The sequence below is a fragment of the Balaenoptera acutorostrata genome, chromosome 3 (assembly GCF_949987535.1).
Source record: "Balaenoptera acutorostrata chromosome 3, mBalAcu1.1, whole genome shotgun sequence".
In the NCBI taxonomy this organism is placed as follows: Eukaryota; Metazoa; Chordata; class Mammalia; order Artiodactyla; family Balaenopteridae; genus Balaenoptera; species Balaenoptera acutorostrata.
This window is the reverse complement of record NC_080066.1, coordinates 117,686,581-117,758,669: the sequence shown is the minus strand read 5'-3', so window position 1 is coordinate 117,758,669 and position 72,089 is coordinate 117,686,581. Positions and strand designations below refer to the sequence as shown.

The 72,089-nt window shown below is 37.1% G+C and overlaps 1 protein-coding gene across 2 annotated transcripts; it reads right to left on the bottom strand.

The window, feature by feature from the left end:
* Positions 1-32,249: 32,249 nt before the first annotated feature.
* Positions 32,250-71,360, bottom strand: BRMS1L (BRMS1 like transcriptional repressor). 2 transcript variants are annotated; one of them, XM_057544143.1, is made up of 10 exons: positions 70,942-71,360; positions 64,683-64,773; positions 60,772-60,899; positions 58,905-58,984; positions 40,237-40,333; positions 39,099-39,182; positions 38,343-38,407; positions 37,232-37,271; positions 35,240-35,387; positions 32,250-33,853 (listed from the first exon to the last, which is right to left on the bottom strand). In XM_057544143.1, exons 1-10 carry the CDS (start codon positions 71,081-71,083, stop codon positions 33,736-33,738), a joined length of 993 nt encoding a protein of 330 aa, XP_057400126.1. In that variant the 5' UTR covers positions 71,084-71,360; the 3' UTR covers positions 32,250-33,735. The 2 variants fall into 2 exon arrangements, with proteins under 2 accessions (XP_057400126.1, XP_007180785.1); XM_007180723.3 differs by having other exon boundaries at positions 35,240-35,366; positions 70,942-71,352.
* Positions 71,361-72,089: the final 729 nt, after the last annotated feature.

Below are 72,089 nucleotides of genomic sequence, written 5' to 3'. Positions count from 1 at the left end.
CACCCCTGTGATGTACAAGTTTCTGTATAGAGATAAGCCTTCCTTTCTCTAGGAGCAAAATGACCAGGTCATATGGTAAGAGTATGTTTAACATTTTCAGAAACTAACAACTGCCAGTTGTTCTGATTTACATTCCCATTTTGTGTGTAAGAAATCCTCCACATCATTATCAATTTTTGATATGGTCAGACTTTTTCGTTTTACCATTCTAAATTGTTTGGTGGTATTCATTAAGGTTTTAAATTTTCATTTCTTTAATGAATAATGATGTTGAGTATCTTTTAATGTCTGTGTTTCCGGATTTGTATTTCATTGACTTCATTGTTCCTGTTTTTTAATTTCATTGATTTCTACACTTCTCTTTATTATTTCTTTTCTCCTGTTTACAGTAGGTATCATCTGCTCTTCTTTTTCTAGTTTCCTAAGATGGAAGCTGAAATAATTTATTTGAAACTTTTCTTCTTTTCTAATATATGCACTTTAGCGCAATAAATGTCCCACTAAGTACTGCTTTAGTAGCAATATCCTATAAGTTTTGATGTGTTGTTTTCTTTTTAATTCAGTTCAAAATACTTTATAATTTTTCTTTTGATTTTTTCTTTGTCCCGTGGGCTATTTAGAATTTAGAAGTGTGTTCTTTAGTTTCCAAATATTTGGGAATTTTCAGCAATCTTTTTTTATTGATTTCTAATTTAATTCCATAGTGACCAGAGAAAATGTGTTTTGATGATGTGAATACCTTTAAACTTACTGAGACATGTTCTGTGCCCCAAGATATGATCAATCTTGTTAAATGTTCTCTGTGCATGTGAAAAGAATGTGCATTCTGTGGTTGTTGGATAGTTTTCTTAAAATGTCAATTAGTTCTAGTTTGTTAATGGTATTTATTGTTCAAGTCTTTTATATCCTTGCTTATTTTCTGTCTAGTAGCCTATCAATTATTGAGAGAAAGATTTTTAAATTTCTGACTGTAATTGTGGATTTCTGTACTCTTTGATGTTTGTGTATTTTGAATTTTTGTTAGGTGCAAAAATGTTTTGGATTGTTGTGTCCTCCTGATGAATTGACTCATCATTACAAAATCGCATTCTTCATCCCTGTTGATAGTGATTGTTCTGAAAACTTTGTTTGCTATTAATAACCACTCCAGCTTTTATATGGTTAGTATTAGCATGGAATACCTTTTCCCATTTGTTACTTTTTAACCTATTTGTGTCTTTATATTTAAATTGTGTTTCTTATAAGCAGCATATAATTGAGTTTTGCTTTTTTATTCCAATCTGGTAATCTGTGCCTTCTAATTAGGGTGTTCAAACCATTTACATTTCATGCCATCATTGGTATAGTTAGTTTAAAGTCTATCATATTAATATGTTTTCTGTATATCCCATCTGCTCTTTTTTCTTCTCTTTTTCTGCCTTCTTTTAGATTGAGTAAAATACATATATTTTTTGATGGGTATAGAATTCTAGATTAACAGATTTTTCCCTCAGTACTTGAAAGAGGTTGCTTGACTGTTTTCTCACTTGTGTTGTTTCAGATGAGAAATCTACTGTCATTTATTTATATTAATCTACTTGTCTTTATGCCTCTGTATGTAACAGGTATGTGGTAGGCAGAAAAATCACTGATTTAGATGATGGATGAGATTGGGATTTTTGGGCTAATGAGATTTAGATGAATTTTTTTATTTTGTGTTGATGACATAATTGGAGCTCTTGGGATGAGGTGAATGTATTTTACATGTGGGACATATATAGTCATGGGACCCATGTATACTTAGGGTCCAGGAGATAGACTATGCTAGGCCTAATAATGACTCCCAGACATGTTCATGTTTTAATTCCTGGAACCTATGAATACATTATATTACATCAAAGGGTAATTAAGGTTGCAGACAGTATAATAGGGAGATTACCCTAGATTATCTGGATGGATCCAATTTAATCAAAAGGGTCTCTAAAAGTGAAAGAGAGAAGTAGAAGAGAGTAAGAAAAAGAAACATAATTGTGGAAGCAGAATCAAAGAGATGCTATTTGCTGGTTTTGAAGATGGTGGAAGAGGCCACGAGCCAAGAAATGTGGGTGACCTCTAGAAGCTAGAAGACACAAGGAAGCATTCTTTCTTAGAACTTCTAGAAAGGAAGGCAGCCCTGTTGATAACTTGATTTTAGCCCAGTGAGACTCATGTCAGACTGCTGACCACAGTACTGTAAGATAGCAAATTTGGGTTGTTTTAAGTCTCTTAGCTTGAGGTAATTTGTTACATCAGCTATAGGAAACTAATATAATATCCTTTTTCTTTTCTGGATGCCTTTAAGATTTTCTTTTTATCACTGGTTTGATAGATAGCATTGTTACATACCATACCCATATTCCCATTTTTCCCCCAGATAAGACATTAATAGAAAATGCAATTTTAAAAATGTTTGTGTGCTGTTAAAGCAAAAAGCAATAGCTTAGAAAAAGAGGAAGAGAAAATTGAACAATGTATGATTGTGTTACTTATACAAAATTTTCTATTGAAAGTTTACCTTAAAAAAAATTACTCCTATCTTAGTTAAATGCAGGTGATATCAACAACATTTTTAGAATGATTACACATTATGATCAAAGTCCTAAGACCTCAAAATAAAGAAAGAAAAAGAAGTATACATGAAGGCTCCTCCATGGGGGGAGCAGTGCTCAAAAATCAATAATATAAATGTTTCTATATGTACCACTGAAGGACATAAAGTAGGCTATTTTATCCTAATCTGGTCTATTAAATTCATTTCAAGAATAATCCTTTACAGTTCTAAGAGGGAAGTTTTTAGCAATACAATCCTACCTCAAGAAACAAGAAACAGCTAAAATAAACAACCTAAACTTACACCTAAAGCAATTAGAGAAAGAAGAACAAAAAAAACCCACAGTTAGCAGAATGAAAGAAATCATAAAGATCAGATCAGAAATAAATGCAAAAGAAAGGAAGGAAACAATAGCAAAGATCAATAAAACTAAAAGATGGTTCTTTGAGAAGGTTAACAAAATTGATAAACCATTAGCCAGACTCATCAAGAAAAAAAGGGAGAAGACTCAAATCAATAGAATTAGAAATGAAAAAGAAGAAGTAACAGCTGACACTGCAGAAATACAAAGGATCAAGAGAGATTACTACAAGCAATTATATGCCAATAAAAGGGACAACCTGGTAGAAATGGACACATTCTTAGAAAAGCACAATTTTCCAAGACTGAACCAGGAAGAAATAGAAAATATGAACAGACCAATCACAAGCACTGAAATTGAAACTGTGATTAAAATTATTCCAACAAACAAAAACCCAGGACCAGATGACTCCACAGGCAAATTCTATCAAACATTTAGAGAAGAGCTAACACCTATCCTTCTCATACTCTTCCAAAATATAGCAGAGGGAGGAACACTCCCAAACTCATTCTACAAGACCACCTTCACCCTGATACCAAAAGCAGACAAAGATGTCACAAAGAAAGAAAACTACAGACCAGTATCACTGATGAACATAGATGCAAAAATCCTCAACAAAATACTAGCAAACAGAATCCAACAGCACATTAAAAGGATCATACACCATGATAAAGGGGGGTTTATCCCAGGAATGCAAGCATTCTTCAATATACATAAATCAATCAATGTGATAAACCATATAACAAATTGAAAGAGAAAAACCATATGATCATCTCAATAGATGCAGAAAAAGCTTTTGACAAAATTCAACACCCATTTATGATAAAAACCCTCCACAAAGTAGGCATAGAGGGAACTTACCTCAACATAATAAAGGCCATATATGACAAACCCACAGCAAACATCATTCTCAATGGTGAAAAACTGAAACCATTTCCCCTAAGATCAGGAACAAGACAAGGTTGCCCACTCTCACCACTATTATTCAACATAGTTTTGGAAGTTTTAACCACAGCAATCAGAGAAGAAAAAGAAATAAAAGGAATCCAAATCAGAAAAGAAGAAGTAAAGCTGTCACTGTTTGCAGATGACATGATACTATACATAGAGGATCCTAAAGATGCTACTAGAAAACTACTAGAGCTAATCAATGCATTTGGTAAAGTTGCAGGATACAAATTTTTTTTTAATTTAATTTATTTATTTTTGGCTGTGTTGGGTTGTTTCTGCACGCGGGCTTCCTCTAGTTGTGGAAAGCGGGGTCTACTTTTCATTGCGGTGCACGGGCTTCACATTGCGGTGGTCTCTCCTGTTGTGGAGCACCAGCTCTAGGTGCATAGGCTTCAGTAGTTGTGGCACACAGTTTCAGTAGTTGTGGCTCACGGGCTCAAGAGCACAGGCTCAGTAGTTGTGGTGCATGGGCCCAGTCGCTCCGCGGCATGTGGGATCTTCCCGGACCAGGGCTCGAACCCATGTCCCCCACATTGGCAGGTGCATTCTTAACCACTGTGCCACCAGGAAAGCCCAGAAATCTCTTGCATTCCTATACACTAATGATGAAAAATCTGAAAGAGAAATTAAGGAAACACTCCCATTTACCATTGCAACAAAAAGAATAAAATACTTAGGAATAAACCTACTTAAGGAGAAAAAAGACCTGTATGCAGAAAACTATAAGACACTGATGAAAGAAATTAAAGATGATACAAACAGATGGAGAGATATACCATGTTTGTGGACTGGAAGAATCAACATTGTGAAAATGACTATACTACCCAAAGCAATCTACAGATTCAATGCAATCCCTATCAAACTACCAATGGCATTTTTCACAGAACTAGAATAAAAAATTTCACAATTTGTATGGAAACACCAAAGACCCCAAATAGCCAAAGCAATCTTGAGAAAGAAAAACGGAGCTGGAGGAATCAGGCTCCCTGACTTCAAACTATACTACAAAGCTACAGTAACCATGGCAGTATGGTACTGGCAAAAAAACAGAAATATTGATCAATGCAACAGGATAGAAAGCCCAGAGATAAACCCACTCACATATGCTCACCCTATTTTTGATAAAGGAGGCAAGAATATGCAATGGAGAAAAGACAACCACTTCAATAAGTGGTACTGGGAAAACTGGACAGCTACATGTAAAAGAATGAAATTAGAACACTCCCTAACACCATACACAAAAATAAACTCAAAACGGATTAAAGACCTAAATGTATGGCCAGACACTATAAAACTCTTAGAGGAAAACATAGGCAGAACACTCTTTGACATAAATCAGAGCAAGATCGTTTTTGACCCACTCCTAGAGAAATGGAAATAAAAACAAAAATAAACAAATGGGACCTAATGAAACTTAAAAGCTTTTGCACAGCAAAGGAAAACATAAACAAGATGAAAAGACAACCCTCAGAATGGGAGAAAATTTTTGCAAATGAAGCAACTGACAAAGGATTAATCTCCAAAATATACAAGCAGCTCATGCAGCTCAATATCAAAAAACAAACAACCCAATCCAAAAATGGGCAGAAGACCTAAATAGACATTTCTCCAAAGAAGATATACAGATTGCCAACAAACACACGAAAGGATGCTCAACATCACTAATCATTAGAGAAATGCAAATCAAAACTACAATGAGGTATCACCTCACAACAGTCAGAATGGCCATCATCAAAAAATCTATGAACAATAAATGCTGGAGAGGGTGTGTAGAAAAGGAACCCTCTTGCACTGTTGGTGGGAATGTCAATTGATACAGCCACTATGGAGAACAGTATGGAGGTTCCTTAAAAAACTAAAAATAGAACTACCATACAACCCAGCAATCCCACTATTGAGCATATATCCTGAGAAAACCATAATTCAAAAAGAGTCATGTACCACAATGTTCATTGCAGCTCTATTTACAATAACCAGGACATGGAAACAACCTAAGTGTCCATCGACGGATGGATAAAGAAGATGTGGCACATATATACAATGGAATATTACTCAGCCATAAAAGGAATGAAATTGAGTTATTTGTAGTGAGGTGGATGGACCTAGAGTCTGTCATACAGAGTGAAGTCAGAAAGAGAAAAACAAATAATGGATGCTAATACATATATATGGAATCTAAAAAAAAAAAAAAAAGGTTCTGAAGAACCTAGGGGCAGGACAGGAATAAAGATGCAGACGTAGAGAATGGACTTGAGGACACAAGGAGTGGGAAGGGTAAGCTGGGACGAAGTGAGAGAGTGGCATGGACATATATACACTACCGAATGTAAAATAGATAGCTAGTGGGAAGCAGCCGCATAGCACAGGGAGATCAGCTCTGTGCTTTGTGTCCATCTACAGTGGTAGGATAGGGAGGGTGGGAGGGAGACGCAAGAGGGAGGAGATTTGGGGATATATGTATATGTATAACTGATTCACTTTGATATAAAGCAGAAACTAACACAACATTGTAAAGCAATTATACTCCAATAAAGATGTTAAAAAAAAAAGAATAATGCTACCTACTAATCCAACTAAATTCTATAGTCTATCAGGCTTAAAGAATTATACTGGGCTTTTAAAGCTCCTTTCTTCTGAGAAACTCAGACTGCTTTTTTTTCCCTAATAAATTTATTTATTTATTTATTTATTATTTATTTTTGGCTGCGTTGGCTCTTTGTTGCTGCGCATGGGCTTCCCTAGTTGCGCCGAACAGGGGCTACTCTTCGTTGCGGTGTGCAAGCTTCTCGTTGCGGTGGCTTCTTTTGTTGCAGAGCACGGTCTCTAGGCATGCAGACTTCAGTAATTGTGGTGCGTGGGCTCAGTAGTTGTGGTTCGCAGGCTCTAGAGCACAGGCTCAGTAGTTGTGGCACGTGGGCTTAGTTGCTCCGTGGCATGTGGGATCTTCCCGGACCAGGGCTCCAACCCATGTCCCCTGCATTGGCAGGCAGATTCTTAACCACTGCACCACCTGGGAAGTCGCCTCAGACTGCTTTTATATGTAATGGCTTTAAATGTCACAATGATCCCAAAAATTTCATCAAAAGACAGTAAGTATTCCCAAATAAAGCCAATTCCCCACGCTACCCCCCAAATGTTAACATCTGCTGGAATTAGGCAAACTCCTTGTTTTGCAACTAAAGAAACCCTATGGATATTTTTTAAGTAAATAAGGTTTAAGGGTTAAGAGAGGGTATTCAGCTGTGTAGATATAAAACTGAAGTTTGGCAAAGGAAGTTCATAATTTTCAGGTAATTTAAGGTAAACTATTTCCACAAAAAATACACACAACTTTTTAAACTTTTAAAAACTCACATGTCATATGTGTTCATCTTCAAAAATTTAGAAGGAAAAGACAAGAATATGAACCCATAATCCCACTGTCCAGGATAACTTCTGTTAACATGTTGCTGTACACCTGTTGATCTGGGTATTTTCTGATTGCCCCTCTGGATCCATTCTCAATCCTGCCCACCCTGCTCTGTGCTGTATAGGTTGATCTACATGGACTGCATCAAAGGACCCCTTTGCAGTTGGACTTCTGGTTGAGTTCAATGAATGAAGGACACTAGTAAGAGAGTAGAGGGAGGAAGGAAAGAGAGGCCAAGATATTCATTTTCCAGCAACCACACTGTCGAGTTGCTATGGGAAGACTACATCCCTTCAGGAAAATTCACAAATCCTATCAAAAGGCCATCTTCACCGAATATCCCCTTCCTCTGGCTCCTTCAGGCAGGCCTGGAGGTGGTAAGAACATCTCACCCTCCACACCCTTATCAGTTCCAGGTTCTGTACTATTGTTCATTGCTTCTCTGTGTTCTGTCTACACTTCGTAAATAACCCCTATATTGAACTCTGCTCAAATTACTCAAATTCAGTGTGCCATTTGTGTCCTGCTGCTACCTTAACTAAAACCCCTGTCCAGATTTTTAGGTGTCAATTATATACAAACACATACATACAAATACACATTCATGTTTTTATAAAATACCTGCATAATTCGCCAGTGACTGTATAGCTCTATCAAAATCTATATGAATTACTATTATTCAAATTTTACATTGTTTCCATTTTTCTATTCTAAACATTGATGCAATAAATATCTATGTACTTGCATATATCTTGGCCCTTTATTATACTAGGATACATTCTTAGCAGCAGTATTTCTGGGACAAAGGGTATGTGCATATTTAAGGCTTTTGATATTACCAAATAGTCCATCATGCAGGCCGTAATGATATTCACCTGCCCATGCAGCATACAAGAAGCCCAAATGCCCATTATCTCACCCACTCACTAACACTCTACCAAAACATTCCTGCAGAAAGAAAATTAACCTCTTCAATTCTATTGTATTCATACCACTTAGTACTGTGCGATGAAGCTATACCCAAAGCCACCGAGTTGCTAGCTGGATAACAATTCAAACATCGGCTCTAAATTCTAATTTCAGAAATCATAAAATAGTGTTTTCTGACTTCTCCTCTTTTTTCTGCATGCCCTCCGCCACCCAGGTAAGTAGAGCCTTTTTTTTTTTAATTTTATTGAAGTATAGTTGATTTACAATGTTGTGTTAATTTCTTCTGTACATATATATATATATATATATGTATATATATATATATATATATATATATATATATATATATATATACATTCTTTTTCATATACTTTTCCATTATGATTTGCCACAGGATATTGAATATAGTTCCCTGTGCTATACAGTAGGACCTCATTGTTTATCCATTCTATTGTATGTATAATTGTTTGCCTAGAGCCTTTTAACCCATAATATAGAATGTGTAAAAATTTTCCATTGACTTGTTGGGAGTGCAAAAACCCATACTGATAAGTCCTAAACTAAAAACACTGGGTCAGATTTAATAAAATTCCTAGTTTCTTTTAGAGTCTAAAGCAAATTATCACACATGAAGATTGAAGTCAATCTTATCAAAATGAACTGAATCCTGGGGTTGTGGAAGACATCGGGAGTCAAGGGTTCCTGGGGGTCTGAGGATGGGGGAATATGTCTCTCTTCACTCACAGCCTACTGTCTAATGCAGGAAACAGAGCCAGGTGTGAACAACCCTAAAGGGGGCTTAAAACCAGTGCAATTGAAAAATAAATCTAAGAACAGCTTCCCTGAGGAGGAAAAAGGAAAACAAACCAACCTTTAGCTAATCAAGAAAAAGGAAGAAACATATACAGGAAGGCAGAAATGAAATGGGGGCTCTAACCATAGATATGGAAGGGTTTTTTCTTAACAAAATACTACCCACAACTGTATGTTAAAACTTTAAAAGTATGTATGAAATGCAGACTTTTCTAAGAAAATAAAAATGGCAGGCATCATTTAATCAGATCCACATCCACGGAAGAAACAGAAAATGTTGTCAAAGAAGGCCGAATAGACAACATATTTAGAGCACAGCCTTGGGGGGTTGCCTGGCTGCCCAGTGGTTAGGACTCCAAGCTCTCACTGCCGAGGGCCCGGGTTGGGAAACTGAAATCCAACAAGCCGTGTGGTGCGGCCAAAAAGAAGCACAGCCTTAGATCCCATTGTCCTGTTGTCCTTCTAACCCTGGGTGATCCAACTCTCTGACTCCTCCAATTGTCCTCTGAGCTTTGCTGGAGAAAAGTCAAGTAGATGGAATCTACTATAGTTTTATGGTCATCAACCTCACATGGGCTCTCAGCACTGAAAAGAAAGTACAGAATTCTGTTTTCCTAGTTGTGTTACATTTCTGTTCTTTACATCTCTATAACATAGATAAAATCTTCTCTATTCTTCTCAGGCTTCTGAATTCTGCCCCCCACATACCCCTCTCCCCATAGCCCTGCAGAGTCCCTCAGCAGGCAATCTGAGACAGACTTCCATTACAAAAGCCATCAGAAGGACCCCCCTCAAATTCCTGCCACCAGGATAATAACACAATCCTATCCATGGATGAATCTTTTCTTCCCTCCTGCTTCAGAGGAAGGAGTGACCTACCTCTTATGACTTCTCAGGTACCTTACTCTGTCCTGTATCTTCAAACTGCCTCTCTGTACTGGCTCCTTCCCCTCAGCCTTCCACATCTCACCTCCTACGAGGTCCTCCCTTTCTGCTCCCCTTCATTTCCTCATCTCCCTTCCATTTCACAATTTACCACATTCTGGACATTAGTCCCAATAAATTTCCCTTGCCAAATCCATCACTGACCTCTATGTTGTGCAATCACTCTTCAGTTCTTTGCCTGCTTGTCCCCTATTAATTTTTTTTATTGCAGTATAATTGCTTTACAATGTTGTGTTAGTTTCTGCTGTACAGTGAAGTGAGTCAACTATATGTATACATATATCCCCTCCCTCTTGGAACCTCCCTCCCACCCACTCCCATCCCACCCATCTAGGTCATCACAGAGCACCGAGCTGAGCTTCCTGTGCTTTATAGCATGTTCGCACTAGCTATCTATTTTACTCATGGTAGTGTGTATATGTCAATCCTAATCTCCCAACTCGTCTCACCCTCTCCTTCCCCCACTGTGTCCACATGTCCATTCTCTACATTTGTATCTCTATTCCTGCCCTGCATATAGATTAATCTGTACCATTTTTCTAGATTCTACATATATGTGTTAATATTCAATATTTGTTTTTCTCTTTCTGGCTTACTTCACTCTGTATGACAGATTCTAGACCCATCCACGTCTCTACAAATGACCCATTGTATATATGTACCACATCTTCTTTATCCATTCACCTGTCATTGGACATTTAGGTTTTTTCCATGTCCTGGCTATTGTAAATAGTGCTTCAATGAACATTGTGGTACATGTCTCTTTTTGAATTACGGTTTGCTCAGGGTATATGCCCAGTAGTGGGATTGCTGGGTCATATGGTAGCTCTATTTTTAGTCTTTTAAGGAACCTCCATACTGTTCTCCATAGTGGCTGTATCAATTTACATTCCCACCAACAGTGCAAGAGGGTTCCCTTTTCTCCACACCATCTCCAGCATTTATTGTTTGTAGATTTTTTGATGATGGCCATTCTGACCTGTGTGAGGTGATATCTCATTGTAGTTTGGATTTGAATTTCTCGAATAATTAGTGATGTTGAGCATCCTTAGAGAGATGTTTGTTTAGGTTTTCCACGCATTTATGATTGGGTTGTTTGGGATTTTTTTGATATTGAGCTCCACGACCTGTTTATTTTGGAGATTAATCCTTTGTCTGTTGCTTCGTTTGCAAATATTTTCTCCCATTCTGTGGGTTGGCTTTTCATCTTGTTTATGGTTTCCTTTGCTGTGAAAAAGCTTTAAGTTTATTTAGGTCCCATTTGTTTATTTTTGTTTTTATTTTCATTACTCTAGGAGGTGGGTCAGAAAGATCTTGCTGTGGTTTATGTCAAAGAGTGTTTCTTCCTATGTTTTCCTCTAAGAATTCTATAGTGTCCGGTCTTACATTTAGATCTTTAATCCATTTTGAGTTTATTTTTGTGTATGGTGTTAGGGAGTGTTCTAATTTCATTCATTTACATGTAGCTGTCCAGTTTTCCCAGCACCACTTATTGAAGAGGCTGTCTTTTCTCCATTGTATATTCTTGTCTCCTTTATCAAAAATAAGGTGACCATATGTGCATGGGTTTATCTCTGGGCTTTCTATTCTGTTCCATTGATCTATATTTGGTTTTGTGCCAGTACCATACTGTCTTGATTGCTGTAGCTTTGTAGTATAGTTTGAAGTCAGGGAGCCTGATTCCTCCAGCTCCGTTTTTCTTTCTCAAGATTGCTTTGGCTATTCGGAGTCTTTTGGGTCTCCATACAAATTGTAAAATTTTTTGTTCTAATTCTGTGCAGAATGCCATTGGTAATTTGATAGGGATTGCATTGGATCTGTAGATTGCTCTGGGTAGTATAGTCATTTTCACAACATTGATTCTTCCAGTCCAAGAACATGGTATATTTCTCCATCTGTTTATGTCATCTTTGATTTCTTTCATCAGTGTTTTACAGTTTTCTGAGTACAGGTCTTTTGCCTCCTTAGGTAGGTTTATTACTAGGTATTTTTTTCTTTTTGTTGTGACGGTAAATGGGATTGTTTTCTTAATTTCTCTTTCAGATTTTTCCTTGTTAGTGTATAGGAATGCAAGAGATTTCTGTGCATTAATTTTGTATCCTGCCACTTTACCAAATTCATTGATTAGCTCTAGTAGTTTTCTGGTGGCATCTTTAGGATTTTCTATGTAAAGTATCATATCTGCAAACAGTGACAGTTTTATTTCTCCTTTTCCAATTTGTATTCCTTTTATTTCTTTTTCTTCTCTGGTTGCTGTGGCTAGGACTTCCAAAACTATGTTGAATAAGAGTGGTGAGAGTGGACATCCTTGTCTTGTTCCTGATCTTAGTGGAAATGCTTTCAGTTTTTCACCTTTGAGAATGATGTTGGCTGTGGGTTTGTCATATATGGCCTTTATTATGTTGAGGTAGGTTCCCTCTATGCCCATTTTCTGGAGAGTTTTTATCATAAATGGGTGTTGAATTTTGTCAAAAGATTTTTCTGCATCTATTGAGATGATCATATGGTTTTTATTCCTTAATTTGTTAATGTGGTGTATCACATTGATTGATTTGTGTATATTGAAGAATCCTTGCATTCCTGGGACAAATCCCACTTGATCATGGTATATGATCCTTTTACTGTGTTGTTGGATTCTATTTGCTAGTATTTTCTTGAGGATTTTTGTGTCTATGTTCTTCAGTGATATTGGCCTGTAATTTTCTTTTTTTGTGATATCTTTATCTGGTTTTGGTATCAGGGTGGTGGTGGCCTCGTAGAACGAATTTGGGAGTGTTTCTCTCTCTGCAATTTTTTGGAAGAGTTTGAGAAGTATAGGTGTTAGCTCTTCTCTATATGTTTGGTAGAATCCACCTGTGAAGCCATCTGGTCCTGGACTTTTGTTTGCTGGAAGATTTTTAAGCACAGTTGCAATTTCATTACTTGTGATACGTCTGTTTATATTTTCTAATTCTTCTTGATTCAGTCTTGGAAAGTTGTACCTTTCCAAGAATTTGTCCATTTCTTCGAGGTTGTCCATTTTATTGGCATATAGTTGCTTGTAGTAGTCTCTTATAATCTTTTGTATTTCCACAGGGTCAGCTGTAATTTCTCCTTTTTCATTTCTAATTTTATTGATTTGCGTCTACTCCCTTTTTTTCTGGATGAGTCTGGCTAAAGGTTTATCAATTTTGTATATCTTCTCAAAGAGCCAACTTTTAGTTTTATTGATCTTTGCTATTGTTTTCTTCATTTCTATTTCATTTATTTCTTCTCTGATCTTTATGATTTCTTTCCTTCTACTGACTTTGGGTTTTCTTTGTTCTTCCTCTAGTTGCTTTAGGTGTAAGGTTAGATTGTTTACTTGAGATTTTTCTTGTTTCTTGAGGTAGGATTGTATTGCTATAAACTTCCCTCTTAGAACTGCTTTTGCTGCATCCCGTAGGTTTTGGGCCGTCCTATTTTCATTGTCATTTGTTTCCAGATATTTTTTTATTTCCTCTTTGATTTCTGCAGTGATCTCTTGGTTATTTAGTAGCACAATGTTTAGCCTCCATGTGTTTGTGTTTTTTACAGTTTTTTTCCCGTAACTGATTTCTAATCTCATAGCATTGTGGTCAGAAAACATGCTTGATATGATTTCAATTTTCTTAAATTTTTCAAGGCTTCATTTGTGACCCAAGATGTGATCTATCTTGGAGAATGTTCCATGTGCACTTGAGAAGAAATTGTATTCTGCCACTTTCGGGTGGAATGTCCTGTAAATAGCAATTAAATCTATCTGGTCTATTGTGCCATTTAAAGCTTGTGTTTCCTTATTTATTTTCATTTTGGATGATCTGTCCATTGGTGTAAGTGGAGTGTTAAAGTCCCCCACTATTATTGTGTTACTGTCAATTTCCCCTTTTATGGTTGTTAGCATTTGCCTTATGTATTGAGGTGCTCCTATGTTGGGTGCATAAATATTTACAATTGTTATATCTTCTTCTTGGATTGATCCCTTGATCATTATGTACTGTCCTTCCTTATCTCTTATAACAGTCTTCTTTTTAAAGTCTATTTTATCTGATATGAGTATTGCTACTCCAGCTTTCTTTTGATTTCCATTGGTATGGAATATCTTTGTCCATCCCCTCACTTTCAGTCTGTATGTGTCCCTAGGTCTGAAGTGGGTCTCTTGTAGACAGCATATATACAGGTCTTATTTTTTTATCCATTCAGCCAGTCTGTGTCTTTTGGTTGGGGCATTTAATCCATTTACATTTAAGGTAATTATCGATATGTATGTTACTATTACCATTTTCTTAATTATTTTAGGTTTGTTTTTGTGGTCTTCTTCTTCTCTTGTGTTTCCTGCCTAGAAAAGTTCCTTTAGCATTTGCTGTAAAGCTGGTTTGGCGGTGCTGAATTCTCTTAACTTTTGCTTGTCTGTAAAGCTTTTGATTTCTCCTTCGAATCTGAATGAGATCCTTGCTGGGTAGAGTAATCTTGCTTGTAGGTTTTTCCCTTTCATCACTTTAAATATGTCCTACTGCTCCCTTCTGGCCTGCAGAGTTTCTGCTGCAAAATCAGCTGATCACCTTATGGGAATTCCCTTGTATGTAATTTTTTGCTTTTCCCTTGCTGCTTTTAATAGTTTTTCTTTGAATTTAATTTTTGTTAGTTTGATTAATATGTGTCGTGGTGTGTTTCTCCTAGGGTTTATCCTGTATGGGACTTTCAGTGCTTCCTGGACTTGGGTAGCTATTTCCTTTCCCATGTTAGGGAAGGTTTTGACTACAATCTCTTCAGATATTTTCTCAGACCCTTTCTTTTTCTCTTCTTCTTATAAGACTCCTATAATTTGAATGTTGGTGTGTGTAGTGTTGTCCCAGAGGTCTCTGAGACTGCCCTCAATTCTTTTCATTTTTTTTTCTTTATTCTGCTCCTCTACAGTTATTTCCACCATTCTATCTTCCAGCTCACTTATTTGTTCTTCTGCCTCAGTTATTCTGCTACTGATTGCTTCTAGTGTATTTTTCATGTCAGTTATTGCATCGTTCACCTCTGTTTGTTTATTCTTTAGTTCTTTTAGGTCTTTATTAAACATTTCTTGTATTTTCTCGATCCGTGCCTCCATGCTATTTCTGAGATTTTGGATCATCTTTATTATCATTACTCTGAATTCTTTTTCAGGTAGGTTTCCTATTTCCTCTTCTTTTATTTGGTCTTACAGGTTTTTACCTTGCTTCTTCAACTATAACACATTTTTTTGTCATCTCTCTCTTTTTTTTTTTTTTTTTTTTTTTGATGTGTGGGATTGTGTTCCTGTCTTACTGGTTGTTTGGCCTGAGGCTTCCAGCACTGGAGTTTGTAGGCTGTTGGGTAGAGCCAGGTCTTTGTGCCAAGATGAGGTACTCTGGGAGATCTCACTCTGATTAATATTTCCTGGGATCTGAGGTTCTCTGTTAGTCCAGTGGTTCGGACTTGGTGTTCCCACCACAGAAGCTCAGGCCTGACCCCCAGCCCATGAACCAAGGTCCCACAAGCCACACAGGGCTGCAAAAAAGACAAAAAACAAAAAGAAAGGAGCAGAACAATAACCAAGAGTAAAAAATAAAATAAGATTAGAAAACTAACAGATATGTTAGAAAAAATAAAATATAAATGAAACAACAACCAGAAGGTAAAACAGAACCACAATAGCAAAAAAGAGGAAAAAGAAATGAAAAGGCCTTGGCTGTGAGGGCAGGGCTTAGGTGGGGGTGGGGCCTGTGCTTAGGACCCATGCAGCTGGAAAAGGTCCTGGGGGTGGGGGGCAGGGCTTAGGCTCAGTGTGGCCAGAGGGGCCACAGAGTGCCTCCAGCTTCGGAGCAGGGACAATCAGGCTGAGGACCCCAGCAGGCTCCCCATTCGCCTCTACTCTCCTTTCCCCCCTCCCTCCCTCCCACACCCCTACCTAGGACCCACACAGCGGTGCAGGGGGCCTCGGAGGGTGGAGGACCAGTCCCAGGACCCCAGCAGGCTCCCTGGGGCCCACGTGGGTGGGGGAAACACTAGTGGCATTCCCCCTCATCCTCCAATCCTGGAGGGTCCCTCCCTGTTCACCTCTCTTCTTCTTCCCCCCCCCCACGCCCCCAGGACCCATGCCACCAGAGGGGCCCTGGGGAGCAGAGAACCCAGCCCAGGACCCCAGCAGGTTTTCCGGGGCCCAAGCGGGCAGGAGAAACACCAGCCACATTCCCCACTGATCTTCCAAACCCCTGAGGGTCCCTCCAGGCATGGGATCCCCTCCCCTCCCCTAGCCACGCCTCAGGGTGCCAGTCCCATCCCACCTCCACTTCTCCCACCTTGCCCTCCCCCCAACGTCCTACCTGGTTGCTTGGGTGTTCCTCCCATCCCCTTGGGTGTCGAGGTCCCCCACCAGCATCTGGTAGGTGCCCTAGTTGTGAGAAGATGCAAACTCCACATCCTCCCACTCCACCATCTTGACTCCACCCCCCCAACAGTATTTGTTACTGTTGTCCATACCCTTCTCACCTACTGCCTAATTAACCCAGTTATTTTCTACTTGATTAATATCTCTATGGCTTGAATTTCTACTTTGTACAATTTGTAATGATGTATTGGTGCAGTTATTTAATCAGTAGGACAAGGTGAAAGTTCAAATCCTGATAAAGTCTCCTCCCACCCCTGCACTCCAGTCCCCCAGTTTCCTTACCCAGAGGTCATGTCTGTAAGCCTGTGTGAGCCCGGAGCTGCCGAGGACTGTCCTTCCCACCATAAAAAAACACTGCTTGCCAAAGTGTGAAGGCTGCACAGAAGGAACAGAGCTGAGAGATGGAGAGAGGCTGGTTCCTGTTGACACTGTTTGAATACATGGGTCTAATTGACTCAACCCCTGGACTTCTGTAGTAATGAAGAAGAATAAATTCCCTTTTTGGCAAAGCTAGCTTGAATTGTGTTTCTGTAATTTGCAACTGAAGCAGCCTTGTCTAATGCTGAGGGAATAGGTTGTAGAAATTTCTAGGACACAAAATTGACAGGGTTTCATGGTCACTTGGATGTGGAAAGTCAAAATTTCCATGCCTAGATATAGGCCTTGAGAGTGTTGAATAGGGTTCTAGGTCCAAGTCTGGCAAGAAGACATTTACATTTCACAAAGTTGTCATGTGTGATTGTGTGAGGAATGGTGAAGATCAGAAACAAGTTAAGGGTCCAAGAGCTGGTAATTTGGGTGGACAGTCAAAAATAATCCAGAGTCTAAGAATCAGACACTAGGGAGTCCACAGATTCTTGGTCTTGAGTAAGCCTCAGGTTGGGACACAAATAAGTTTAGCTAAGGGAATCTGAGCTATCAATTAGTACAAATTTTTTCTTAAATGAATGGTTTTATTGTTAAAAGAAAAAAATGATAAAGTAAAAATATTATAGCAGTGTATTCAAGTCCAAGTGCTGGATGTGGAGATTTAAATAGTACTCATATTAAGAATAACATTCACTGTAAAAAGTAATCTTAGACTTTATTTAAACTACTTTATTTTAAAAAAGAAAAAATTATGTGCAAGACCTAGTAATAAATGTTTTAAAAAATATGATTTTAACAAATGTGCAAAACCCAAATAAACTAACAGATCTCATTTTCTAATAATAGACTTACAAATGAAAGCTTAAAAACTTCCAAATTTAAAAAGTCACTTGGAAACAATTCAAATATTATTGACTGGGCCAAGGGGTGCCCAGAGTAGACATAATTTCTGGGTGTGTCTGTGAGGCCGTGTCCAAGTGAAATTGGCATTTGAATCCATAGACTCAGAAAAGCAGATGGACCTCCCCAATGTGGGTGGGCATCATCCAATCCCTTTAGGGCCTGAATAGAACAAAAATGCAAAGGAAGAAGGAATTCCCCCCTTTTTACTTCCTGCCTGCCTGTTGACCTGAGACATCAGTCTTCTCCTGTCCTTGGACTAGGATTTACATCATCCGTCCCCCTGGTTCTCAGGACTTTGGTCTTGGACTGGAATTACACCACCGGCCTTCCTGGGTCTTCAGTTTGCAGACAACAGATCATGGGACTTTTCAGCTCCCATAGTTGCATGAGCCAATTCCTCATAATAAATCTCTTCCTATATAAATCCTATTGGTTCTGTTTCTCTGGAGAACCCTGACTAATAAACAGTTACATCAAAATATGTGGCAAAAGAGAGAATTGTTCACAGTGCCAAAAATTTTTTTTTCTAAAACTGTGGAATATGGTTTGTTCAATTATTTATAGTAAATCAACCAATAAATTTAAACTATAGCTTTAGTTTTACAAAATCTCATTAAATCATTGCAGTATTGAAGAAATTTTAGATGCTTATTGGTGGTTAACGTCTGATATTGATTTTGTTCATAGTAACACTAATAGAGTATATATATGACTTGAAAATTAAGTTTTAGAGTAATTTATCAGTAAATTATTAGTAAATAAGAAGAATATTATATCCTGGGGTGAATGTCAGAGTAGTGACATTCTTAAAAATGCAAAGGAAGCAGGATGGTAGTCCTCATCATATCTCTTTTTAATGTGCAGATCCGGGCCCAGCAAAATTCATACAGATCAGGGCAGAACACTGCACTGCTATAAACTTAACCAGGTGATAGCCCCAATCACAGTTGCTGTGCTATGATTTTGATGTGCTATGTTTAATGGAACAGATTGACAAACTCTGGCATATGGTATCCAGCTATTAATCTGGCAAATGCAGTCTTTTAAATCCTTATGAGGAAAAAAGATCAGAATCAAGTCACATTCATTTGCAACAGACATCCATACGCATTCATCGTCTTGTCCCGGGGTTACATTAATTCTCCTGCTCTCTGTTACAATATAGTCCAAAGGGACTTTTATTGTCTGGGCATTCCATGGAATAATATTATGCTGGTCAGTTATATTAATGACATTTTGTTAAACTACTTGGAGGGCTGGGGGATAGGGTGGGAGGGATGGAGGACAAGTAACCTAAATGCTGTGATAGGACTTCCCTGGTGGTGCAGTGGTTAAGAATCCACCTGCTAATGCAGGGGACATGGGTTTAATCCCTGGTCTGGGAAGATCCCACATGCTGCGAGGCAACTAAGCCAATGCACCACAACTACTGGGCCTGCGCTCTAGAGCCCACGAGCCACAACTACTGAGTCCGAGCGGCACAGCTGCTGAAGCCCGCACACCTAGAGCCCGTGCTCCGCAACAAGAGAAGCCACCGCAATGAGAAGCCCATGCACTGCAACAAAGAGTAGCCCCCGCTCGCCACAACTAGAGAAAGCCCACACGCAGCCACGAAAACTCAACCCAGCTAGAAATAAAAAGTTAAAAATTTTAAAAATGAAGCCTGTTAAAAAACAAACTTTAGATAAATAAATGCTGTGATAAGAAAAATATGCATCAGAAAGTGGAAGAAGACCACACGATGATTCAAGGACCTGCCCCATAAACGAAGCTATACTGAGTAAGACTGGGTGGCCTGGGTCCTGCTGAAGCAATACCATCCAAGGAAAGAACAATTTACTGCACCTTGTACCACCTACTGCTAAGGAAAATGTACACCAAACAGTAGTCCTCTACAGATTTTGGAGACAGTGTGCATATTTGGGAATCCAACCCATTGGTCAGATGACTCCAAACACTGCCAGTTTTGAATGGCACCCAGAGTAAGACAGGGGTCTGTGGCAGATGTAGGCTGTGCTCCAAGCAGTCCTGCCACATAGGTTAGGATCCATCAAATCTTGTGAGCTACAGGTGTCTGTGGTAGATAAGGATGCTCTGCAGTCTCTGGCAGGTCTCACAGAGGAGAGCTGGGCTGCAGACCACCAGGGTTCAGGAAAAACAGCAGAGTTAGACATCATTTGTAAAGCAGCTTCTGACTTGCTACTGGCCCTTAGCAGAGACTGAGTACCTAACCATGAGACATCAAGGGACTATGTGACCAGAGCTGTTCATCACGAGTTGCATACAGGTGTACATAAGTTGGGGGTCAGGGAGGACTGAGCAGATGGAGAGGGCACAGATAAGTAACCCATACACGTTGCCCAGTCCTCCACTCACCTGCCTCTGTGAACCGACACCTCTCCTTCAGCTCACATCTGTGGCCCAGTAGAGGTTCCCTACAATTAACTGACAGGGGGGAAAAATCAAGGCCTGGTTCACAGGTGAGATCCATGAGCACGTTGGCACAAGCCAAAAATCCACCTGGAATTAATCATTTAAAATCTTTTTATTGTAAAGTAAAATGTGAAGACAGAAAAAGCATACAATACACATATACAACTCAAGAAATTATTATAAGGCAAACTTACCTTGGTCGAGAAGTAGAATCTTTCCAGCAGCTCCAGCAGCTTCTTCCACGTGTCCCATCCCAGTCACCACTCTTCTTCAGCCAACATGAATAACGACCATTTAGCTTTTATAATAATCACTTCTTTGCTTTTTAAATATAGTTTTGTCAACACACTATCAGTTATTCTTGCCTAGTTTTAATAAAATTATATGTCTTTTAAGTATCTCTTATTCTATAAGTTCTCCCTCTATCCCTTTCATTTACTTACACTTTTTCAGTTGAAGAAACTGGGCCATTTGGCTGGAGAGTCCCCCACAGACTGGATTTTGCTGATTGCATATTCTTGGTACAATCCAAAATTTTCTTCTGTTCTCTGAATTTCTGCAAATTGTCAGTTGCATCCAGAAACTGGATCAGACTCAGGTTCAAGACTATAAGAGGCATGTAATTTCTGATTATCTCTTTATTTTGTGATCTTAGCAGCCAATGATGTTTAATGCTTATAGCCATTCATTAGAAATTGCCAAGTGGCAATATTCAAATTCTATTACTTTATTTTCATTTATTTGTTAGATTACCTTTATAATAATCTACTCTGTTGTTACCAAGTAGTGCAGTTCATATAGGAAAGGAAAGGTAAATGTTGGTGTCTTTCTCTTTATTCACCAGTTTTCAAGATAATGAATTGTTTCCTTATCATTCTCCAAAGGTTAAACACACACATGCACACACAAAATCATTATGAGCTTTTAAATTTAAACATTTTTATGGGCTTCAATCCATTGTAATTATTATCATATTTGAGCTCAAATTGTCCCACTTTTACCACTAGGAGCCCTTTAAAGCCAGCCCCTGAATCCTTTTGATATGACTCTAGCAGTATTTGATAGTTTTCTTTCTCTCTGGTAATATAGGATGTTCTAGGCTTCTCTTGTTTATTTCTTGCCCAAGTCCTCGATTTGACCATTTCTCCCAAAAGCCCTGGTTTCTTTTAATGAGAAATTGTAATGAGAATTATACATTGTATCACAATCTAAGCACAAAGGATGCACCCTGTTTCTGGGTTGATCATTGTTTTTAGGCTGTTCAGTGGACAGAACTAGGAAATATATGTGAAATATTTGTTGCATCCATATTGATAATTCCAATTCCACCTCAAGGTTTTATGTAACCTCTTTCCTATTATATCTCCTTTCTTCCAGATGAGAATTCTGGTTCTCAAGAATGCAGAGGATGGGCTTCCCTGATGGCACAGTGGTTGAGAGTCTGCCTGCCAATGCAGGGGACACGGGTTCGAGCCCTGGTCCGGGAAGATCCCACATGCCGCGGAGCAACTGGGCCCGTGAGCCACAATTACTGAGCCTGCACGTCTGGAGCCTGTGCTCCGCAACAAGAGAGGCTGCGATAGTGAGAGGCCCGCGCACCGTGATGAAGAGTGGCCCCCACTTGCCGCAACTAGAGAGAGCCCTAGCACAGAAACGAAGACCCAACACAGCCATAAATAAAAATTAATTAATTAATTAATTTAAAAAAAAAAGAATGCAGAGGATGATAGAATTAATATATTCCACAATTACTCAGTTTATCTCATACTACACACACAACAGTCTCAGAATAATAATATTAATATTACCACTAATATAACTATTGAAAGCATTTTTAAAATTCATACACTCTTCCTATTCTTAAAACAGTTATACTCTACTTTGTCAGGCCATTACGTACTACACACACTCTCTCCCTCTTATCCAGTGCTGGGGCCACCTCACATCAGCTCAGGAGAGCCAGTTGTTAAATTTTCAGGAACTTTGTAAGCTGGTTGTTAAACACATCCATTATTAAAAATTAAATTATATAAACTTACAATTAAATCATACTGAAAGAAAAGGCAGAAAATAAACAAAACTCATCATCTCCTAATTATTTTACTACATGTCATTACTACCTAAGCTTTTAAGGTTATTTACATGGATTACACCTGCATGGTGGAAACACCGTATTACTCTATCATGGCAAGAGGCTGCACAACTCTTCTCAACCCCGCCTTCAGTGACATCACATTTGGTAGCCTGAAATCGACCATGGTGGGAGTATGGACGTCACAGAAATTGACAAATCCTATAAACTAGGGCTTTATTGTTTTTTACAATTGCCTAGACTTAAGAAAGTGAAGGAAGAAATGGTAATAATGCAAATTAAACTTAAAAGTGTATTGTGTCTACAGCCATTATGTTTTTGAATAGCACCCCAAAAATGAGAAAATACTTGAAAACTATTATCCAGTTCATCGAAGAGGTCACTTGCATCATTGACAAATGACTGAACTCATGATACACATCTTCACTGTTTCACATTTGTCTTACTCCTTAATATAAAATTTTACAGAGTTCCCTCTTGAGTTGTTTCTGTGTGATGCTCAAAAATATGGTGGCTTGTTTTCTGAGATTTTCTTGGTTTTGTTACCACACACTGCTTCGGTCTGAACCTTTTCTTTCCTTCAGCTCTATTGTTTCCATGCCGCTCAGCTTTGATTATATTCCCAGAAGTTTCTCCTCAGTGGGATCCCTGACCCAAAAGGGCTCCTGTCAGGTCTGTTTGGAGAGTTCATGGGCTGGGGCTTCTTCAGCTCCTTCAGTCCGTCTTCCTTCAGGGTCCTTGGGATTGGAGAGAGCAAAACCTCGGCAAGTGTCAGCTGCTCTCCTCAAAGTGGCCCACGTTGCTTTCCAGTGAATACCTGTTGGCTACTTTAAGGGTCTCCTCTTCCCTGTTGCTTCCTTCTTCCTCCTACACAGATGCTGTTTGTGTTTTGTGGCTGATGGTGGTTTGGCCTCACCTGCCTATAGTTTGGGGTCTGTAAGGAAACTTCTCCATTTAGTTTTGTCGTAAATGGAGTCCATGAGTTTTTAGTTTTGCTATCTAGTTCCTCTGACTGCTTTTATGTGGAGAATAAAAGACATTGAAAAACCATGCTGCTGTCATCACCATTTCTCCAGAATTTTCCATCTAAAATTAATTTTTGTATTAATGTAGAAGTTCAACTTCCATATTTTCCCATATGGGTAACTACTTTCCCACAGCCACTATTGAAAAGTGCACTCTCTTCATGGCTCTGCAATCCTCCCTCAGTCATGCTTTAAGCATCCATAGATGTCCAAGTAGGGGAGTGTGCTTCTGCACTCTCCGTTTCGTTCCACTGATCTCATCGTCTATTCCTGGGCTGATACCTCACTGTTTAATGACAACATCTTTATTAAAATTCTAGTATCTGGTGAGAAGATATCTCAACTTATTCTTCTTTGGAAGTGTTTTGGGTGCTATTGGCCTTTGTTCTTCCATATACATTTCCAAATCAAGTTTGTCAGGTTCCTTGAAAAACCTTGTTATTTTCTACATTTCATTTAAGTATTTAAAAATTTAAATGCCTCTTTCATACATTATAAGGGTAAATGTTGTTTCAAGATACTTTTGTTTTAGGTGCGTGTGTGTGGTATGTGTGTGCATATACGTGTATGTATTAGGACATGTGTCCCTGTCAAAAGGAAAGCCACTGCCCTGGGTCATCCAGAAGGTTACCTTGGCACTGGTTCCCTCTCAGGCTTCCACTTTTCCATTAGGTGTTGATGGCCTTCTTATCCCTTGCCAGACAGTCTGGGAGTTTTTAAATTGAGACAGGAAATCATAGGAAATAAAGAAATGTTAGTAATGTCTTTACTCTTAGGAAAACAGTTTGAAGACAAACAGTCTAGCCTCTTGGGCCGCCAGTCTTGGAATTCTAACAGGGAAAAACCTCAGAGCGCCCTCTGCTGGCAGCCAGTATTAATCACCGCTAGAGTCAATAATTACAAATAATTACTAATGCAGACTTTATTTGTACATAACTACATTTTAAGCTCGTGATCACATATAGGGAGTTATATTTATATTTACTATTATGTTCTCCAACTGACAAAATGAATTCAAGCACATAAGCTAAAATAGCTCTAACTTATACAGAATCTACAGTTAAAAGACATTCTTTTTGACACAGATAGATCCTTAAAAATAATGTCCTTAAAGACAATACACACACACACACACACACACACACACACAGCACAATTAGTGCCTCTCTCTGAGGGGTAAGGTTACAGGTATCTCACTAAGTTAGATATATTCTATAATGGAAGTGCAAAAAAGAGACATTTTTTTTTCTTCACAAGTTTTCAAGTATTACAAACAAATCTAAATGCTACTTGAAAATGAAATGAACTAGCCATTTATAATTATTGAGAATAATTGTTAGTTAAAAATGACTATTTTGGAAATTCTCTATTATGAACAGTTATCAATATTTCAGGAATAAATGTATATGTCAGAAAGCTGTGCTTCTAACTTTACATTTTTCCCTGGTCAAAAATAAACACCCATGACTAACCTCTTTCATTCTTCATGTAAAATTTCTGACTGCCTAAGAGAGATGGCCATAAAAAATGATAAAAATAAATTCTACGGAATTACGAAAATTAAAGTTGTATTTACTGTGGTTAATAAAGTCATTTATTAGTATACTACAATCTTAAAAAGAGTTGAATAGTTTAAAATAGAGTTAATAAAATTAAGTGGAGAGATAAAATGATATCTTAAAATTCAGATCATCCTTATTAATAATTTCTAAACTGATAATTACTTCTGCGTCAGCATGGTATTGGAAGATATTTAAAATATCATCATTTATCTTGCTCAAAAAATTAACTACTTTGTGTATTTACCCACTAATACATACAGTACCTGTTTATTTTAACTTTAATCTAGAAAGATTATAGAAAGTCTATGCTTCCCAATTTTCAAAGCTCTAATAATCATATGCCTATATACTGAGGTCACTAAAACATCACCCTAACTTTGGGTATAACTCAATGTACCAATGACAATGTTTATACCCTAAGAGAAGGAACTATGAAACAATCTAGTTCTAGATCTTTATATAAAAGATCAGTGAAGTAATTCATTTTCCAGTGTGAATTAATATTTATTAATTTGCTATTTATAAATATCTTTTATTAAATTATCAGCTAGGCCATTCCTGATTAATAACAGTCTACAGATTCTATTGATTATAAGTAGATTATTGGGTAAAACACAACCATACAAAACTATTTTAAGAATGTTGAGGATAAAACTGGATAAGCGGGGAACAAAGCTTACAACAGGGTTATTGATTTAATAGACAAATTAAACTATTTACTTCCACATCCCTTCAGAGCACTTCGCTGTACAAAAAGTTCTAATGTTTCCTTTTTTTAATTCCACACTCTGTTTCTGTAGTAACTCTAAAGCATATAATCCGTTGCAATGTTCCTAAGCCTTTTACATGGTGAATTCTTTTCAGTCAATAAACAGTAATAACAATATAATGCTTGTTTTGAACTTTATCTTCTTCCTGAATATCCCTTAATTAGTACACAATAGAATTAAATGCGACTGCAGTCTCACTATACGATTTTGAATAATTAGAAGAAAAAAATACAAATTCCAAACTAAGCACCTAAGTCTTGTAGGAATTTACTGCCACCTTCAGGTTTTAATCAAAATGCAATCATAGTACAGCTTTTATATTTCCAGGAGACAGTCCCTGGTTAATGTAGTTAAAATATTAACATTATTTTCTGGTTTGGAAAGCAAAGTGCTAAGTTAGACTGCAGTACAAATGTCTTTCATGAAATACCCTTTCACCTTGTCTTTCATGATTCTTCTACAATGTAATTGAAAATCAAAGCCTACAGTATTTTATCAGTCACTATACATACAGGGAGCTCCCAGAACACTGTCCAGAATATACCTAAGTATCTTCAGACTAAATCTAATTTAAAAAGTTCTTCAAGCAAAACAGTTTTAAAGGTTCCATGTGTCAATGCCCTCCAGCCAAAGACGAACAGGAACACATCTATAGTTAAACAAGTTGGGTTTCTTGCTCACTGCAACGAGGGAGCGCACACACCATGGGGAGCTGTGGGTGTCTGAGAGAGAAGGTGTGAGAAAGGACTTAGAAGATTTGGACTTATAGTGGGAGATTTGGGGTTGTGTTCATGGAAGTGGGGCTTTGCTCTGGATGGGATACTGTCAGGAAGTGGGGGCACTTCTATGACCGGGCATTTTAATAAATCTTATTTATAAGGCAGGAGGAATGAAACAAGGCCAAAGCCATCATGGATAAAACAGCAGCAGCTGTTCATATTAGCCAAGATAGGGGAAGCTTTCAGATTTTTGTGGTTGGCAGGCTGACCTTGGTTTTGTCTATACTTACACAAGATTATGAGGGGCAGCAGGGTCTTGGTTTTTCCGTCTCCCTTCATCGCGGGCACAGAGTGGCCTTGTTTGATGTTGATGTTCTATGAGATTGTTTATGCTCAACAGAACACAAAGGCAAGTGCCAGACAGTTCCCAGTTGTCAGGGACTGCTTTTCTTTCTCAGAGGAACGTTTGCAATTCTACCAATACCTTTAGTGTTATTCCTTGAATTTGTGCTGAAATCATAGAAGTTTATTATGTTTTTTTAAGATGGAAATCAATAGAATTTGAAGCCCTGGTGTTCATGATAAATGTTGTAAGCTAAAAAAAAAACAAATTAGGAGGGTATTTATTAGAAGACTCATGTAACATGAGGAAGATTGGGTGCAGGAGGACTGTGGGTCAGCTGGAAGCAGGAAGTTAAATGCCAAGAACTAACTGTCTCTCATCTCTTCAGCTCTCCATGTCATCTTTCTCCAAAGGGCAGGAAACTTAATTGCCTATTGCTTAATTGTCTTCCCAGTTACATTAAAAAAGGGAGACTGACTCTCTTTCTACAGATATAATTTGAAAGATCCCAGGGGAGGGTTTCAGCTGGGGTAGCCTGAGTTACAGACCCACCTAATCTAAACAACTGTGACCAAGAATGGCAGAGCATGAGAGAGATGGAGGCTCCCATTGGAACCACATGGTTGGGGAAGAAGCAGTTTCGGGAAAAAGTAGAACTGGAGTGCTGGGCAAAAGAACTGAAGTTCAGCCAGGAGTGAAAAAATCAGTTCTGGGTTTTAGAAATAAATACCTGCTATAGGCAGCACTCTTTACAATAGTCAAGACATGGAAGCAACCTAAATATCCAACAGATGACTGAATAAAGAAGATGTGGTACATATATACAATGGAATATTACTCAGCCATAAAAAAGAACAAAATAATGCCATTTGCAGCAACATGGATGGACCCAGAGAGTATCATATTAAGTGAAGTAAGTCAGACAGAGAAAGGCAAATATATCACTTATATGTGAAATCTTAAAGAAATGATACAAACGAACTCATTTACAAAACAGAAATAGACTCACAGACGTAGAAAACAAACTTATGGTTACCAAAGGGGAAAATGGGGGGAGAGGGATAAATTAGGAGTTTGGGATTAACAGATACACACTACTATGTATAAAATAAACAACAAGGACCTACTGTATAGCACAGAGACCAATACTCAGTATCTTGTAATAACCTGTAATGGAAAAGAATCTGAAAAAGTATATATATATATATATTTAAAAAATTTTTAAAGGTGATTAATAAAAAGTCTTGACATTTAAAAAAAAAAGAAAAAGAGAAGCACAGAAGAGTACATATAATATTCCTTTAATGTAAATAATGGGTCCTGCTTTGCCCTATTTTATTTACCTGGCAGAAAAACAACCAATATTAAGTCATGGAATCTTTTAAAGCTCAAAGTGGAGGGAGAAAAAGGGGAAGTCCAGAGAACTAGGAGAGGACACAGGAGGCATCTTGCAGGCAGTGGACAGGCCAGCATCCTCTCCTTCTTTGGTCTCCCTTCACCTCGGCAGCCTTGCAGAGAGTGGACTTGGGCCATGACCATGACTGGTGCTAAGAGCTCCCTTGAGCAGCCACACCAGGAGGAGGGAGAGGAGAGCTCTACAGGAGGGGAAGGGGAATGAGCAGACACAACCCTTGGGCTCCCCTGACTATGAGAAGCCTGAAACCTCCCAACAGACCCTTGGGCACGAGGGACGGTACAGCTCAAGGGTGTGTAGGAAAGGCCCAAACCAATTTGGCCCTGACGTAGTGGGTACTGTTATTATTTATACGTATATAAGTATATTAATAAAATACGTATAGGTTAACACCATGGAGGGTAAGCTTCAAATCAAAAACTGCTGTAGTGGTGGGGGAGTCGGGGGGGAAGAACTGGGAGATTGAGATGGACATATACACACTACTATGTATAAAATAGATAACTAGTAAGAACCTGCTGTATAGCACAGGGAACTCCACTTCGCTGCAGAGTAGAAACTAACACAACATTGCAAAACAACTATACCCCCCAAAAAAAATAAATTAAAAAAAAAACTGCTGTAGCCAATGAATAATTTAAACAGTGCCTGAAGTTTTTTTAAATTGGCTTTCCTTAATAAGTGCAATTACCCATAAATGTACTTAAACATAATATACTGAAATCATAAATTTATCTTCAAAGAAGTGAAAACACTTTACTGTCTTTGCCATTACCAATAACATTTTCATATTTGCTCAATAATAAGCGAAATATATTTCTTTCAACATCCCACTAATAGCAGGTATCATTTAGCCTCTGCCTGAGGATCTGGTTTTCTAAGCAGTTTAACATAAATTATAATCTTTACTAGCAGAGATGAAATGCTACCATGTGGCCTGCTTCTGGACTAGAATTATGGCATTTCTCTCTTCAAGAGAATGCGACAGTCTCCTGGCAAGTTCACCCACTTCAAACTTCTATTAGATACAGAAAAATGGAAAAGGAAAGGAAAAATGAACTCTCAAGACTGTTACTACATAACTTTTCCCCTTGACCTTCTTTAATAAATTGTGTCTTTGAAAGAGAATATATTAACTTCAAGTTTAAGAGCAAAGAAATTTTAGACTTATAGTTGCTTTCTAGTTATAGATAGATGATAGATAGAAAGAAGATAGATGATAGATAATGTATATAACATATATACATTTTTCAGAAAGATTAGCAACTTGAGATAATCAACTAAGTTTAAGAACATTCAAAATATAAGTTCTGCCACAATCTTTTGCCTTGCATACTTTGCGGAAAAAAACCCCAGAAATTCCTAATATATGGTAAATTTATAAAGTAAGCATATCAGAATTCTGACATTTATGTTCATTTTGTTTCGAACATGAAAAATATTAAATAATGACTTTCTGTTTATATACTAAACATAGTTCCTGGCACATGGCAGGCATTCGAATTACAAGTACTATTATCACTGGCTGCCCATGAGCCAGGGGCCACACTGGTCCAATAAACTGGGCAGAGTAGCAAAGTACGTAATATAGAAAGAACTTAGAGGGGGGCTGTGGACCAGGCCTGCACAGCGAGATCCTGGTCAGCAGAGCACCAGGAAAAAATAAAATCAAAAATAAGATACTAAAAATAGAGTTGCCATGATCCAGCAATCCCACTCCTGGGCATATATCCAGACAAAACTATAATTCAAAAAGATACATGCACCCCTATGTTCACAGCAGCACTATTCACAATAGCCAAGGCATGGAAACAACCTAAATGTCCATCGACAGATGAATGGGTAAAGAAGATATGGTATATGTATACAATGGAATATTAACCATAAAAAAGAATGAAATAATGCCATTTGTAGCAATGTGGATGGACCTAGAGATTAATATACTAAGCGAAGTAAGTCAGAGAGGGAAAGACAGATACCATATGATATCACTTATACGTGAAAGAAATCTAAAATACGACACAAATGAACATATCTACAAACCAGAAACAGACTCACAGACACAGAAAACAGACTTGTGGTTGCCAAGGGGGAAGTGGGGCTGGAGAAGCATGGGTTCAGAGTTTGGGACTAGCAGGTGCAAACTATTATATATAGAATGGATAAACAACAAGGTCCTACTGTATAGTACAGGGAACTATATACAATATCCTGTGATAAACCACAATGGAAAAGAATATGAATAAGAATATATATATGTATAACAATCACTTTGCTGTACATCAGAAATTAACATGACATTGTAAATCAACTATCCTTCAATAAAATTTTTTTAAAAATAAGATTGTAACAATGTGTCCGGCACAATACCAGGAAGGGGCTATCTCACAAGAGGACAGGTGACTCCTTCACGTTTCGACAAAACCATCTTTTGATTCCAAGTTTGCTTTCACGCAGATTTTCCTAGAAGGAAAAAATATGCCAAGTAGTTGACTTGAGGAGTCTGGTCTCCTTCTCAGTGAAAATTATTAAAGTGACACTCGGCTGTCACTTCAATCCACTGTGAGTGGGTCGGCCTAACTCCCCCAGAGCTGTCAACTCAGGCATGTTATTAGTTTGATAGAGCTGCCATAACAAAATACCACAGACTGGGTGGCTTAAACAACAGAAATGTATTTTCTCACAGTTCTGGAGGTTAAAAGTCCAAGATTGAGGTGTTGGCAGGTTCGGTTTCTCCTGAAGCCTCTCTCCTTGGCTTGCAGTTGGTGGACTTCTCACTGTCTTCACATGGTCTTTCCTCTGTGTTCACACATCTGCTGTCCAAATTTCTCTGTGTCCAAATTTCCTTTTATAAGGACATCAGTCAGACTGGATGAGGGCCCAACCTAACACCCATTTTAACTTAATCACCTCTTTAAATGCCCCATCTCCAAATACAGTCACATTCTGAGGTAATGGGTGTGATGGCTTCAAAATAAGAATTGGAGGGGCGTGGGGGAGACACAATTCAGCCCATAACAGGGCATAGGAATAAAGTTTAAGTTTCTGGGCCTATGAAATAAGGGGCAAGACTCTGGGCCACAGTGACCAAGGAGGGAAACCGTCTCAATTAATCCCACCTGACATACCAGGCACACTTCCTGTAGTTCATCCATGAAGACAATACAAGGAACATACATTTTCCCTAACCCCATTCTGAGCTTTTGTGTTCTTTGAAAAATATTTTACATTTCCTTACATTTAGCAATTAAAATCATTTATATTCCAACTTGGCAAGGGACTACACAAATCCTAACTAGTGTATTCATTCATCCTACAACCATTTTCCTTATCAATTCATTTTAGTTCAGTTTTAGTGTACTGGACTTACTGGATTCGAAAACAAAATCAGAAATAACCAACGTCCCTGTTCTTCTTTTTAAATAATTATCAAGTATTTAAGATTGTACATGGTTCTGTCAGTGGTGTTTGAGTTCTGAGTAACAATACACATATCAAAACAACTTTTACATGAAGAAGTTCGCAATGAAAAGTACTCAGTGTCCAGTGAGAAGAAGGGACAGAATGAGGAATGTACATAAGTGCTTGCTAATAATTATTAGTGATGAATTGGATTAGTGATGATTAGATTCTTTTAATGGGAAATGTCGAGAAGGGATAGACCAAACATAAAATCCTGGAAGCTGTGACAGGAAAGGTCCATATATTGATACTAAGACAGAGTCTGATCATAAACAAAGTACCAGCAGCTGCTAGATCACATTTTGCAGATTCTAACAGTTCCCCTAAACTAGACCGTTTCTGACGAGAAGTCAAATGGCAAACTGCCAACAACGAAACATATTTTATAGTATTTCAATCATAGACAAGCATACACTTACCTGAATCAGTATCAATATTATGGAATAGTTACATATGATATAAACATTGAAGTTCTGAAAGTAAATGTACTAAATCATAGTCAGTTTTTAAAATAAAGACTTTCTACTTAAAATTTCAGAACTTACACAGTACATTTTTATTAAAGTAGAACATATATGCATATATTTAAATTAAATATAACTTAGCTGTCTTAAATATCTAAATATACCCCAATAGAGGTTGAATTGTGGTTTAGGGAAGTAGAAACATTTGTTCAACACTCCAACACTCCATATCTATTAATGTAAATTGTCTTAAATCCTTCTTAGAAGTAGACAGGTTATAAATAATAAAAGTGCACAAGTCACTCAAGACACTACGAATGACACGCAAACACATTTTTATTATATACTAAATTTAAAAATCCAAATATTATTAAAAATGCTTATGAAACATTGTATACATAAGTACTGTCAAATACTATCAGATTATGACATTATGTACATTTGCTAAGGTTAATTAGAAACAGAACAACGTACATAACTGCTGATAATGAATTTCAGAAGTCAAATATTTTAACATTTGGCAACTGTGAAGTAGTGATCTGCACAGGAAGATGTTTGCAGAGGTAAAATAGTGAGAAAACAAATGGAAAAATGCAGATATTCCTGCCCTAAGTGTTAATAAGTAGATCTCTTCCTCATCCTCTTAAGTCTCCGTATAACAGAAGTTAAAGTGCACAAGACCACCAGGAATACCTGATTTGGTTGTACCCTAATATATACTACAGCCAATTGTGCTGCCATATTGAGGGTTTCAATTCCCTGTACTGTTCCTGAGGTTTTAGAAGTTAATTTTGAATGTGACTAGGGGAAGAGAGGCCAATACTTTCTAAATTGCACCAAGTGGCCTTAGTGTAGAAACACCAAAGATAAAAATATTAATTTGGGAATAGATTCAAGGAGATCATCCCTGTCTATTTTGCCCTAGGAATAAAATTAGGATATGAACCTAGTTTTACCACTGGAAAATGCTTACTAAAAATCTGCTTCAAAAGATCAGACATGTACAGCAAGCACCACAATACTGTCAGTTACTGTACACCACTTACACACTGCATCATAAATACCAGGCATATATACCTGCCCTCTAAAGGTTCACAAGAAATACAGGTAGAAGCATGTTATTACTTGACACTAGTTTTACTAATCAACATGAAGTATAATTTGTAAAAATAGGTCACCTCCATACAATCAAGGAAAAGGAGAAGGAAAGCTGCTAGTCTACAAAAGTGCTCCTTTTAGCTTTCAAACCCAATAGCTTAATTTGGGGTAACACAAGATTGCAAAGTAAGGCCATCAGTTCTAAATAAGCTGATGATGCCATCTATACATACTCACGTATATATGTTTAAATTTCAATTCTGATTTAACACAAATGTACTATTACAAACCATTTATAGGAAACATTTTATCGGGCTTCTTTACAAATAATACATGATCAGTGACAAAGATACTGAAAATCAAGAAAACTGCAGATAGATGTAGCCATTGCTAACATAGTTCACTAAAGGTAAGACAGATTTACATAAAAACCAAAGAAAAAAGTTTAGTAAGAAACCCCTACCATATGTACCTATTGGTCACTGGGCCAAAAAGGCAAATAAATGTAATGATAATGATTAAACTTTTATCACTGTCTCTTTTAATAACATATCAACATGAGGTCTACTTAGAGTACTACCTACACATACACAGTCTCTCATGATTCGATGAGGGTATTAAGTTACTGAATACTTTCGTTTATTCCCATGGCACATCGTACTTGGTAACACTAATAAGGTAGATTTAGGTAACACTTAAATCATGATTACGAATGTTTAATTGAATATTTTCCTTTCTGTAGCTGTGAAATGTAAAGCTTAGATTTGCTTCCATCGGGCCTCTTAAACCAAACTTCATCATGGTTAATTGTTGTAATTACAGCACTAAAAAGAAAAAAACAAAATATGAATGAATGAATTACAATATGCCTTCTCCACTCATTTTAGAGCACAAACTATAAAACCAAAATAGCTGGACTATAAGGGTAGATGCAGCGTATGTAATTGTCATTTACCGGAATGCTATCAGCAGGGCACGCTGTCAAAAATATCACATTCAGCAACACTTAATAGATAATCTCCTTTCTTTTCTTAATAGAGTTGGTAAAACTTACTACTAGAACTATTAAAAGCACACTGTCCCTAACTCCATTCCCACCCCACCTCCAAAAGAAGAAAAAGTGGAGCTAACACCACTCCTTATGTAGTATTACACCTCCAACTCATATCAGCCTTGGCAGTAGGAAATCTTTCAAATACCAGACTTAACTCCCAGTGTCAAGCATCTATGGTACTTGTACAGATTTTTTTTAACACTACTAATCTTTATATAGAAATCTTTCTAAAAATATATGTGTTTAATCCTCTTTTATGTTATTTCATCTCCTTTTTAACCACATCTATGCTAAGTAGTAGTAGTTAAATGTCCCAAAAGCAATAAGATAAAGCAAAGAATCCATGGGTATCATGTATAACTAGTAATTAATTAGCTCAATGAGCTTCTATGAGAAAAGTTACTATACACACTGCTCCTGAAATGAGTATTCTATACTAAACACAAACACTTTATTTACTACTGATGCCTAGAAAAAGATAGTTTCTTACTGTAGAAGGTTACTACTCTGAGAATTAAATCCTAAACTACTAAAGGAATTAAAGCAGCGATGGGCAATAATATTTTCCAAAGGCCACACCAGATAAAACTTAGAAGGCTCTATAAGTAATTATATAAACTTTATTTAAGCCTAGACAGACTGAGTTTTTTAAAAGGCAATTTTCAGTTTTCAAGTTGTACTTTAATTCCCACTACTCTAAGTTTTTGTTAATTTTCAATTCCTTTCCCATTCTAATTGAAGCAAATTTTTAATCTAAAATACTGTAATATACCCCAAAAAGTTAAGGATTAATAGAGCCACACTGTGGCAGCATACTGTCAAATTCATAACAGTCTGGTTTAAAGGTCATAATATTAGGATCATAGCAAGTCATCTATTATAAGAATTAATAAATGGGATCTCTTACCTGGCTAAATAATTCCAACATTTCCATTTGTGTTAATGCTTGTGTCCATGAACTTAATATGTAACTCTGGTGTATAAAATTAATACTGGTGTGTAAACATGCTAATCAAATCATATGTCAAGAGAAAAAAAGAATCCATAGGGAATTAATAATGTATTATGAATGCACTATGGAAGCAGCAAATATTTACTGACAACAATGTGGTAAACTCTAATATTGAGTAGCCCTGAAATGATAAAGGCTTTTTACCTTGTAGGACATTCATCTTTTTTGTCAATACATATTGTCTGTCCACGTATATACCATTCCCCATCATAATACAATCTTCCCTCTTCAGATCTAGCACTGTGCAGGTGTTTTTCCAGTTTCACAGGTGCTAAAGGGATCAGTTCAAAAACTGTTATATTAATAAGACATTGTCAGAAGAAAAGTGCAGAACATTAAATATTAACACCAACCCATGCATATATGTGAAAACACTAAAAATATTTCTTAGATAACAAACCTAAATCTAATAAAAACAAGAGAATTTCATTTCTTACATTTTTATATAATTCACTAAGTTTTTAATTTAGCTATTTAATAAAGCTAAACAATATACAATAAATCAATTAACTAGACAAGTGTAAGGAGAAGCAGATACATTATCAATTACTAGTGCCAACTTTAAGTAAGATTTAAAATCTGAATTGTCATATTTCTACTGAAAATTATATTTTTCATATTTTCTCCCCTGCAGCTGACACTTCCAAAAAAGCAAAGTTTAATATATATTCCAAAAGTTCCCCAGGACTTTGATTCTAAAAAGGAAATGTCCTCAAGTAGAACTTCCATTTTGAAATCCTAGAAATGGTTTGAGATTCACCAGATAAACTCATGCAGAGAAAAAAAATGTTCTTTATAGAAGCACACTGTCAAAAGCATACCATGAAATACACACCTCTGCATCATTCAAATGTCACCACCTCAGAAAGGTCTTCCCCAACCACTCTACCCACTCCTCAGTTAATCTTCATCACAGCTTTATATTTCCTTCATAGCAATTATTACAATTTGTCAGTATCTGTTAGTTATCTATTTACATATACATTATTATTCTGCCTCCCCCCAAGGAAGTTCCAGGAGGTCCATCTGTTGCACCATTGTATTCCCAGAACCTCAAATAGTGCCTCCTATATAGAAGGTGTTCAATAAGTATTCACTCATTCATTCGTTCAACAAATGTTTTCTGAGAACTGCGACTAAAAGAGAGATGTTTCTGACCTTTGTGGAGCTTACGATTCTCTCAGGAGACAGGTAAACATGTAAACAATCAATAAAAAATTACAAATTGTGTTAAGTGCCATGAAGAAAACAAATAGTACACATGCTAAAGATAACATAACAGGGGTCGGGGAGGAGACCCACTCCACAGTGTAGTGAGACTCTTAAAGGAATCCATGACTCAAAAATGTTCAGAATATAGGTAGTTACCCTTCCACTTAATTCCCAAGGGAAGCAGTTTAGTACAATATTGCTAACAATTTCCTGACATCATATAAAGTTTAAAAGAATCTTTGGGTTAAATATAAAATAGAAATTGATCTCTTATAGATTATCTGTTGGGATATGACTCTTCGTATTTAAAACATGTTTTATTTAAAATTCTAGCTTCATTGTTCTTAGGATTAGGAAATCTTATATAGTGAAAGTAGGCAGAAACAGAGAAAGTTATCCTAGACAATAATGCCCATCACTACTTTGGCAGTGGTTTCAGACTTTCCAAAAAATTGTGAAAGTATAATCTGATATAAATTTTACTAAGGCATATCAGAATGTGTAAATCTTAGTGGTGTGTAAATTTTCTTGATGAACTGCACTGCCAGCACTCTAATCTCTCACCTAGAAAACACAGGCACAGAAGAAATTTTGCCCACAATTCCAGAGGATTCACAGCCTCCTTGAAGGCCATCCACGGACTCCTAAAACCTCCCCTACAGAACTACTGAACCCATAAAAAACACTAAGTACATACTTTTAAAATTACTGATCCATTATTAGCAATTGAAATGTAGTTGAAACACTAAAAGAAGAAATACATTCCATTCAGAAATCTTGAAACTTTTACATGAGGCAAAGACTCCAGAAGAATTCCTCATAATTCTGGGGATAGTGTTCACTGATGAAATGAAACCAGTGATGGGGGACTGACTTAAAAAGTCTCCATAGGGAAGATTTCTGAACTCGGACTAAATGACTTACGTTCTGTTTTCACTCTGTGTGGACCCAGTGTAGCCATTGCCTTAATTTAAAAAAAAAAAAGAAGAAGAAGAAAGATGTCTGAGTTCATAGGCAAAGTATATTTTAGTTTCTATTTAATATATACAACACAACTGATAAGCTCAATGACAAACACAGTGAAATACGATCTTTAGCTGCTTCAATAAATTGGTAATGTCTAAGACCATAGGAATATATAAAAAGAATAACAATTTCTCTTAGAGGTGTTATCAATATCCGAAATAATCTCAAATTCTCAACTAAGAAGCTTCTGAAAATAGAAAAATTTAATAAGAAAACAAGTCTCCACTTTCATACAAGCACAGAAAATCCTATAATGCTTGAATGTTTATAGACAGGATGCAAGACATATAATAAGGGTTCAAATATTCACTTTCGTTTATTCAACAAATATTTATTGAGGGTCTTCCATGAGCCATTATCAGGCTAAGAACTAGGCACAGAATGGTAATTTATTATTATTTTGGGGTAACCTAAATAAACGCTTTTCTGCACTTTTGCATAAATTATTAATTACATTATCACAGGAAAAAACAGTCAAACAGCTGACATGCATCTCTTAAAATACTCTTGCAGGGACTTTCCTGGCGGCTCAGTGGTTAAGAATCCTCCTGCCAATGCAGGGGACACAGGTTTGAGCCCTGGTCCGGGAAGATCCCACATGCCGCGGAGCAACTAAGCCCGTGCACCACAACTACTGAGCCCGCATGCCACAACTACTGAAGCCCGTGAGCCTAGAGTCCATGCTCCGCAACAAGAGAAGCCACTGCAGTGAGAAGCCCGTGCACCGCAACAAAGAGTAGCCCCCTGCTCGCCATAACTAGGGAAAGCCCACGCGCAGCAACGAGCACCCAATGCAGCTAAAAATAAATATAAACAAATAAATAAATAAATTTATTTTTAAAACTCTTGCAATCCACTATTATCTGTATTAGTATTAACTGTCTTAGAGAGACTGTTGCAAAGTAAAGCATATTTACAATAATATTTTGATGTATTAGTGAAAAATCATAGAATCTTAAAAAGTAGACTATAAAAAATATACTTGTATTCCATTGCTCTGTAATCATACCTTCCTTATTGTTGTCCAGTCTTCAAGAATATCAAGATCTTGTAGCATATAAACTATATACGGACGTTGAAAAGTCAAGGTCAATTTAGCTGTAAGAATTTCACATTTTGAATTATACTTCCAAACTTCTGTTTCTCAGAGAATGGAACAATGACTTCCGGACAAAAACCTTCAGCATGCTGAATTCTGACTTCAAATTATTCTTCAAAAAACTTAGTACCAGGATAAATATGTTCCAGTACTTCAGATGTTATAACCATATTCCCTTAGTCCTATGGTATCACTGATAGCAAGATACACCATCAACCTAATCACTGGTTTGAGGCGGGGGGCGGAAAAGGCAGGAGCGAGGGGAGGGTACCAAAGGGAATGCCAAGATTGAATGCACATATTAATTTAATTTAAAGACACTCCAGTTTCAGAGACATTAAAAATGTTAAAAAGTACACATGAGAATTAAGCAATCATGCTACATACTAAACAGCTGCTTCATATCAAAGCCCTTGTGATCTACAAAGCCATACTAATTTTCAAAGTTGGGATCGTGACTAAATTTCTACTCCTTCCCCACTCCTCTTAATCTAAACTATACCCTTCTGCCTTCAATCGGTTTTATAAATCATCTTTTGCTTATTACAGGATCATGCAAATAAAGACAATGTATACTAACAAAAGTTACAAAGATATGCACAATGCAAAAATGTACATTAAAACAAAACAAAACAAAAAAAACCCAGAAAATTTGAAAAAGGATATCTGAAACCACAACTGGCTTCTTTTTGTCAGGACTGAAAGGGTCCTTCCTCTTTTTTCTTGACTGAAGCTCATCGTTCCACAACTCTGGCAAGTAAATAAAAATTAAGTATTAGCTGATTTCTGGAGATCAAAGGAGGAAAAAAAGACTATATAATTTCATAGTCGCAAAATTTCATTGGTGTCTGTGTTTATATACTGTATATATGTGTATACTCTACATATATATATGACTATATATAATTTCATGAGCAGTTATATATTTTGAATTTTATTAGAGCAAAATTCAACTTGGCACTTAGTGACTAATAACTGATAAACATATGTCAGGCACTTTGTTAAATATACATCACATGAATGGTCTCGACTAATCCTCAAAGCTACCTCTGAGGCAGATAGTCTCATTACTTCAATTATAGGAGGAGACTGATTTAGAAAAGCTAAAGTAACTGTCACCCATGGTCACCCAACTACAAGTAATGCAGCAGTGGCATTAGAGCTCAGCTCGTCCTCTCTGCCTACTCCATACCAGAGAAATAGAATTTGTAACAAGTAAAATAATACATATGCAAGAACGATAGGATAACCCAGTAAATCTTCCATCCAGTGTAGAAATCCTTTCCACAGTACCTCTGAAAAAGCCATTTCACTTTGGACTGATCTAATTAGTAGTAAGTATTTCCTTTTTCTGAGACAAAAATCTGCCTCCCTGGAAAGTCCATCCATTTGTCCTAGTTTGTGTGGGACCAAAGAGAAAAAGGTTTTATTCTTTCTTCCACATGACAATCTTTCAAGGCTTAGAGGAAAGAACATGTACTATAGCTGTCTTCCAATACTATGCTTATGTTATAATAATATTCTTACTACTCTTGTAGTATACTATCTTATGCCTATAGTTCCCGTCTCACTTCTATTTTGTTCCCTTTCATGTGCTCCATTTTCTACGTCTTTCTGAAGTGTGAGTCCAAATCAAAGCAACGATCACAATCATATCAAATTCTTTAGCAGTCTTGCCCCTTCCCCTCTCATTAGGACACTTCATTTACATAACATATGTATAGGAGACTACATACAGCAAGACACCTCAGTAAACCAAAGGTTTAGTGTCACTTAAACATAACAGTCACAGAATTCCCCTCACCTGAGGTAATATCAATGCTGTGCCTGTCCTCTTCAAGCCTTCTTATCTTCTCCTCTAGTTCACTCTGCACTGTATCATATAACAAAAGCTTTTCACTCTGAAAAAAAAAAAGCAGATCACACATAAGTAGAAAGAACAAATCGGTCTATCTTAATTAAGAGTACCAAATAACTCACTCTTAAAGTATTTTAACATATGGCGCTTTTGTTTAATTTCAACTTAAAAATTTTAATGATAAAATGTCAAATATACGAATAAACTAACACTAGAAAATATAGAATCTAAATATAGGGAGAACTATATACAATTAAATTGTTTAAGAACATCTAAATTTATATGTGATAAATAAAGAGGCAAATATTTACTTTATATAAAAACTCATAGTAAGCTCCCATGGTCCCTTTTAAATATAAGCAGGTCTCACCTGTACCACAATGGAGACCTTGTCCTATAAAGTATATCATTATAAAATGGATCACTTTTTGTCATCAGAACAATTCCTCGTTAATATCGCAGAATCATATTAAAATAGACTAATATATCACCAGGAGAAAAATTCAAATCTAAATTTTATAATTATTTTAAACAATTCAATTATAGTCAAAATCCTAAAATTATAGATTAATTATATCCAAATCTTTCAACAAAACTATAGAAAGATTGAGTCACTTGCTAAGAGACAAGACTGTTCACTAGTAAATCAGACTAGAATCCAGGTCTACTAGTTCTAGCCCACTGTATCCCTTATTTTAAAAGCCATAGAATGCACATCAGTATAATATATAGGTTTATTATATAAAAAGCTATGACAGATTCCCACCCACCCACCACACGCTTATCTCTAGTAAGGATATTAGCCTATTGGGCCAGATATAGCTAGATATGACTGTCTCGTAGAGGTCACTGGAATGCAGTTAGTTATGATTTCTTGTGGATGGCATAAGCCATGCCCATTTTCAGCATTCCCAGTGTCAGTTATGAAGTCCTCTCTTTGGGGTTTGAAATTTAGAGTCTACACATGCTTGAAGGTTCTCCTGAGTGGTACAGAAAAGATGGCTTTTGTCAAGTTGAAGCAATCCAGGAGCTACAGAGAAAGCAAAGCTGAAGAAGACTAAAACTAGATCTCATATGAAAAATTACCTCATTACATGCTACTCTCTATGCTTACTTCCTTTTACTTACTCCTCTGCCTTTGGTAAAGTCTTACAGATATTCTAGCCTTATCTACATTGTATTACAAGAATTGGGAAATGTTATGTAGCAGAGAAAAAGGGAGAGCAGGCTGTGGCCACAGTCAAGATCGTGTGACAGCTATAAATAGAGCCGGATTCTCCAACCAAAGATGACTCTGAATGCTGAGCAGGAGTGATAAAGCTTTTGTTTTTAAGAATATTTCAATTTTAAAAAAACTTTTAAGTAAAAATAAAAATTAACATTAAAAAAAAGAATATGGAAGTTTAACTGCTGCATTCTCTTTGCTTTCCATTGATAAATTTGCCCTAGGCCAAGCAGAAGTTCTAAAATAAATCTACCGATCATTCTTTATAATTAAAAAAAAAAGCCACAATGGGACTAAAATGTTTGAAGCTTTTAAGGCATCTCTAAAAATATAATAGGTATATTTTAAAGTATACAAATAGAAGTGCCTTGAATCTTTCCTCACTGTTATTTCTTTGATCTTCTCTCCCTTATCCCCAACCCCTCAACAACTTTCCCTGAGAAGGAAAGTCATAATGAAGCAGCTAAAAGACACCTAGAAAAGAAAGAGGCATCCAAACTCCCTTGCTTTGGTGCCTGTAGAGGCTTCTATAGTCAACAGATAACTTAGCTTTTTTAAAGTATTACTAATTATAATTACATGTTTGGCTTCAAAATCCCAAAACCCTCCAATCTCCACACCTATACTTAGTGAACCTGCTCACTGAGCCCTTTCGCAGGCTGACACCTATGCTCCTTCTCATCAGGGCAATGCCAGGGAGCCCCAGGAAAGTGGCTCCAAGGTTCCGTGTTTGTACTCGTCTCCCCCCTGGCCTGGGTTCAGAACCAACTCCCTTTTGGCAGTTCCCTGATTTAGGCATCTCACAGTTCCCAACCTGGAATGGAGTCCTCAGAGATTTTCAAAGACTAGCATTACCAGAGAGCAAACCATATTAAAAAGCTACAATCATTTTTTTTTAAAGTGGGATGCACTGGAATAAAAAGATAAGCAGAACAGAATTTAAAAGCCAAGAAATAGACCCATTGGTTATGGGAAATTTTATGAAAAAGGTGACTTTTCAAATCATTTGGAAACCTGATGACAATAAATGACAACAGAAAAATAAGTTTAACTATATAGAGCAAAACTCAGGTTCTTTGCCTCATGTTATACAAAAAAATTAATGAACTAAAGAGTTAAATTTACAAAATGAAATCCGAAAGAACTAAAGGAAAGGGACTTCCCTGGTGGTCCAAGGGTAAAGAATCCGTCTTGTAATGCAGGGGACGCGGGTTCAAGCCCTGGTTGGGGAACTGAGATCCCACATGCCATGGGGCAACTAAGCCCAAGGGCCACAACGACTGAGCTCCCGTGCCTCAACGAGAGAGCCCGCGTGCCGCAAACTACAGAGCCCACGCACTCTGGAACCCGCGCACCACAACTATAGAGAGAAGACCCACCCGCCACAACAAGAGAGAAGCCCGTACACTGCAACGAAGAGCCCGCGCAGCACAACAAAAGATCCTGCGTGCCTCAATGAAGATCCCGTGTGCCGCAACTAAGGCCTGACGCAGCCAAAAAATAAAGAAAGAAGGAAAGAGAAAAAATCAACTTCAAAAGAACTAAAGGAAAGATGGTGACTCTTTATTTGATGTTGGGGTGAAAGAAGTCTTTCAAAGCACAAAAATTAGAAGGACAAGTTATTTTTTTAAAACTATGCACACAGAAATTAAAAACTCATTAAAAAGCAAACAAAAGTAAGAGGAAGGCAATAAAAAAATATTTACAACATGACAAAGGCCTAATAACCATAAGATGGAATTAAACAAGCATGGAAAAATCAGTAAGAAAAATCTAAATACTATCCATACTCACTGCCAAAATCGGCCAAAAAGAGAGACAGAAAAACACAACTGCAAATTAAAATGTGCATGATGTGATATTATTTTTCACTTGGCAAAGTTGTTTCATTCTTTTCAAGTATAATAAACAATGCCAACTGATACTGAGAATATAAACCAACTCAACAATTTGGAAAGTAATTTACAAACAAGTATTGAGGACTTTACTGATTGTATCCTTTGATCTAGTAATTACACTGAGGATTCCATCCTAAGGAAATAACAACCTCGACCAATGCTGTATGGAAAAGGATGCTCACAACAGCAATACTTGTAATGCCTAAAACTAGGAACAAAGTAAAATCCAATAATAGAGTATTGGCTACATAAATTATTGTACATCCATACTACTACCCTGCAGACACCAAAAATTCATAATTCAAAAAGTAGGGAGAAACTGCTAGAGTAAGATTACAAATGAACCCAGATCATAAACTCTCTCTTCCCTAAGACATAATGAAATAAACAAAAATACGTACAAAATAAATCAACAAACCACACTTGTAGTTATCAAACAAAGGAAGAAGCACAATGTTATGCCATAATCTCTGAACGTGGTGACTAAACTGAGACAGAACCCCAGGACCTGCATTATGTACACTACACACATGCGTGCACTTCATAAAGAAAGAATATGAGAGAAGGGGGAATATTCTGAAAAGTCTGAGTTATACTTCCAAATCTAGAAAGAAATGAAGGAGGGTCTGGATGGGGGAAAATACATGAAAAGCCCTAGAGAGAGAAAGCCCTCTTCATGGTAGGCTCACCAGTGAGAAGAAAACTTCCACAGCTCAGCAGCTGACAAGCTCTGCACACAGGCAGATTGTATTGACTCACTCTGAAATATGAATGATGGCCAAAGGTGACGAGTTATTTGTGAAAAGCATCAAAATGAAAGACATAGAGACAAACAAACAATAAAGAAGTATAAAGAAACAGACATAAGTCAAGACACAGAAAAAAATTTCAAAGCAACTACATTTAATACCCATAGAGGAAAGCGATTACACCCATAAGGAAAGAACAGGAGTTAGAAAAAATATTTAAAAATGAGTAATCAGAGGGCATAAGTGCTCTTGGAAATTAAATACATAATAGAAATAAAATATTTAGTAAAAGGAGTGGGTGAGAAAGTTGAATATGCTCTTAAAAAGAATAAAATAAGAATGAAGGGAGAGAGGGGTAGGAACTTCCCTGGTGGCGCAGTGGTTAGGAATCCGCCTGCCAATGCAGGGGACACAGGTTCAAGCCCTGGTCTGGGAAGATCCCACATGCCGTGGAGCAACTAAGCCCATGTGCCACAACTACTGAGCTCACGTGCCACAACTACTGAAGCCTGCGCACCTAGAGCCCGTGCTCCACAACAAGATAAGCCACCGCAACGAGCAGCTCGTGCACTGCAACGAAGAGTAGCCCCCACTCGCCTCAACTAGAGAAAGCCCACACACAGCAACGAAGATCCAATGCAGCCAAAGATAAATAAATTTTTTAAAAAAATGAAGGGAGGGAGGGGTAGAGGGAGGGAGGTACAATAAAAATATATAAGATCTATATAATATGTAATAATTATATGAAATAAAAGAAAATTCAAAGATCAATCTTGGAGGTCCAGCAGCCAACCAATAAGAGTTTCAAAAAGAGAAAACAGAAAATAATGGATAAGAACAATATAAGAAACTTCCCAGAACTAAAGATATGAGTTTCCTGATTTAAAGGTTCCTTTGAGTATTCATAATGAATGAAGAGACACACACCAAGGCACATCATCTTGCTGTTCCGCAGCATCAAGGATAAAGAAAAATAGGTATTCAGGAAGAAAACAGGTCATGAACAAAGGATCAGGAATCAAAATGATAAGAGGCTTCTCATAAGCAATACTGGAAGCTAGAAGACAATGGAAAAATGCCTTCAAAATTCTGAGGAAACATGATTACTTACCATCTAGAATTCCCTACTCTGAATTGTGAGTTAAGATGTTTTTGGACATGAAAGATGTAGGGGCTTTAAAACATGTCCAATAAATGTTTGACATGCCTCCCTTCAAAAGGCAGAGTCTAATTCCTCTCCCCTTGAATGTGGGTAGGACTTAGTGACTCATCTCTAATGAACAGAATGTGGCAGAAATCTAAGTTATTAAAAATCCTGTCACTTCTGTCTTGCTCTTGCGACCCGTTCACTCTGGGAGAAGCCAGTCACCAGGTCATGGGGGCCCTCAGTCAGCCTGTGGAGAGGCCCATGGGACTAAGGCTTCCAACCAACAACCAGCAACAGCTTGCCAGCCTTGGAAGTCAGTCACTTGGGAAGCAGATCCTACAGCCCCCCCCTCAAGCCTTCAGACAACTGCTTCCCTGGCCGACCTCTTCACTGCAACTTCATGTGATTCCCTGAGCCTGAACCACCCAGCTAAGTTGCTCCCCAATTCCTGACAATAGAGACTGTGAAATAATAAATGTTGATTATTGTTTTAAGCGACTAAATTTTGGAGTAATTTATTACAAAGCAATAGATAACCAATACAAGAGGTCTCAAACAACTAACTTCTGTACACTTTTTCCCAAAAAGCTACTCTATGAAACTGAAAAAAGAAAACAAGATCTAGCAGGAAAGATGTAAAGGGAATTTCCAGGGTGATGGTAAAGAGATACCCCTGTAGACAGAGATGCAGCTGGCCTAGAAAGCATCTGAAGGATGTAGCAGGAAGGAACAGGTGAACAAGGTGTCCAGGGGTGGAGAAGTTGCTCCCAGGAGGGAGGACTCCAGAAGGAAATGGGTCTCATGGATTACCTGATGCATTTGATCACATGGAAAATGGTATTGGGGGTTTTCATAAATCTGCTGGAGTCTCTGGGAAGAAATGGTAAATAAGAGAAAACTAACAAACAATAAATGAAGCAATTAATCCCAAGGTTAAAAAAAGTGTAAGTTTAAAGTGTACAGCAATACAAAAAGGGAAGTTTAACCAAAGTGTAACTCCTGGATCAGTAAACAATATTTATAGTTACAGTAAAACAAAAATTGTGACACAACAATATTAGAAGAATGAGATGAGGGGAACTATTATGGAATCCTCAGCTTCCATAATAGGAAACCAAAAGGTAATATCTGAAACTGATATTATTTAGAAATATGAGGATAAACTCCAGAAGCAGTAGATAAAAGATTTTGATAGACAATTGCTGCTGGGACGTAAAATATGGAGATGGCAGAGGGACTGCTGTTTTTCATTACTAGCCTGTGCCTTCAGAAATATGTACACACATTACCCAGTAAAAACTGATTTTTAAAAGGGTATTTAGGGAGGGGGAATTGGATGAAGACAATCAAAAGGTACAAACTTCCAGTTATAAGATAAACAAGTACTAGGGATGTGATGTACAACATGATTAATATAATGAACACTGCTGTATGTTATATATGAAAGCTGTTAAGAGAGGAAATCCTAAGAGTTCTCATCTCGAGGAAAAATATTTTTTTCTCTTTCTTTAATTTTGTATCTATATGAGATGATGAATGTCCATTAAACTTATTATGATGATCATTTCACGATGTATGTAAATTAAATCATTATGCTGTACACTTTAAACTTACACAGTGCTATATGTCAATTATATCTCAATAAAACTAGAAGAAAAATTTTTAATTTTTCAAAATAAAAAATAAAACACAAAATGACCCCCCCCAAAAAAAACAAAGTATTTAGAGCCATAAGGAAATGCTCATGAAATGCTGCTTATAAAAAAGTTATGATACAAAATAGTATACATAGAGTCATATTAGCTATGTGAAAAACAATTATACAAACACACATACTTATTAACAGTAATTACCTCTGCTTGGTAGATTATGGTTGCTTTTATTTTCTTCTTTAGACTTATTTCTCAAGTTTTCTCAATAGACAGTTATTAATGTTACAATCAGAAACAAAAAATAATTAAATGAATAGACAACCAAAAAATCAGAGCTCTGAAGAGCTCTCACCAATCTTCTCAAGAACTGGAATCCTAACCCTGAACCCTAAGGGCCTGGCTGAGACCTTGCTACCACCTGCTGTCACATCTGAAAACTCATTTGCAGCTCTGTGGGGAGGCTTAAATGAGATAGCCTAAATAAAGCATCTCCATCCATCTTAGTGCCTGGCACATTGTAGTATTCTATAAATACGATTTTCTCCCTTAATTTGACACAAACCATCTGCTGCCTGATTGTCTCTGTGGTTTTGGGCACACTCTCTATGTGCATACCTGTGTGAACCTGTCTAGTCTCTGGTCCCGGCCCCTCTTTTCTATCTGCTGCTAATCAAACTTTTATTCTGACAACTGTCAGTGTGTCTTCCTTCTTCCTGCTTCCCTTGCCTCTCAGGTTATTTCTATATGAGTCAAATGTAGAACTAAGGAACAAGCAGATACAAAGCCCTGAACAACAAGTTCAGATTTAATGGTAAACTGCATGAATGACTGAATGACTAGAAAGATCAAAGGATTTCAATCCTGTTCTGCTGCTTATTAATTGTGTGACCCTCAAGCAAACTATTTAACCTCTCTGAGCCTTAGTTAACCCATTCATAAAAATCAAGATAATTCCTACGCTATAAAGTTGTTGTAAGTATTAAAATGAGAGAATGAATGTAAAACACATAACACTCTAAATGTAGGTTCCCATTCACCCTTTATTTCCTATCTAAAATGCCCTTGAACTACTCGTGAGTATTTTCAGATTAATTATATAATTAAACAGAGTAATTGTAATATTAATTATATATTAAACATACAAAACAGCAAGCCATAATTAAACCACAAGAAATTTAGGTAAATATTTAGCATCTCTATGGAGGAGGGAGGACTTTCAAAGCTGAAAAATGATGGAAGAGAAAGAATATCAATATAATTGTCTAAGTAAAAAACATTACTTGAAGATATCTTATTGACTTTTATTTATGGCAATATAGTAGACTAGATATCCACAAAAAACATAACAAAATAAAACTCCCACCACACCTAGACAGACATTCTAGATAAAATACCACAAAACTCTTTTTTAAAGGTATAGCTAATCCCTTAAGAAAATAAGAGACTATCCCCAAGGACCAAATATAAACAAAGAGCTAGAAACCAGCATGCTAACCTGATATTAAAGCTGGGGTTTCCCAAAATATAGCAGAGGGAGGAACACTCCCAAACTCATTCTACGAGGCCACCATCACCCTGATACCAAAACCAGACAAAGATGTCACAAAGAAAGAAAACTACAGGCCAATATCACTGATGAAAATAGATGCAAAAATCCTCAACAAAATACTACCAAACAGAATCCAACAGCACATTAAAAGGATCATACACCATGATCAAGTGGGGTTTATCCCAGGAATGCAAGGATTCTTCAAGATACGCAAATCAATCAATGTGATACACCATATTAACAAATTGAAGGAGAAAAACCATATGATCATCTTAATAGATGCAGAGAAAGCTTTTGACAAAATTCAACACCCATTTATGATAAAAACCCTCCAGAAAGTAGGCATAGAGGGAACTTTCCGCAACATAATAAAGGCCATATATGACAAACCCACAGCCAACATCGTCCTCAATGGTGAAAAACTGAAACCATTTCCACTAAGATCAGGAACAAGACAAGGCTGCCCACTCTCACCACTATTATGCAACATAGTCACAGTAATCAGAGAAGAAAAAGAAATAAAAGGAATCCAACTCGGAAAAGAAGAAGTAAAGCTGTCACTGTTTGCAGATGACATGATACTATACATAGAGAATCTTAAAGATGCTACCAGAAAACTACTAGAGCTAATCAATGAATTTGGTAAAGTAGCAGGATACAAAATTAATGCACAGAAATCTCTTCCATTCCTACACACTAATGATGAAAAATCTGAAAGTGAAATTAAGAAAACACTCCCATTTACCATTGCAACAAAAAGAATAAAATATCTAGGAATAAACCTACCTAAGGAGACAAAAGACCTGTATGCAGAAAATTATAAGACACTGATGAAAGAAATTAAAGATGATACAAATAGATGGAGAGATATACCATGTTCTTGGATTACATGAATCAACATCGTGAAAATGTCTCCACTACCCAAAGCAATCTACAGATTCAATGCAATCCCTATCAAACTAATACCGGAATTTTTCACAGAACTAGGACAAAAAAATTCACAATTTGAATGGAAACACAAAAGACCCCAAATAGCCAAAGCAATCTTGAGAACGAAAAACGGAGCTGGAGGAATCAGGCTCCCTGACTTCAGACTACACTACAAAGCTACAGTAATCAAGAGTATGGTACTAGCACAAAAACAGAAATATAGATCAATGGAACAGGATAGAAAGCCCAGAGATAAACCATGCACATATGGTCACCTTATCTTTGATAAAGGAGGCAAGAATATACAGTGGAGAAAAGACAGCCTCTTCAATAAGTGGTGCTGGGAAAACTGGACAGCTACATGTAAAAGTATGAAATTAGAACACTCCCTAACACCATACACAAAAATAAACTCAAAATGGATTAAAGACCTAAATGTAAGGCTAGACACTATCAAAGTCTCAGAGGAAAACATAGGCAGAACACTCTATGACATAAATCACAGCAAGATCCTTTCTGACCCACGTCATAGAGAAATGGAAATAAAAACAAAAATAAACAAACGGGACCTAATGAAACGTAAAAGCTTTTGCACAGCAAAGGAAACCATAAACAAGATGAAAAGACAACCCTCAGAATGGGAGAAAATATTTGCAAATGAAGCAACTGACAAAGGACTAATCTCCAAAATTTACAAGCAGCTCATGCAGCTCAATATCAAAAAAACAAACTACCCAATCCAAAAATGGGCAGAAGACCTAAATACACATTTCTCCAAAGAAGATATACAGATTGCCAACAAACACATGAAAGAATGCTTAACATCATTAATCATTAGAGAAATGCAAATCAAAACTACAATGAGATATCATCTCACACTAGTCAGAATGGCCATCATCAAAAAATCTACAAACAATAAATTCTGGAGAGGGTGTGGAGAAAAGGGAACCCTCTTGCACTGTTGGTGGGAATGTAAATTGATACAGCCACAGTGGAGAACAGTATGGAGGTTCCTTAAAAGACTAAAAATAGAACTACCATATGACCCAGCAATCCCACTACTGGGCATATACCCTGAGAAAACCATAATTCAAAAAGAGTCATATACCAAAATGTTCATTGCAGCTCTATTTACAATAGCCAGGACATGGAAGCAACCTAAGTGTCCATCAACAGATGAATGGATAAAGAAGATGTGGCACATATATACAATGGAATATTACTCAGGCATTAAAAAAAAAGAAATTGAGTTATTTGTAGTGAGGTGGATGGACCTAGAGTCTCTCATACGGAGTGAAGTAAGTCAGAAAGAGAAAAACAAATACCGTACGCTAACACATATATATGGAATCTAAGAAAAAAAAAAAGGTCATGAAGAACCTAGGGGTAAGATGGGAATAAAGACACAGACCTACTAGAGAATGGACTTGAGGATATGGAGAAGGGGAAGGGTAAGCTGTGAAAAAGTGAGAGAGTGGCATGGACATATATACACTACCAAACATAAAATAGATAGCTAGTGGGAAACAGCCGCATAGCACAGGGAGATTAGCTCGGTGCTTTGTGACCACCTAGAGGGGTGTGATAGGGAGGGTGGGAGGGAGGTAGACGCAAGAGGGAAGAGATATGGGGACATATGTATATGTATAACTGATTCACTTTGTTATAAAGCAGAAACTAACACACCATTGTAAAGCAATTATACTCCAATAAAGATGTTAAAAAATAAAAAAATAAAGCTGGGGTTTCCTTGAGTGTATTTGCTGGTTATTGAACAGAGAGGCATAACTTTTAGTGGCTATTTGGTTAAAAGAGAAAGATCTTGGGGGGAACTGGGATCCCTGCATGGTCCTGAAGGGTTACTATCTTTAGTGAAAAGAGTGACTGAAAAAAATCCACCTTAGGGAAATCTGTCTCAGCCTAGGCAATAAGTGGGGAAAAAAGTTTTCCCTGAAAATATGTCATCTTGGGCCTGATTTCTACATCTTTGGGATTCAAATATAGACCCTGCATCTTCCAGAAAATCCAAAGCCAAAAGGCAGTCATGTGCTGCTGGCATACCAGGATGCCTGGCTGAAACAACTCAGCAGAAATAAAAGCAGATACTATTTGAAGAGCTACAGCCTCTGTCCAGGGCTCACAGAATTACTACCAATAAAACCTCCAGAATCATGAAATAAGGAAATAAGGTGTGAGGTTTGGCAGAAATAAAAAAACAGAATTAGGCTCTGAAGAATGTCAGATAATGACTTATTGAATAAAAATATGAATTAATTATTGCAATATGAAAAACCGAATAAGGCCTTACAGATGACTAATCACAGTTCCAGAAGACAGAAGGAAAGAAAATGGAAGACAGACAATACCAGAAAAGTTAACAGCTGAGAAATTTCCAGAATTAACAGAGAACAAATTCTGAGATTCGGAAAGCACAACAAATCCAAGTCAGGAGAGAAAAATAATCTCTATGGAGACACACAGTAGAGAAATTGAAGAACAGCAAAGAGAAGAGCTTTTGCAGCCAGTGAAGGGAAGGAAAAAAGTTATCTACGAATGACTGTAGCCTTCTAGCACAGACTATGGAAAGTAAGATCCTAAAAACGTTAACAGGAAATATCTGTCATCCTGGAATGTTATAACCCCCTAAACTGTCCTTCCACAATTTTTACAAATAAAGCTATTTTTGAACAAATAAAAACTGAGCTTACCACTAACAGATTCTCAGTGAAGGAACGCCTAGGATGTTCTTCAAGAAGCAGAAAACAGATCTGCAAGGAAGGGTTGCAACTCGAAAACAGTGAACAAGAAACTAGTAAAATGTGGATAAACCTAAAAAGAACTAAATTTACGAGATCAAAATAACGTCTCATCTAAAGTATGAAAAACAAGAAGGAACTAAAATAGTAAACAACTATACCTTGTAATTTGAGAGGGAGTAACTGGAGTTAGAGTTCTAAGGTCCTTTATAGGAGTTCTAAGGAGGAGGACAGAGTTATTAATATTTAGATTCTACTAATGTAGGTATGCATGCTAAAAATTTAAGGTAATCATTAAAATATAGAAATGGAAGGTATGGAGGTAATCATTAAAATAGAAATAGAGGGTATAACTTTATGATGTAATTTTAAAACTCAATAAATCACACATACCTCCCAAAAAAGGTCAGGAAAGAATAAAAAAGGATAAAGCAGAACAAACTGAAAACACAAAATAGGCTGGAATTAAATATCAAAATAATCACCATCAATATAATTAGACTAAATTTATCAGTTAAAAGACAGAGATTGTTAAAAGAGATTTTATTTTAAATCAAGGCTTATGCTATTTACGAGTAATACACCCAAAATACAAGGCCAGAAAAAAGTGAGAAGAAAAAAAAAAGGGTGAAAAAACCTTTTATCAGGAAAATTCCAAGCCAAAAAAAACTAGGGTAGCTGTTTTAACTATCAGACAAAATAGACTTTAAGGCAAAAATCACTGTTACAGAGATAGAAGGGTATAAAAAAAGGATAAAATGTTACATTTATTAAAAATATAAAAATTCTAAAATATGTGAGTCTGCTAATACAGACTCTCTCTCTCTATATATATATAAAGCAAAAACTGATAGAATGAAAGAGATATGGAAAATTAAAAATCCCATTTACAAGAGTATCAAAAATAATAGAATACTTAGGAATAAACTAAAGTGAAAGACCTGTATACTGACAACGTAAAATGTTGATGAAAGAAATTAAAGAAAACACAAATAAGTGGAAAGCCCATGTTTATGGATTGAAAAACTTAATATTGTTATTAAGACTTAATATTGTTAAAATGTCCATACTACCCAAAGCAATTTACAAATTCAATGTAACCTCTATCAAAATTCCAATGACTTTTTTTTTACAGAAATAGAAAAAACAATCTTAAAATTCATATGGAAACACAAAGGACCCCAAAGACCCAAAACAACCTTGAGAGAGAAGAACAAAGCTGGAGGCCTCACATTTCCTAATTTTAAAATATATTACAAAGCTATTGTAATTTAAAAAATACGGTACTGGCATAAACATTTAGACAAATGGAACAGAATAAAGAGCTGTGAAATAAATCCATGCATACATGGTCAACTGAACTTCAATAACGGTACCAAGACTACATAATGGGGAAAGGATAGATCTTCAACAAATGGTGTTGGGAAAACTGGAAAACCACATGCAAAAGAATAAAACTTGACCCTTATCTTACATCATACACAAAAACCAACTCAAAATGGATTAAAGATTTAAATGTAGGACCTGAAACTGTAAAACCACTAGAAGAAAATAAGGAGGATAAGCTTTACGACATTGGTCTTGGCAATGATTTATTGGATATGACACCAAAAGCACAAACAAGACAACAAAAACAAAAAGATAAGTGGGACTATATCAAAAAAAAAAAAAGCTTCTGCACAGCAAAGAAACAACTAGAGTGAAAAAGCAACCTAACAGAATGGGAGAAAATATTTGCAAATCATGTATCTAATAGCGGGTTAATATCCAAAATATGTAAGGAACTCGATTTAAAAAATGGGCAAAGGATTTGAATAGACATTTCTGCAAAAAAAACATACAAGTGGCTGATAGGTACGTGAAAAGATGCTCAACATTACTAGTCATAAGAAAATGCAAATCAAAATGACAATGAGATATCACTGAATACCTGTTAGGATGCCTATATTCAAAAAACAAAAGATAGTAAGTGTTCGTGAGGATATGGAAAAACTGGAACCCTTGTGCACAGTTCGTGGGAATGTAAAATGGTGTGGTCACTGTGAAAAACTGTATGGAGGTTCCCCAAAAACACTAAAAACAGAACTACCATATGGTCCAGCAATCCTACTTCTGAGTATATACCTAAAAGAACTGAAATCAGGGTCTTGAAAAGATATTTGCACTCCTGTGTTCATTGCAGCATTATTCATAATAACCAAAATGTGAAAAACAACCTAAATGTACACTGAAGGATGAATGGATAAAGAAAATGTGATATATACACACAATGAAGTATTATTCATTCTTTAAAAAAAAGAAGGAAACCCTGCCATATGCTACAACATGGATGAACCTTGAGGACATTATGCTAAGTGAAATAAGCCAGTCACTTAAGGACAAAGATTGCATGATACCAATTATATGAGATATATAAACTAGTCAAACACACAGAAGCAGAGAGTAGAATGGTGGTTGCCAGGGGCTATGGGGAAGGGGAAACAGGGAGTTGCTGTTCAACAGGTATAAAGTTTCAGTTATCTGTGATGGTTAAGTTCTAGAGATCTGCTGTACAACAACATGCCTAGAGCTAACAATACTATATTACACATTAAAATTTGTTAAGAAGGTAGATCTCATGTTAAGTGTTCTTACCCCAATTTAAAAAAGAGAGAAAGAAAGAGAGAGAGAGGGTTGGGGGTTGGGAAGGAAGAAAGGGGGGAAGGAAGAAGGGAAGAAGGAAGGAAAGAAGGAAGGGAGGACAGAAGACAGAGGAAAAAAGGAAAAAAATAAAACAAAACAAAGAAAAAGATGAAAGAAATTCCATGGGAGATAAGTTTCAACTGGGTGCTCTGGAATCATGAGCATTCAGTGTCTCTGGGACTGTACAATCACAATCCTTTTTGACCAAAGGAACCTGAGACAGTGGACATGCATTGTGAGGCATCTCATCATTAGCACCTTTGGCCTCCAGATTTCAAATTATGAAAGACTTTACTATATTGAAAAGAATAGTATGTGAATTTTCTTAGGAAATGAAAGAAAACTAATATCAAAAAGAAAATAAAAGAAAGAAATACAAGGAGGTATTAACAAATCCACCATCACAGAGAGAAATTCTGCTCACCTCCCTCAGTAATTGAAAGATGAAGCAGACAAAAAAAAAAGAGTGAGGAAACAATGCACATACTTATATAAATAAATAAATGAATAAATTGAAAGTGTTATGAGGAATGAGATATTTGCAGTTTCAAAGTACTTCTCCACTAAATACTTACTAATCACAATGAGAAAAAGTAAGTATACTTAGAAAAACCTAGAAGACATCACTTAAACCAAGTGATCAGAGTGTACATAACCTATCATGGTACATATCAAAATTGTGCACTGCCTGTTAGAATTCAATGAGAAGAACACAGCATCATTGCTGTGATACTCCTACCAAAGATAAAAAACCTGGTTCTAATCATGAAGAAACAGCAGACCAACTCAAAATTGAGGAACATTCTATAATATAACTGGCCTGAAATTTTCAAAAATGTAAAGATCATTAAAAAAACCAAGGGAAGACTGAGGTATTGTTCCACATGGAAGGAGACTGAAAAGACAGGACAATTAAATGCAATGACAAAGATAACATGTGATTCTGAACTGGATCTCTTTGCTATAAAGACTGCTATAGGGAAAACTGCTAAAACTTAAATGGAGTCTGAAGATTAGACGGTAGTAACAATATCAACGTACATTTCCTGATTTTGATGATTTTAGTGTGGTTATGTAAGAGAACATCCCTCATTTGTTTGAAATATTCATTACAGTATTCAGGGGTTATGGAGCATCATGTTGCCAACTCATTCTCATGTTCACCAAAAAAGCTCTTTTGTACCTTCTTGCAACCCCACTATGAGATTGTTCTCAAAAATGCAGCATAAAGACAAGATGTACTAAGCACTAATGGAACGGAAGACTGTAATGTTAAATATATACTTCTATAGAAGAGAAAAATATGGAATATTCCTAACTTATTTTATGAATCTTGGAATCAAAGACAGTATAAGAATTAAAAATTAAATCTCACTTATTAACATATAAATGAAGCTTCTAAACAAAATATCATCAAAATGAATCTGGTAATGCACAAGAAAAATAATCATTCCAGGAATCAAAGGACAGTTTAACATTAGAAAATACATTAATAATTTAAGTGCAAAAAATATGACTAATTCAACAGACACAAAGTATTTAATAAAGTCTAACAATATTTATAGAAAATTCTTAGAAAAAAAGAAATAAGTTCCCTTAACTTGATAAAAAGAATATTTATTAAAACCAAACAGCAAGGTGCTTCCCTGGTGGCGCAGTGGTTGAGAATCTGCCTGCCAATGCAGGGGACACGGGTTCGAGCCCTGGTCTGGGAAGATCCCACATGCCGCGGAGCAACTAGGCCCGTGAGCCACAATTACTGAGCCTGCGCATCTGGAGCCTGTGCTCCGCAACAAGAGAGGCTGCGATAGTGAGAGGCCCGCGCACCACGATGAAGAGTGGCCCCCGCTTGCCGCAACTAGAGAAAGCCCTCGCACAGAAACGAAGACCCAACACAGCCATAAATAAATAGATAAATAAATAAGTAAATAAATAAAACTTTAAAACAAAAAAAAAACAAACAAACAGCAAGTATCATACTAATTGGGAAACCATTAGAAGCATTCCCTTAAAATCAAGAACACAATAATGACCGGCTTTCACTGCTTCTATTCCAACATGTACTAGAGGTTCTATCAGTGCCATTAAGACAAGTAAAACAAATAAGAAAAGATCAGAGGACTTCCCTGGTGGCGCAGTGGTTAAGAATCTGCCTGCCATTGCAGGGGACATGGGTTTGATCCCTGGTCCGGGAAGATCTCAGACCCAGAGCAACTAAGCCCGTGTGCCACAACTACTGACCCTGCGCTCTAGAGGCCGAGAGCCACAACTACTGTGCCCACCGTGCTGCAACTACTGAAGCCTGCGTGCCTATAGCCCGTGCTCCACAACAAGAGAGGCCACCACAATGAGAAGCCCGCACACCACAACAAAGAGTAGCCCCCGCTTGCCGCAACTAGCGAAAGCCCGCGCGCAACAACGAAGACCCAACACAGCCAAAAATAAATAAAATTAAAAAAAAAAAAGAGATCAGAAAAGAAGAAAAAAGAAAAAAGTTATTCACAAATGACATTATTATCTACATGGACAATCTAAGAATCTGTAATTAAATTATTAAAATTAAGAGAGGTAGATAAGATTGGATATAATATCAATATACAAACTTACTTTTCTATGCAGCAGCAGAAAATAAAAAAGCAATTTTTTAAAAGTTTTTACTAAAAAACAAAAAAAATTAACAATAACAACTGTAAGAAGGAAAAGAGCAAGATAAAATTATTAGGGTATTGAGTGACTAAGACTTACTAGACTGAAAGCTGTAAAAAATGATACTGTGATACTGGTGCAGAAAGAGCCAAACAGACCAATGGAACAAAGGAAAAATAGCTAAAAACAAGCCAGCACATATGTGGATATTTTCTATAAAAAAGAGATGGGATTGCTGATTAGTGGAAAACAATGAAGAATATAATAAAGAGAGTTGAGAATTACCTATCCATATGCAAAAAAGTAAAATTAGACCCATACTTTAACCACACATAAAAATTAATTAAAGGCAGTTTAGCAATCTAACTGTTAAAAAGCAAAATTTCAACTTTTAAAAGAAAATACATCATTTTACCTCAAAGTGGGGAAGACACAAAAAGCATCTATCATAAAGGAAAGATGATAAATTCAACTACATTAAAATGTAAAATTTTGTTCATAAGGTCATCAGAAAAAGTGAAAAGATATTCCATTGTCTGGGTAAAAACATTTGCAAAGCATATAACCAGCAATGCATTTGTATCCAGAATATATAAAGAACCTCTACAGTCAATGAGGAAAAGACTAAAAGCCCAAAGTAAAGGCAAAAGATATGAACAGGCACTTCTTAGGAAAGAAAATCCAAGCAGCCAGTAAACACCAAAAGATGTTTCACCTCAATTATAACCAAGAAAATGAAACAAGCTCCATCATTTTTATACCTATATACTCTTAGTATTTTAATGATTTATAAAGATATGGTACATTAAAGTAAGATAAGAATCATCATAGAACGCGTCCTCTTATTTTCACTAGTATACTTATGATCTTATCTAGGTTTTATGAAAAGTTATCTGCAAAATCAGCACTATGTTTTCAAACGTTATTCAAAATAAATGGAACATACAGAATTTATTTTTTCCCCATAGAGAATTTTGCCCTAAGATGTGGAAACAGATCTAGAAATTGAGAAATTAATATAGCCCAACTTTCTAACTGTACTACTGAATATACATTTTTTGAGCCTTGAATATTATACTAATTATACTATTTTCAGTGATGCCAGATGATATAATCATTACAAAGTCTTTTTAAGGTAACAGTTGAAAAACTTCTAAAATTATATCACTTAGCTCTTTCCTATGGTCCTTTCTTTGTGTCCTATTTCCAATACAGCTTCCAGTGCAACTGTATTTAAAAAAAAAAAAAAAACGTACAAGTGCTGAGCTAAAGTACTATTTAATTTTGTTTCATTTAGTTTATTTACTATTTTAACTGCTGCACTCATAAGAAGAGTTGAAGAGTTGAAATCAGCTTAAAAGTTAAGCAAAATAACAGTACCTCACAATGCTGGCGAGAAGCTTGAATTTCACATTCATATTTGTTCTTTACAGATTCTAAGCAGAGCTCTCTATAGATTCCTGCAACCAAACACAATTACTCTGATTATGTTAGCAATAAGGAGTTTAAATATCACTTCCCTACACGAATTCTGTCCTAACTATTTTATAAGATGAATCAAGAAGAACTTGGCAAGTGAGTCTAACTTTACCTTTAAAAACTAAAAATAAAAGGCTCAGTTAAAATATATATCAAAGAAGACTAGAAAACTAAGAGTTTAAGTGCTAGAAAAAAACTACACTGCAATTTTTAGTTCTTACCCATTTTTCTAAAGAATACTCCTAAATGTTTGATAGAGAATGATTAAAATGAAAATAAAACTCTTCACCTATGAAAAACAATCTCTTGGGATTCATAAGGGAAACAGAGTCAATAAGCTCTGGTTTCTTAATCATATATACTCAAAGTAACAACTGGATACCATAACCATCAAAACCACTAGTTTTTAACTATTATTTATTTTCAGAGCCCAAAGTTTCCAAGAGGATTAAATGTAGAAACTAATATAACAAAATTTATAAACTGATATGAGGTTTGCGTGCTCCTAACAGGGCTTTACCTAGAGAATGGATGCTCAAGTGAGTTTAACTTAGAGGTACCAAGACAACAGCATAAAATAGGCACCATGGTCATGCAAACATGCCATCACAAAAATGGCAAACAAAGAGGTCTAGATGTATATGCTTAACTCTATGCCATAGTTGCCCCTAGAAATGTAATTCTGTTTCTTGTATAGAAAAGGCAAGGGACAGATATCTGGAACTATGCCATCAGCAACACATTCACACACACTACTTTTTGTACAATCAAAAAGTAAAGGAGGCTGCCTAGTAGAAAAGTGAATAATTGACTGAAGTAATATTTCCTAAACATCCACTAAGTCTCACTTAGTGCTTTTAGAATGTCCAGGAAAATTAAGGTCATGTTTACTTTTAAGGGTGTGCTAAGCCAATATGCAAAGACAGCAGATTAAGCATCACGTCATCTACATACTTAATATTAAGCACTCAAGAATAAAATTTGGTTTAAGGTGGATTTAGTCCAAAAAGAACCTATTATCAACAATGCCTTAGGTATTATATAACAGGTACATGAGGATCAATTAGTGTCCCTCAAAAAGAAAACAATCAGCATCTCCAGTAATTAAATTTCAGTTTTTAGTTTGACTATGAAAAATCATTAAGTGACCTTCAAATAGATATACCCCTTGTTATGCGTGGTAGGACACAATTCTGAGGCCAGATCCCAGTTACAAACAGAAGACTGAAATTTAACCACACAAATATAGTACATCTTCATTTATTCATAGCCACAAATGAGTCACCAAACTTATCAAAATAAAAAACTCATGACTAAATTGTAGGTTTGAAGGCTAATTCCCTGTTCTTTAACATCCTGATCAAACATTTAAAAAATGTTTTTACAAATAAAAAATCCTTATCACTCTTACAGATGAAAAATACTAAGAGGACTTAAATTGAACCTTAATAGGAAATTAAACTGCGATAGTAACAGTATCTCTTAATGAAAGTATCATGGTTTCTAATTGTTTCACATGTGGAAGTACCCTCTCAACAACACTGTGAGCAATTTGAGGGCTTTTTTTCTTTTTTCAAGCCCCTACAGTAGCAGAGAAAAGCATGAGGCATTTAATAAATAACTGTGGGCTGACTGACAGTGAAATACTCTGGTCAATGTAAATACAGTTGTACTTCCATTAACAACAACCGCTCACTTGATAAACACCTTTTAAGTCTATTGAAGAGTTCATATTCTACTATATGGAAAAGATGTTTCACTTTCCTACCTGCTACCTTTGTACGAATTTGCATATTTTCTTGTAAAGTTGCCAGTGGTTCCAAATATTCTGGTGCTTTTCCAGCTATGACTTCTTGTAGTTTTGCATCCACCTGACTTAATCGTTCTTTATAAAGTCTTAACAAAGCAAAAATTAAGATATTAATTTTAAAAGCCCAACAAAGGCTAACAATTTACCACTTCTATACATTCTCTTCTTAATATCATTCATATTCTAATAGCCTACCAAATGTATTTTTGCCTTGATCTCAAGTGAAGAGAAGAACGCAGTTACACTACTTGACTTTATGCACATAATCACAAAGAAATATCTTTCTATTTTTTAGATATATCACTCTTTAATGGTTAACTTACAATACAAAAAATACAACTGAAATAACCACTTTTGGTCACTCTAGATGTTTTTGTTTTAACTGCAGAATAAATCAATTCTAAGAGACACTGAGTTTAAAAAAAAAACATTTTGAATAATTTAGATACAGGCATTACTAGCTCTCAAAAATAAATAATTCCCTGTCTCCTCTCCAAGTTTCCTGAAAAGCAGTCAGTATTACAATATTCAGCCTACTTGATTTTTAAAAGAACAAAGAGGAAGTAGAGTGATGAAGGTAAAACCAATGGCTAGAGAACTTGTGATCTGGCATACTCAGTTCTTCTAGACTGCAAATGAAGAAGCTATAACAATATGAGTTGCTCAACAGATGGGGAAGTGAAAAGTGGGGCAAGGAATCCCTGTTGCTCTATTTATGAGTCCACATACAAATACTCCTAATTTACCAGCTGTCATCCCAATACCTTTAGCTTGATTATCAAAGACAGTATGTGAGACAACTCAATGTTTATTTTTAGCAATAATCCTGCAGGACAGAACTAACTCTTTTTTAACAGGAAAATGTTTAAATTGTCGTTCTTTATGAAAGGCACTTCTAACCCTGGTTTTGTGGCATTTCAAGGATATCCTAAAATTTCAAAGCAGACAAACAATTTAAGATTATTTTGTAAAATTTTTTTGGCCATTTATTACTCATCATAGGTGAAGAATATGTCATATACATCACAAGGATGGCATCTAGTAACTTCCAAAAGAAACCACTGCTTATGCTTGTAGATGTTAGTATAAATAGCAGTTGGCTATTGAAAACATGATGCTACCTGGCTTTCATATAAAATTCCACTCTTTCCTCTTGAAAATATAAACTAATACAATTAAGGCAACTAATATTAATTGTCTATTATTGGTCATTATAATTAGCATAGAGATTTATACAATGATTCTAAAGGAATAAAGCAAATTTGAGTGTTAATACAATAACTATTCTTTTTTTTAAACAAAAAGGGAAAAATTATCTGAATTAACTGTCAAAATAATACATTATCACATCTGGGTTAAATTTTTCTAAAACTCAACATACTGTAAAGTCAGAAAAGTACAACATGATACTTATAGTTTTTGAACTTATAAATACAACTTTAGGCAAAATGCTAAAAATCTGATAAAAAAGATGACTGTCCCTGAAAAACATCAAACTCATACAAAATATTGATAAGGTATCCTGAATAGGTGAACATCTTGAATGAAGAGGATATGTGAATTAACAATATTCCATTAGCTCACTTTTAAAAGAATAGATTCCTCAAAATCAGTATAATTTCTACAGTCTTGGAATCCAAGTATAAACTCATCAAAGGCAAGGATCATGAGTCCCTCAGCAGCAACCACAATACTATTCACAGAATAGAAGCTCAATTAATGTTTGTTGGATGTTGAACACTGAAATGAATGGAAACTTGGATGGCACAAGTTCCTCTATCTTTTTAAGGAGGTGGAAGAACTCACCTTCCACCACTTTACAGACTGCAAATTGTGGATTTTCTACCTTAGGAAAGGACTGCTACTGTGCCCTGTAGTAGCAGAACAGGCAAAGCAGGATATCTATTACTATTACTATTATTTTTATTATATTACCCACCTCTTCCAAAGAGGATTTGAGACAGCTTACAGAGATACACAGTATGACAAGATAAAAATAAAAAACAAGCAATGGGGCAAGACAAAAAAATAATTATAAACCTGGTACCAAGATTTTTCTTTTCTAAAACATATTTCTAGATTCCAATTCCTTGAGAAAGAATCCTATTAAATAGTGGTAATGGGTCTACTTTTAACACTTTCAGAAATGAATAAAGCTGGTAGGGGGAACTGGCTGGTGGTCATAGTGAGCCATGAGAAAGTAAAAATCAAGACAATTGCCTGCCCCAAGGTGAACAAGATTAGACAAAATTACTCACTAGACGCAAAGTTCTCCTACGTAATATATTGTACTAGAGCTTTACAACAATTTTCATTTCTTGGATAACCATAAAAGGCACTTTAAAAGCTCAATAGGTATATCTTAAATAATTGTTTAAGAATTATTCATTCACGGATTACTTGTGCTAAAATACAAAAATACAAATTTGCTTCCTTTTTTCCAGAATGATCCCAAATGAACTGAATGAACTCTCCATGTTGCCCAAATAATGGATTCCTGGGGATCCAAACTATTTTAATTTCAAATTAATAATATAAATCTTTAGAATAAGAAAATATCATGTTTTTTAAAGCCAAAATTTTAAACCTTGGATTATTTTGGATTGCTTATATTAATTTGTTGCACTAGCATGGAACGTTATCTATATATTCATCTCTAATACCAATGAAAGTTAAGACCAGAAATGGCATAAATCCAGCAGGATTCATATGGTAACCAAATCTGTCTTATTTAAGTCTGGCAATTCCAGATATTAAATGGGCTTTCATCTCTTCTTTGGGCCTCTCTGGGGAAGAAGTAGGAGAAAAGGAATAAGCAGCAAAATCACGAAGGATTCATAAACTGAAGAGCCAGCTTCTGAATAAGTTAAGGTGTCTATAATCTCAGAAGTTTCTCACTTCCATTTACAATTCCTAAAATGTAGCATGTCCCATAACCTTGCCAGCAAGTTCCAAACTGAAAGCTCACCTTTAAGATTTTTTTTAATCCGCATCTGCATCTATTCTGTTCTCTCAAATCACTGGGGCCCATTCTTGCGTTACCAACTTTACATAAGAGTTCTGGCATTATAAGGAGGGGGAAAAAAATAGTATCTAATAAACACACACTACATGCCAGGCAAATGGCTGAGAATTTTACATATTGCTCATTCAATCTTTACAGTAGATAATAAAGAATCTCTTATTATACCTTTGAAATCTGTCAAGAAAGCCTGGATTCAGAGCCTATGCTCTTTCTATTCCACTACAGTTCCTCCAAAGTAATGTGCCTTAGTGGAAGGGACACCATAGCACTTTCTGCACTAGGAGGCAGAAAGCCTGGCTTAATTTATCACTTTCTGAAGAACTATGAACAAATCACTTAACCTCTCTGAGCATCAATCTTCTCACGTGTAAATTAGAGATAAGACTATCTCCCAACCTTACAGAGAAGCAAACTAAATAATGCATGTGAAAACACATAATGTATATATTACCCAATGTTAAGATATAAACAAAAATCACTATGCCATCTTTGGGAAATATCTCTCTTATTCTCACAATTTTAAAATGCTATCTTTATCCAATTATTTAACAAAGGAATGAATGAAGCAGATTAGAATCAAGGGTGCAACAACCCAGGAAAACATTTTCATTACCAACCCCACATAAAAATCTTATTATATCCCCCCAGAAAACAGCCTCAAAACCCTTGATTAGTTAATGAGGTCTTCAGCAGGCAAACAACAGTCGAAGCCTTTTTCAGATCAGTCGGTCCCATAAAATACGAAAAGGAAAATAGTCTAGAGTGAATATAATTTCTCTCATGCTAGTGTACACGTGACAAGGTTGAGATTCAGTGACAATGACCTTCTGAAGTCACTACTTACTGATCCTTGAGATCGGTAAACTGTTTTTCAAGATTGGACATTTCATCTAAACATTCCATTCTTCTTCTTTCACAGTCTTCATCATCCATTTCTGTTAGTAAAAGGCAAATATCAAAGATAAAATTAATTTTATGTTCCAAATATATCTGAATGTTAACTCAAATGGTAAAAAAAAAAAAGAAAAAACTGAAATATGAAGTTAGATATGCAAGGCCTATATTCAGCCTTAAAATACATATTTACCAAAAATAATTTCCACTTTAGATTTTAACCTAAAATATATATGAATTAAAACTATAACAGTCTCTAGACCTTCTTATTTTTATTCATTTTTAAATCATTTTAAAGGGCTGACATTAAACTGTGACTATGAAGTAATTAACCCACTTTTGGTCTGTTTTCCACCAAATCACGAAAACTTAAGCACCAAGATGTTTATGTCCTTTAAAGGTTAATATTGCTCAAAAACACTTACGGAATTCTTCTTTCAGCACTGCTCACATAGATGATTTGCCAGTCAAATAAAAAAGAAGACTAATCTCATTATGTTTACCACAGAATATCTTGGTCTCCTACTCTTATATTCCCATTGATCCCTCTCCCCAAATTACTGTCAGTCAGTGAGAAAGAGGAAAATAAGAAAAACAAGCAAACTTTTCAAGGAAAGCAACTGTTAGTTACCAGCTCTGCCCTATATTTCATATCTTCTATTTTTACATCACATACAGTTGACAACATCAGAATAACTGAAGCTCAAAATGATGTGCATATTGATCATCATCAAATAAAGGTCAAACTATGAGAAAGAGTTAAATTATATTCAGTTATCTTTGAATAGTAAGGAAGTATACAATTTTTTTTAACTTTTCTGAAACAGATTAAAATTATTTCTGGCTCCTAATAGCTTATTCCTTGGCTATTTAAAACGTGGTCCCTCAAGATGACTTACTCCCCAATATCTCTGGATAGTTTTTCTGTAGCCTTAGGACTGGCCCAGTACCAAGGTTGGAGAAGAATAAAACTGTGGAAGTTTAACATGCAAGACATATGGTAGAAAAGAAATGCTTTCACAACATGCAAAACTGCAAAATTGATTTAAATAATTTCTTTGCACTTAAAAAATTTGACTTGTAGTTCAAATTATTATTACATTTTTCACAAATTAAGTTGTTCATTACTTTCTGGGATAGAATAAAAAACAGTGAAAACTCACAAGGGTCAACATAAAAATTAGAGAGGCAGAATTTTAGTAAATAGATGTCATTTTGTGAGATCCTAGCTCCCATAAAAATTAAAATTAAAAAAAAAAAACAAAGAACACTTGAAGATAAAATGTTTTACAGATCTAGGAAATGTATTCACATATAGTATAGACGTTCTTTCTCTGTATTCCTCACTTTTGAAATCTCACCTATTTTCATGACTAGGCAGATGACTTCCAAATTATGCTTCCCATACCAGGCAGGTCCCAACGCCACATTTCCACCTGTCAGTTGGGCACTCTGACTTAAATATACCATCAGGACCTCAAAAACAACATGTCTGTAATACTCTATCTTCCACCTTCATCTCAAATCTTTTACTTTTCTATTTCTGTTCATGCTACCACCATTCTCCTTGTATCTGGGTTTTTCTTCTTACCTTGACTCTTAAACTTGTAGTCATCAATCCCACTTTCTGCTTTTTTTGAAATCTTTCACATCTATATCTTTTCCTTTTCTAGCTCAAATCCTTCTCCCAACCAAACTGGTTTTCTCACTTTTTTGAATAAGCCTTAAGCTCTGGCCTTTGCACTTTTTCTTATATTCCTCCTTCTATAGCAGGGGTCCCCAACCCCCGGGCCATAGACTGGTACCACATTAGGAACCGGTCCCCACAGCAGGAGGTGAGCGGTGAGCAAGCAAAACTTCGTCTGTATTTACAACCCCTCCCCATCACTCGCATTACCGCCTGAGCTCCACCTCCTGTCAGATCAGCAGCAGCATTAGATTCTCATAGGACCACAAACCCTACTGTGAACCGCACATGCGAGGGATCTAGGTTGTGTGCTCCTTATGAGAATCTAATGCCTGATGGTCTGAGGTGGAGCTGAGGCGGTGATGCTAGCACTGGGGAGCAGCTGCAAATACGGATTATCATTAGCAGAGAGGTCTGACTGCACAGAGACCATAATAAATCAATTGCTTGCAGACTCATATCAAAACCCTGTCAGTGGGACTTCCCTGGTGGCACAGTGGTTAAGAACCCACCTGTCAATGCAGGGGACATGGATTCTATCCCTGGTCCAGGAAGATCCCACATGCTGCAGAGCAACTAAGCCCATGCGCCACAGCTACTGAGCCTGCACGCCACAACTACTGAGCCCACACACCGCAACTACTGAAGCCCGCATGCTCTAGGGCCCGCAAGCCACAACTACTGAGCCTGAGTGCTGCAACTACTGAAGCCCGCATGCCTGGAGCCCGTGCTCAGCAACAAGAGAAGCCACTGCAATAAGAAGCCCGTGCACTGCAATGAAGAATAGCCCCCACTTGCCGCAACTAGAGAAAGCCTGCGTGCAGCAACGAAGACCCAACATAGCCAAAAAATAAGTAAAATTTAAAAAATTTTTTTTAAAAACCCTATCAGTGAGTGGCAAGTGACAATTAAGCTGCATCTGATGGCAGGCTTTATAGTGGCAAGTGAGTTGATGTACATCAATTGTACAGCTGCATCTTGTGGCAGGCTTTAAGTCAGAATCCGACACTTATTTTAGTCCGCGCATGGCCCACCCATTATTTTATTTACCACTTCTGTCCGTGCCTCTTTCCCGCACTGTGCACTTGTCTCAGTCACAGTTTTGGTATGCCCACAAGCTAACCTTAGCCAAAGTGAGTAAAAACAAATATCGCTGGAGAGCTTCTTTGAAAAGGGGGAAAGACCCAATGATGAGACAGCAGAAGACTCTAAGACTACCAACAAAAAGAAAGCTGGGTTTAAAAAAAATACCAAGAGTTCTACTTAAATTACAGGTTCATTGCAACAGGTGATTTACATTTTCCAAGCCCACTTTGTATAATATGTGGCGACCGGCTATCCAACGAAGCCATAAAACCTTCAAAACTGCTTCGCCACATGGACACCAAGCACCCTGCATTAAAAGACAAGCCTTTGGAGTTTTTCAAAAGAAAAAAATGTAAACACAAAGAACAGAAGCAATTACTGAAGGCCACCACTTCATCAAATGTGCCTGCACTGAGAGCATCATTCTTAGTGGCTAAACGCATTGCTAAAGCTAAGAAGCCTTTTACTATTGGTGAAGAGTTGATCTTGCCTGCTGCTAAGGACGTTTGTCATGAACTTTTAGGAGAGGATGCAGTTCAAAAGGTGGCATGTGTTCCTCTTCCGGCTAGCACCGTAACTAGATGAACTGATGAAATAGCACAGAATATCAAGGCACAACTGTTAGAGAGGATTAATGAGTCACCGTGGTACACAATCCAGGTTGATGAATCTACCAATATTGACAACAGGGCAACAATGCTTGTTTTTGTGCGATATATTTTTCAGGAGGATGTGCATGAGGGTATGTTATGTGCACTTTTGTTGCCAACCAACACCACAGCTGCAGACCTATTCAAGTCTTTGAATGATTACATAACAGGAAAACTGAACTGGTCATTTTGTGTCAGTATACGCATGGACGGAGCGGCTGCCATGACTGGACGGCTTTCTGGTTTCACTACTCGGGTCAAAGAGGTTGCTTTTGAATGTGAGTCTACGCACTGCGTCATCCATAGAGAAACGCTGGCTAGCCAAAAAATGTCACCTGAACTAAACAACATTTTTCAGGATATGATTAAAATTATCAACCACATTAAAGTACATGTCCTTAACTCATGTCTGTTCACTCAGCTCTGTGAGGAGATGGACACACGTCTTCTCTTATACACAGAAGTGAGATGGCTTTCTAAAGGTAGATCACTGGCCAGAGTTTTTGAGTTACGAGAGCCGCTCCAGAGATTTCTTTTATCAAAACATTCACCAATGGCAGCACATTTCACTGACACAGAATGGGTCGCAAAACTTACTTACTTGTGTGACAATTCAACCTGCTCAACAAACTCAATCTGTCACTTCAGGGGAGAACGACAACTGTGTTCAAGTTGGCAGATAAAGTGGCTGCATTCAAAGCCAAACTGGAATTATGGGGGCGACGAGTGAACAATGGGATTTCTGACATGTTTCAAACATTAGCAGAGATTTTGAAAGAGACTGAACTAGGGCCTTCTTTCTCCCAGCTGGTGCATGATCACCTATCTCAGCTTTCTAAAGAGTTGAGCATTACTTCCCAACCACAAAAGACCCCCAAACTGGGAAGAAATGGATCCGCGACCCATTTGTGAATAAGCCAGGTGAAATCGACTTTGTCCATGCTAGAAGAGGATCAACTGCTTGAGATCGCAAATGACGGTGGCCTTAAAAGTATGTTTGAGACAACTTCAAATCTCCATACGGTCTGGATTAAAGTCAAGGCGGAATATCCTGAAATTGCCACAAAAGCACTGAAAAGCCTGCTTCCATTTCCAACATCCTATCTTCATGAAGCAGGGTTTTCTGCAGTGACAGAAGCCAAAGCAAGATCACGGAGTAGACTGGACATAAGCAACACACTTCTGGTGTCACTGTCTCCCATCACCCCCAGATGGGACCATCTAGTTGCAGGAAAACAAGCTCAGGGCTCCCAGTGACTCTGCATTATGGTGAGTTGCATAATTATTTCATTATATATTACAATGTAATAATAATAGAAATAAAGTGCACAATAAATGTAATGCGCTTGAATCATCCCTAAACCATCCCCCCCTCCCCAGTCCGTGGAAAAATTATCTTCCACGAAACTAGTCCTTGGTTCCAAAAAGGTTGGGGACTGCTGTTCTATACAAACACCTGAACATTACCACTCCAATCCAAATTCTACCCATTCTTCGAGGTAATTTAGTTAACCCCACCTTCTTCATCTAGCCTTTGCTGACCACCCTATACTGAAAAGATTTCCTCTGCTCAATTCCTACAGTATTGTTTATAGTTAAGCATTTGTTTGGCAATTTAATCAAGTGGTGACCTATGACAGCTCTTTAATTGCAGTTAGATTATAACTATTTATAGCTCACAATGAGTAGAACCCAGTACTGCACAAGGAAGTCACTCAGAAATTATTATTTTGGGGTGGTTGACTTATTGACTGAAATTACATACTTCCATGGAGGTTTCCTTTGAAAGGGAAACCTGAAAAGAGGGTGTCAGGGTGCTGACAGACTGTCATCAACCTGTCATCAATCCTTGCTTCACACGGCCAAAATCAAGACAAGACAAAGAAATACGTCTCACCTTCATCATATGGATAAAAGGAAAAGAATCCAGGTAATCACAAATTCCATTTTTTTCAAAATAACCATTACTAAAAGTTTGCAAAAATTCACTTGTGGTGTTAACCTGCCCTCCTCTACCTCACCCCACCTCCCCCCCCCCAAAAAAACCCGAAAAAACAAAAAACAAACCTAAAATAGCCCAAAGTTAGAAAAGATTGCAGGAAAGAAAGGATTTGGAGAATTTCAAAGTTGCCAAAAATCAGCCAATTTATAAGCATATGAAGATCCCCAACCACCCCTGATGTTAGGCTCTTCTTAGTCTTGACAAGTGCAGAGAGATGCTGTAAACGGTCCAGCTCCCACGTCAGCCCCTCGAAAGAGCACTAATATCAAGTGCTGACTGACACGCTGACTTGGAAGCTGAGATTAATAAATTCTAAACCAGCCAAGAGCCAATACAAATCTACCCTCGGCTCCGACAACCCACCCACGTTGACAAGTAAGGGTTGCAAAGGTGCAAAATAAGAAGTCGGTGGTCTGGGGAGAGGAGGCATTTGCAGGGTCTCCCAGACAAGATGCGGCACATTCCTCGCTCCGGATAGCCCCGGGCACTACCCGGAGGTCCCAAGGGCGGGGCGGACCGCGAGCAGGACCGCGCAGCGTACGGGAGCTGGGCGAGTCCAGGCCCGCGCCCTGCCCCGCCCCGCCCCGTCAACCGGGACCCGCCAGGAGCCGGGCAGCGCCCAGCGAACAGTCCGGGTGCCACGGAGAGCTGGGAGCCAGTCTCCGCCCCTTCCCTCTCTCCCCTCCCCGCTCTCCCAGCAGGACGCAGCTGCCCGGCGTGTGGAGAGCGGCCTGTCGCTAGCCTGGCGCGAGGACTCGGGGTCCCAGCCCGCTGGGTCGCGTACCTGAGCTATCTCCATCCTCGGAGACCGACGAGCTCTCGGTGTCCTCGTCCTCGGAGCTGCTCCCCTCGTTTTCGGCGTAGTCCACCTCCATCTCATCGTGATGGTTCGTCTCCTTCTTATCCCCTCGGGAATGGACTGGCATTTTCCAGCCGCGCCGTCGCTTCCCACTCCCGGCGCCCAGCCCGGCCACTGCCGCTTCAGTGAAGGGCGCGCCGAACGCCCCAACCCACCCGGCGGCCGAGCTTTTTCTGAACCCCCTCGGCTCCTCCCCGCCCCCGCCGGAGCCTCACAACCTAACCCACAGGCTTTGCGGTGGGAGCTCTGCCATTGGTGGAGGCAGTCCTCCGAGCCTGGGGCTGGGGCTTGTCCTGCTCGGATCCGGTTGGTTGCCGGTAATTACGGCGCGGCCTCGCGGTATGTGTCGGGAGTTGTAGTCCTTACTGCTCAGACCTGCAGGGGCCGCCGGCTTCCAAGCTTCAACAGTCCTGATCACTTCTCCCCTCTGGACTTCAAGTCCCACAAGGCACGAAAGCTGCCAGAGTCGATCGCAGTTTATAAACTAAACAGAAACAGATTGTGAGAATTTGGTCTGTATTTATTCTTTTCCCGCCAAGTAATTGTCTGAGCTCCCAGGCCATCCAAGATGTTTCTGTCAGACGAAAAGGTCTTTTGCCTGAGGTTTTTTCCTCCTCTTTGAGGATACGGGAACTGGAGAAATGTCTCTTTACCTAAGCACTTTTATTACCACTAATAAACTATTATTTAATTAATTTCTGCAGGCAACTTGCACTTTCTATGTTGCACAAGTCTTTAAATTGTTCTTGAAACTTTTGCAATCCATAATATGGAAGGAAAGGAAGTTTTATCTTGGCACTTTTCTCTAGTATGTTTTGCGTTATTTTTTACCATTTGCAGCCTGAAAATGCGACCAATCTTAACTTCAGTTTTCAAAGAAAAATACATATTTGACTTAATGAAATGTTATATTTTCTCAATGGTAGGGATGGTAGACAAGGAAAACTCATTAAATATAATCATAATAACATACTAATTGACCACTTTTACTCTATATCAGGTACCCTGGTAAGTTCTTTAAATGAGTTATATTGAGTTAAATTCTCAATTTAATAGCCCTGAGGTAGGTGCTA

What these genes read in the sequence shown, in the direction of transcription:
- BRMS1L (XM_057544143.1), bottom strand. Translation starts at nt 71,083, where the DNA reads ATGCCAGTCCATTCCCGAGGGGATAAGAAGGAGACGAACCATCACGAT. An exon ending in TTTACCGATCTCAAGGATCA is followed by an intron (nt 60,900 to 64,682) that starts GTAAGTAGTGAC and finishes TGCTTTGTTAAG; the next exon opens with ACTTTATAAAGAACGATTAA. An exon ending in ACACAGAGTGAAAACAGAAC is followed by an intron (nt 35,388 to 37,231) that starts GTAAGTCATTTA and finishes TTAATATAACAG; the next exon opens with TTTTTGAACTGATCCCTTTA.